Source organism: Trachypithecus francoisi, unplaced genomic scaffold (assembly GCF_009764315.1).
Source record: "Trachypithecus francoisi isolate TF-2019V2 unplaced genomic scaffold, Tfra_2.0 Lachesis_group10, whole genome shotgun sequence".
NCBI lineage: Eukaryota > Metazoa > Chordata > Mammalia > Primates > Cercopithecidae > Trachypithecus > Trachypithecus francoisi.
The window spans coordinates 2723660-2790420 of NW_022681455.1; the positions used below are offsets into that span (position 1 = coordinate 2723660).

The 66761-nt window shown below is 45.9% G+C and overlaps 1 protein-coding gene across 5 annotated transcripts; it reads right to left on the reverse strand.

Annotated features, from left to right (window-relative positions):
- Nucleotides 1-23571: 23571 nt before the first annotated feature.
- Nucleotides 23572-48920, reverse strand: SERPINB6 (serpin family B member 6). Of its 5 annotated transcripts, none has more exons than XM_033216059.1 (7): nucleotides 48259-48920; nucleotides 35033-35207; nucleotides 31020-31166; nucleotides 30107-30224; nucleotides 28565-28707; nucleotides 24324-24479; nucleotides 23572-24109 (listed from the first exon to the last, which is right to left on the reverse strand). In XM_033216059.1, the coding sequence occupies exons 2-7, from the start codon at nucleotides 35195-35197 to the stop codon at nucleotides 23708-23710; spliced, it is 1131 nt and encodes a 376-aa protein (XP_033071950.1). In that variant the 5' UTR covers nucleotides 35198-35207; nucleotides 48259-48920; the 3' UTR covers nucleotides 23572-23707. The 5 variants fall into 5 exon arrangements, with proteins under 5 accessions (XP_033071950.1, XP_033071948.1, XP_033071952.1 ...); XM_033216057.1 differs by having other exon boundaries at nucleotides 47861-48920; XM_033216061.1 differs by lacking the exon at nucleotides 48259-48920 and adding an exon at nucleotides 47992-48156.
- Nucleotides 48921-66761: the final 17841 nt, after the last annotated feature.

The following is a 66761-nucleotide window of genomic DNA, read 5'->3' on the forward strand; positions in this document are numbered from 1 at the left end:
GCAAAAATAAGTCTTTTTTTATATTTTTAGGTGGGTTTATATATTTTAGGAGCCTTAAAGATCTTGTAACTTTCCCCATCATCAAGTAAAACCAACCAAAATTTAAATAGCTGATGTCCTTTATCAATTCTTGGATGCTTGACAAGGGGTTTAGGAATTTTAGATAAATAAAACAAATGATGGATTGTTGGAAATGCATAGGAAACAAAATGACTATTTATAGAACAAAATAAAAGACTTCCCTTGGAAACGTAAAAACATCAATGGTTTTATATATGCATATATATGTAAAACCCAAAGGAGAACAAACAGCAAATAAATGAAAATTAGAAGCAAAAGGAAATAAACAGGAAACCAAGCTCAATTGTTCTCCTACTCGGTTTACCTTAGAGGCTAAAGTGTTAACCAGCCTCTTAAAGAAACACATAATGGATATTTTGTTCCTGATATACAATTCAATGGATTTAAGTCTATTAATAACATGATACATTTTGTGCAATTAAGGAATTCACTTTGGGTATGTGACCAGTAATTACTTTAGTGCTAGTACTATCTATGCAGAATTGCAAATATAGTGTGAAGCAATGCAAGCCTGTGTGTGAAATTTGGCTCCACGGTAATCTGGCTTCATGCTTAACTACATGTAAAAAGAATTGCCAAACTGGCAATGTATTTCTTTGTAATATTTCTTATTTTACCTTCATCAAGACTAAGAGCTTTAACTATGAACAATGTTAATTAGCCAAACATCTTCAATTTTCTATCAGGTTTTAAAGAATATTTTATCTAAACTTTTTCAACTTTTTTTTTTTTTTTTGGTATGTGCATGAAGACAGACACAGAAACAGAAAAAAATTACATGTGATTTACACAGACCATCTATGACATACTTGGATATTCTGTTTTGTCCTAAATTTTCTCTCTGTTTTTTAATAATGAGTCATTTTACTTTAGGACAAAAATTCACCATACAAGATGCTTTCTCATACAAAATTATTATTTTTCTTTATAACCTTCCTTAACAAAAATACATCTTCACGTACGTAACTTTCTTCCCATCTTTCTTCCCTACTTACTGGTTCCTTACTACGCTTTTCATAAATAACCTCTTCAAGTCCATAATTTGAATTAACCTTCAGATAATTTCTAAATCAGACAAAATGATTCTTTATCTCACTAAGAACACATCTTCTTTGGCACATTTTATATACAGAATTATATATTAACTATAATTCCTATCCTCGGTAACCTTAAATTATAGTGAAAACCTAGGAAGCAAGAAGTCCTGAGCTGCCTATCAGATATTAGCATTTTATAGATGAGAACCATTTGACAATTTGAAGGAGGCCAGCCCCTCCACACCTGGGGGTATTTCTCATCAGGTGGGATGAGAGACTGAGAAAATAAATAAGACACAAAGTATAGAGAAAGAACAGTGGGCCCAGGGGACGGGCACTCAGCATACAGAGGACCTTCACGGGTGCTGACCTCTGAGTTCCCTCAGTATTTATTGATCATTATTTTTACTGTCTTAGTGAGGAGGGTGTAGCAGGGCAACGGGTGGGGAGAAGGTCAGCAGGGAAACATGTGAGGAAAGGAATCTGTATCATGAATAAGTTCAAGGAAAGGTACTGTGCCTAGAGGTGCACGTAGGCCAGATTTATGTTTCACTTTACACAAACATCTCAGTGTAGCAAAGAATAACAAAGCATATCTCGCCTCTAGCCACAGGACATTCCATTCCCAGGGAGGAGCAGGAGACAGAAACCTTCCTCTTAATTGCAAAGAGGCCTCCCTCTTTCACTCCTCCTCAGCACAGACCCTTTACCGGTGTCCGCCTGGGGGATGGTAAGGTCTTTCCTTTCCGGCGCAGCCATGTCTCAGGCTGTCTCAGTGTGGGGAAAACCAGGCTTTCTTAGCAGAGGTCCCTGCGGCTTTCTGCAGTGCATTGTGTCCCTGGTTTAATTGAGAATGGAAAATGGCTATGACTCTTACCAAGCAAACTGCCTGCAAACATGTTGTTAACAAGGCACATCCTGCACAGCCCTAAATCCATTAAACTTTGATTCAATACAGCACATGCTTCTGTGAGCACAGGGTTGGGGCTAAAGTTACAGGTTAACAGCATCTCAAAGCAGAAACAATTTTTCTTAGTACAGATCAAAATGCAGTTTCTTATGTCTAAGAAACTGTTTCTAAGAAAAGTTTCTTTTCTACATAGACACAGTAACAATCTTATCTCTCTCTCTTTTCCCCACAACATTTTTAGAAACATGTTTCCCCATATTGAAAACTGGCTAGCCATAAGTAAAAAGCTGAAACTGGATCCCTTCCTTACACCTTATACAAAAATTAATCCAAGACAGATTAAAGAATTAAATGTTAGACCTAAAACCATAAAAACCCTAGAAGAAAACCTAGGCAATACCATTCAGGACACAGGCATGGGCAAGGACTTCATGTCTAAAACACCAAAAGCAATGGCAACAAAAGCCAAAATAGACCAATGGGATCTAATTAAACTAAAGAGCTTCCTCACAGCAAAAGAAACTACCATCAGAGTGAACAGGCAACCTACAACATGGGAGAAAATGTTTGCAATCTACTCATCTGACAAAGGGCTAATATCCAGAACCTACAAAGAACTCAAACAAATTTACAAGAAAAAAACAAACAACCCCATCAAAAAGTGGGCAAAGGATATGAACAGACACTTCTCAAAAGAAGACATTTATGCAGCCAACAGACACATGAAAAAATGCTCATCATCACTCGCCATCAGAGAAATGCAAATCAAAACCACAATGAGATACCATCTCACACCAGTTAGAATGGCAATCATTAAAAAGGTCAGGAAACAACAGGTGCTGGAGAGGATGTGGAGAAATAGGAACACTTTTACACTGTTGGTGGGACTGTAAACTAGTTCAACCATTATGGAAAACAGTATGGCGATTCCTCAAGGATCTAGAACTAGAAATACCATTTGACCCAGCTATCCCATTACTGGGTATATACCCAAAGGATTATAAATCATGCTGCTATAAAGACACATGCACACGTATGTTTATTGTGGCACTATTCACAATAGCAAAGACTTAGAACCAACCCAAATGTCCATCAATGATAGACTGGATTAAGAAAATGTGGCACGGCCAGGCGCAGTGGCTCATGCCTGTAATCCCAGAGCTTTGGGAGGCCAAGGCCGGTGGATCACAAGGTCAGGAGATCAAGACCATCCTGGCTAACACAGTGAAACCCCTTCTCTGCTAAAAATGCAAAAAATTAGCCGGGCATGCTGGTGGGCACCTGTAGTCCCAGCTACTCGGGAGGCTGAGGCAGGAGAATGGCGTAAACCCGGGAGACGGAGCTTGCAGTGAGCAGAGATCACGTGGCTGTACTCCAGCCTGGGAGACAGCAAGACTCCATCTCAAAAGAAAAAAAAGAAAAAAGAAAATGTGGCACATATACACCATGGAATACTATGCAGCCATAAAAAAGGATGAGTTCATGTCCTTTGTAGGGACATGGATGAAGCTGGAAACCATCATTCTGAGCAAACTATTGCAAGGACAGAAAACCAAACACTGCATGTCTCACTCATAGGTGGGAACTGCACAATGAGAACACTTGGACACAGGGCAGGGAACATCACACACTGGGGCCTGTTGTGGGTTGGGGGAGGGGGGAGGGATAGCATTAGGAGAAATACCCAATGTAAATGAGGAGTTAATGGGTGCAGCACACCAACATGGTACATGTATACATATGGAACAAACCTGCACGTTGTGCACATGTACCCTAAAACTTAAAGTATAATAAAAACAAACAAACAAACAAAAAACCATGTACCAAATTTGTAAATAAAGGGCTATGTATTAATTTTGTAAATAAAATAAAAAGACAAGTATATGTGAAATAAAAAGAAACATGCTTCCCCACATCATAACCTCTTCATTGTCCCTGGCAGCCAATGAGCATCAAAAATTAATTTAAGATTTTACATTACAAAAATATCACTTACAACATTTATTCTATATACATGTACTCAGTTATTTCATTGTAAACAGTTTACCTAGATGACTTCTGAAAACTGAGATGTTAGACACAGCTAGTCATCATTTAAAGTTAGTAATTGCCTTGTTAATAACTTTTTTAACAGCCAGTGAACATCAGATGTTCACAGAAGTAAGAACCTTAAAGTTAAATATTTGGATATTTTTGCCAATAACTCAGAAGATTTAGGTAACAACATCAAATTAGTCTTATTTATCAAAAATGGCACACAAACCAAGATCAATGTAATTCTGGCTGGGTTTATGGTTGTATAACCCTCTATATCAAACTGTGACACCTCCAAATATCGAGTAGAGACAAATATAAAACGCAGGCAGAAATGTGTGCTGACAATTCTGAAGATATTTTAAAGCCAGCTTGTTTAGTAAAGATTGTTTTTAAGTCACATAAACTTGAAAAAATACTTTGGATTTACTTCTGAGTGCTCTTTCATTTATAAGCCAATTGGTAGACACAACATATGACATAATAAATGTACATATGTAAACACATCTAGACATATATACACACACAAAAACAAGAATCCAATAGCTTTTACCTCAGAACTCTAGTCATGAGATAGCAACACAAACTCACTGGTTTCCCTGGCTATACTTTTTTTTCCTGGATAGGTAATCCAATGAAGGCTGTGAACCCAGATTTTGAATGAAGCAATTTTCATGGCAGTTTGATTTTTAAAGGCCAAAACCTCCTCAGACTCCAAAGAACACTGGGGGCAAACAGCTCCACAGAAGAACAACACCTGAAACCTGCTAACCAGGTCCAACCCTGCTTAGAACAGCCACATAAACACCTGCATACAGGGACCTCCATCCCACTTTCTCATTCAACAGCAAACTCCACATTCCAAAGAATATTGGGGTTAAACAGTATTACAAAAGAACATCAGTTTATCAAATTCAAATTTCCCAGGACTGTATCGACACACACCAAACAATCACCAAAACACAATCCAACTGATGCAGCAACAAACAAGCCCCAAGTGTCCAAACCGAAGCAGCTGGGTGCTTCCTTTCTCCATTGGTTGGGCTTGATCAATTTGCAAACAAAAATTCCTTTGGAATTTCCCACTTGAGAGGAGCCAATCCCATTGTCTGGTACCCACAAAAGACATTCACCTGGCTGGGCGCAGAGGCTCATGCCTATAATCCCAGCACTTTGCGAGGCCGAGGCGGGTGGATCACTTGAGGTCAGGAGTTCAAGACCAGCCTGGCCAACATGGCAAAACCCTGACTCTACTGAAAATACACCACTACAGTTGGTGCGCACCTGTAGTCCCAGCTGCTTGGGAGGCTGAGGCAGGAGAATTGCTTGAACCTGGGAGGCGGAGGTTGCAGTGAGCTGAGATCACACCACTGTACTCCAGCCTGGATGACAGAGCAAGACTCCATCTCAAAAAAAAAAAAAAAAAGACACTCACTTTCCCGGACACACACACAACACCCAATTGCACTCAAACCCTCAAGAGTGGGTTCTGCTGCCCAGGCTGGAGCGCAGTGGTGCGATCATAGTGTTACCAGAAAAAGAGATCCTGATCCAGACCCCAGGAGGGGGTTCTTGGATCTCACGCACGAAGAAACTCAAGGCAAGTCTCAGGGTGCAATGAGAAGACATTGTTTACTGAAAGCTACTCAGATACAGAGTACAGCGTCCTCAGAAAGCAAGAGGAGGAACCCATCTTTCAGTTTTTCTTATATAGCAGGTCTTGTCTATGTAAAAGCTAAGGTGGGCCAGGCGCGGTGGCTCAAGCCTGTAATCCCAGCACTTTGGGAGGCCGAGACGGGCGGATCACGAGGTCAGGAGATCGAGACCATCCTGGCGAACACGGTGAAACCCTGTCTCTACTAAAAAATACAAAAAACTAGCCGGGCGAGGTGGCGGCGCCTGTAGTCCCAGCTACTCGGGAGGCCGAGGCAGGAGAATGGCGTCAACCCGGGAGGCGGAGCTTGCAGTGAGCTGAGATCCGGCCACTGCACTCCAGCCTGGGCGACAGGGCGAGACTCCGTCTCAAAAAAAAAAAAAAGCTAAGCTAAGCCATGTCTATGTGTGGGTAGGCTGACGGCATGACAAAATTTGTTATTCTGTTGATTTAAAGAAAACTATCCTTGTTTTTTTGTTTTAGTTTTTTTTGTTTTTTTTTTTTAGTGTGTACATACATCAAAGCATAAATGTAATTATCTTGAAAGTGGCCAGGCATGGTGGCTCACGCCTGTAATCCCAGCACTTTGGGAGACAAAGGCGGGCAGATCACAAGGTCAGGAGTTCAAGACCAGTCTGGCCAACATGGTGAAATCCTGTCTCTACTAAAAAATACAAAAATTAGCCAGGCGTGGTGACACGCGCCTATAGTCATAGCTACTAGGGAGGCTGAGGCAGGAGAATCGCTGGAACCCAGGAGGCGGAGGTTGTAGTGAGCTGAGATCATGCCACTGCACTCCAGCCTGGGGGAGAGAGCCAGACTCCGTCTCAAACAATAATAATTATTATCTTGAAAGCATATATTGCTATGGGCATTGGGACATCTTGACTTTCTCTTGCTGTAGGACTGTGTCCCTGTAGGTGTCTTTAAGCTGTTTCCTTAAGTGTAAATATATTATGACTATGGGTGGTGACTGGAAAGGAATGTGCCTTGTTAGTCTCAAGATGAAGCTGAACTTAAAATGGCATTATTCTGGCTCTCCTGGGCCCCTGCTTCCCTAACAATAGCTCACTTCGGGCTCAAACTCCTGGACTCAAGCAATCCTCCCATCTCAGCTTCCCAAAGCACTGGGATTTTATGGGTTGATTTAAATCAGGTAAAAACATTGATAAAATCTTACTAAGCCTTGATGTTTGATTGCCAATCTATGTCTAATTATAATATTTAAGATTTTATATATTTATATTTTTAATTATTTAAAACCAACCAAACCTCTTCTTTTTGGAAGAGTTTTTTGTTTGTTTTGAGATGGAGTCTCGCTCTGTCGCCCAGGCTGGAGTGTAGCGGTGCAATCTCAGCTCACTGCAAGCTCCGCCTTCCAGGTTTAAGCAATTCTCCTGCCTCAGCCTCCCAAGTAGCTGAGATTACAGGCACACGCTGCCACGCCAGGCTAATTTTTTGTATTTTAGTAGAGACGGGGTTTCACCGTATTGCACAGGCTGGTCTTGAACTCTCAAGCTCAGGCAATCTGCCCGCCTCGGCCTCCCAAACTGCTGGGATTATAGACCTGAGCCTCCACTCCTAGGCCTTGGAAGAGTCTTTTAAAGGTTATAAAATTACATTTCCAAGTGTTAAAAATGAGTATATGAGTTTTAACATCGTTTTGTAGCAATAACATCATTTAACAAGTGAAAGAAAAACTTCCAAATATGTGTTTTGAAATGATCACTCCACACTCTTTCAAAAAGCAGTTCTTTTCTTATTCATGATAAGATGCATCTTTACCTACAAGGGCAATTAATTATAGTTTTTCAAAAATATTTGCTAGGTATTCCACTAATAGCCACTTTTCACAGAACAGGTCATTACATTTGCCTGTAGCCCCAGCTACTCTGGAGGCTGAGGCAGGAGAATCGCCTGAACCTGGGAGGCGGAGGGTGCAGTGAGCCAAGACAGATGCCACTGAACTCCAGCCTGGGTGATAGAGTGAGACTCTGTCTCCAAAAAAAAAAAAAAAAAAAAAAAAAAAAAAAAATTAGCAAGTGTTATTGAATACTTGCTATTCAAAAAGAAAAAAAAAGTAAATATCAAATTAACCAACCTTCTTTTTAGAGATCATTAGCAAATGAAAGCAGGCCACTCAAGAGAACTGTTGGAGAATGCTTGCTGACCCGGGAACGTGTGGAACCCAGTGGACCTCAGTTCGGAAAGCATCACATTGATTAGTATGTCGGGTTTTTCTGTTTGAAGGAGCTGGTGAGAGAAATAAGTATTTCGGACATGATCCCACCTGGAAGCTGCCATTAGCATCTCCGTAGTGCCTTGTTGAATGAGAAGCCCTATTAATTCCAGGGGCATTACCTGGACGGATTAAATGACAAGGAGTTGGGTGGCAGTTGGGGAGGCCTGTTTGTCTTCTAAATGCATCCATTCCTTTATGGGGTGCTTTGATTGGATGCAATGCAGACAGGAAAATTAAATAGGAAATATAATCCTCATCTCCTCTTGGAATACGGCATTTCAGTAGGATGACCATACAGCCAACGTGGCTCATCTGGGACAGTCCCAGTTATACCTATTGCCTTGGTGTCCTGTCTGGGTCAGCATTTGTCACAGGCTTTTCATTTTCAATGAAGTATTGTTAGTAACAGCTACAGGAGGAGGGTTGGTAGGCCTGTACTTGGTGCTGTGAGCTCCCACTACAGTTACATCTGTCAGGGTCCACTCAGGAGACAAAGCCACACCAGTTATGTGAACAGAGGAGAATATAAAGAATTGTTAGTTAAGAAAAGGGGCACGAAGTAGCATGCGAAAAAGGAGCAGCTATTACCCAGAGGCCCAATGAGAGTGGATGAGGAAAGACTGAAGTCTTAGGAGACCTTCACCCCACCCCCACCCTGCACACACTTCGGGCTGAAACTCAGATCTTTTTGAAGAGGATGCAGCTGCCACAGAAACATGCAGCTGCCGCTGGCAGAGTCCATGGGTCAGAGTGGGCCACCAGGAGCTGTCTGCCATTGCCAGAGCCATGTGCAGAAGCAAAAGGCCAGGTGGGGACACAGCTGCCTGAGGTTGCAGCTGTTGTGACTGCAGAAAAGGCTGTTGCGTGGAGAAAGAATGAGAATGTGGCTGGAGATGGTCCGTGTGGGCTGCTGGACCCTGCACTGAGTGATCACAGGAGAACCAGAACCTGGAAGGACGGTGTCTTTCTACTGGGCCTTCCTGGCAGTGTCTCACTGGCGTCCCCTGGTGACGAAGTGTAGCATTGTGCCATCTAGCGAAGTGATGGCAACTCCAGGGTTACAGATGTGTCCCGAGAGGAGGCTCTAGAGCCAAGAGACAATAAATTGGTAGGTGACTCAGGAGGCGTAGGATGCTCACTTTAATCTGTGGTTAAATCTGACAGGCAACTGCTGAGTCTGATCCTTTCCAGAAGTCTCCCCCTTCAAGGACAGGACATAAGGAACTCAGTCGCTGATAAAACAACTTAATCCTTGTTCACAAGCAGCTAGGGACAGCTAAGTCCTTCTGGACTGTAGTACTGAGGAGATAATTATTTGGGACTGCTTTCTCCTGACAGCCACTTTGTTGTAACGTGGCTCATGCTGTGGCTTTTGAGAAGTCATCATTTGGCAGGGTCAGTTGGAAACATGGAAAAGTATAGTTTAGGTACATAGTTTAAACTATAATTAGGCATATTTAAATAGAGGCTCTATAAAATAGAGGCATATTTAATAGTGGAAATAGAGGCTATAAAGTACTATAGAAATAAGCCCAAACTCTCTTGCTACAGTGGTTTTGTTATTCATTATATAGGAAAATCTACAGCCATTTATTTATTTTATTGTTTGACTATACTTTTTTACTTTATTTTATTCATTTTGAGACAGAGTCTCACTGTGTCACTCAGGCTGGAATACAGTCGCACCATCTCGGCTCACCACAACCTCCGCCTTTCAGGTTCAAGCGATTCTCCTGCCTCAACTTCCCGAGCACTGGGATTAGAGGCACCTGCCACTATGCCTGGCTAATGTTTTGTATTTTTAGTAGAGACACGGTTTCGCCATGTTGGCCAGGCTGGTCTTGAGCTCCTGACCTCAGGTGATCCACCCACCTTGGCCTCTCAAAGTGCTGGAATTACAGGCAAAATCCACCACACCCAGCCTGTTTGGCTATACTTTAATTTTGCAATAAATCCTTTTAGCAAACAGTGAGCTCAAAAATTAAGTACTGAATTTTCATATCACAAGAGGTGGAATGTTTAGTGTGCACAAAATGTTGCTGCTTACCACCCACCAATGGTACCATAGTGCTATCTCTGACCATGTAAAAACTATACAATGCTAATCTATAAGGAAGTACTAGCACCTACTTCAAAAGTTAGAAGTTATTTTAAGAAAATTCTGGCCGGGCGCGGTGGCTCACCCCTGTAATCTCAGCACTTTGGGAGGCCGAGGCAGGTGGATCACAAGGTCAGGAGTTTGAGACCAGCCTGGCCAATATGGTGAAACCCTGTCTCTACTAAAAATACAAAAATTAGCCAGGTGTGGTGGCAGGTGCCTATAGTCCCAGCTACTCTGGAGGCTGAGGCAGGAGAATCGCCTGAACCTGGGAGGTGGAGGTTGCAGTGAGCCAAGATAGATGCCACTGAACTCCAGCCTGGGTGACAGAGTGAAACTCTGTCTCCAAAAAAAAAAACAAAAGAAAGAAATATCTGTCCAAAGATAACAATCTATCAAGCACATTGCAGAGGATATATTTACATATTAGTTTGTAAAGCAGGCTGTTCATTTGATCAAATGACTGTTATTTGAAGTTAATTTCTGTCATTTTCAAAAAGTAAAGCAATACATGGAAGCATTGACTCCATTAGCGGAAGAAAATCTTTTGTTTTGGTCAAGTAAGTTTCATCAGATGTTTCCAATTAAAAAGCAATGTAGGTTTTTCATCTAATTCATGGATAGAATTAAAAATAAGCTTTTAGAAGTTCCCTTTCCCACAGGGAAAATATATAATATGTTGTGAATAAATGCTGTTAAAAATTTAGTTAAGCGTGGGCAACAGAGTGAGACTCCATCTCAAAAAAAATTAGTTGGCCGGGCGCAGTGGCTCAGGCCTGTAATCCCAGCACTTTGGGAGGCCGAAGTGGGCAGATCATGAGGTCAGGAGATCGAGACCATGATGAAACCCTGTCTCTACTAAAAAATTAGCCGGGCGTGGTGGCGGGTACCTGTAGTCCCAGCTACTCGGGAGGCTGAGGCAGGAAAATGGTGTGAACCCGGGAGGCGGAGCTTGCAGTGAGCCGAGATGGCGCCACCACACTCCAGCCTGGGTGACAGAGGGAGACTCCATCTCAAAAAAAAAAAAAAAAAAAATTAGTTAAAATGTGTATCAGGGAAGATTTTCATAGAGTCATGTAAATCAAATTTTGATGAGTCACAACCTTGGAGTTAGTTAAGATGAACACACATTTTGAATTTTATTAATGAAGCTGCAATATTCTTCTGTTTGAGCACGATTCTAAATCAGCCTAAATGTTCTATCACGTTATTAACCTTCTTTGAACTGAGTCCTGTAAATTCCAGGTGCATTTTGTTTAGAATCAGTTAGGTATATTTAGTCAAAATATTCAGAGTGAAGCACCCAAAAATTTCATTTTGGAAGCTTTTAGTTACTTGAAATCATTGAAAACAAAGTTTGCAAACAGGAAGATATTCAAAGTTCTACAAAACCAAAGGAGAAACTAATTAAACAGCATCAGCTTAATAGTATATAGGACTTAACTTTCTGAAATTCTATAATTGAATTTTGGCATATCTTGATTTGGAGGAAGAATCTTTAGATGGGCTTCCTATTTTTAATTGGATAAATTTATAGGCTATATTAGAATGCAGTGAAACTGGGATGTCCAAAATGTTTGCTGCACAAAAATTTGGTGAAAACTTCAAAAGGATTATTTAAGTAAGTCATTTGATAAGCTTTGTCTGATAAAAGTATTTGGAAAAGAAACACATTGTATGCAGGCAAAAAGATTGTAACTTGTACATTTTAACATAAGAAAAAATAGAATTGAGACAGTTCTTCATTTGTCAGAATTTGCTGTGAGCTTACCACATCTCTCAGTTCCTGAAGAATGTTTTCTCCATAAAAATTTCATAGTCTAAGGCTGGGCACGGTGGCTCAAGCCTGTAATCCCAGCACTTTGGGAGGCCGAGACGGGCGGATCACAAGGTCAGGAGATCGAGACCATCCTGGCTAACACGGTGAAACCCCGTCTCCATTAAAAAACACAAAAAACTAGCCGGGCGAGGTGGCGGGCGCCTGTGGTCCCAGCTACTCGGGAGGCTGAGGCAGGAGAATGGCGTAAACCCAGGAGGCGGAGCTTGCAGTGAGCTGAGATCCGGCCACTGCACTCCAGCCCGGGCGACAGAGCGAGACTCCGTCTCAAAAAAAAAAAAAAAATTTCATAGTCTAACAGCAGGAACAGCTACATAATTTGCAGGGCCCAGTGCAAAATGAAAATGCAGGATCCTCTGTTCAAAAACTATAAATAATTTCAATATGATGACAGTAAAACATCCATCCAAGTGTGTGTTCCTGTGAGTGAGGAGCCCTGCATGGCTGCATAGGTCACAGAGGACCTATGGTCAACAGACAACAGTCAATTGACCATGATAGTAATTTTACATTTATTGACAAGAAAGTGCATTTTATAAAAATTTTCTTAATAAGATCCTATTGAAAAATACCTTATTGAGGAAAAATACCAGTGATGTTTGATAGAGGTAGATTCAGCTAAGGGATGAATTACAGTACATGAATACGCACCAAAAATACTGTCTTAGTAAGCTTAGGCTACCATACAAAATACCATAGATTAGGCAACTTAAACAACAGAAATGTATTCGCTCACAGTTTTGGAGGCTGGAAAGTCCAAGATCAGGATACCAGCACGGTAGGTTTTGGTGATGGCTCTCTTTTTGGCTTGTAGACAGCCACCTTCTTGCTGTGTTCTCACATGATGGATAGAGATCTCTCTTCCTCTTCTTATAAGGCCACGAATTACATCAGATTGGGGTCCCATCTTTATTACCTCATTTAACCTCGTTGTGGGCCCCAACTCTCAACATGATTACATTGGAAGTTAGGGTTTCAACATATGAATTTGTAGAGGGGAGAGGAGCACAATTCATTCCATAGCAAATAATTATTCTGTATTTTTAAAATATTTCAATAGTCAATATATTTTTAAACTTTTTGATTTTAAAAAATGGACGTGTTGAATTTAATCTTTTGGAAAAAATGTATTTTTTTTTTTTTTTTTTTTTTTTTTTTTTTTTTTTTTTTTAGACGGAGTCTCGCGCTGTCACCCAGGCTGGAGTGCTGTGGCCGGATCTCAGCTCACTGCAAGCTCCGCCTCCGGGTTCACGCCATTCTCCTGCCTCAGCCTCCCGAGTAGCTGGGACTACAGGCGCCGCCACCTCGCCCGGCTAGTTTTTTGTAGTTTTTAGTAGAGACGGGGTTTCACCGTGTTAGTCAGGATGGTCTCGATCTCCTGACCTCGTGATCCGCCTGTCTCGGCCTCCCAAGTGCTAGGATTACAGGCTTGAGCCACCGCGCCCGGCCTGGAAAAAATGTATTTTTAAAGAATATTTGACAAGAATTATTTTTAGGTCCTCTTTAATAAAAATTGCTCCAGCACTTAACAATTTTTTTAATTCTTAAAAAATTGACACGTAAAAATTGTATAGACTTTTAATTTTATATGTCATGGTATACGATGTGATGTTTTGATATATGGATCCATGGTAGTGAAACAGGAAAAGTTCCCTTTTTCCCCTTGCAGAGCGTGTGCTGGGGGTGTGGCTCGCTTCTTCAGTGCCCTGCGGCTCCAACCTTTACGGGAGAATACAGACAGGCAGGCTGTGGGGCTCCAACCCCACGGCAGTGTCTAGGGGTGAATGTTCACGCCTCCTGAAGCCCAGTGGGCATGTGTTACAGGGTGCTCTTTCAGCCATCCATAGGCAGCTTGTGTTAACCAGCTCAGTCACACCCCTGCCTTATCGCAAGGACAGAGGGCTTTCTGTATCCCGAGGTTCTTGCCTTGGTGTACCAGAAGAATCGGATCACATGTGGGCTTGGAGAATGAGTGCAAGGTAAGCCTGGCGTCCCAGGCTATCCTCCGCCTGCCCCAGCCAAACTCCACGTTGTTCTGCCGGCCGATGGCCTGCCTGCATGCCAGTGCGTCCCATTCCTCTCAACGTCCAGCCGCTCATGTATTCCTCCACTGATGTGCTCCTCTCGATGTCCAGCCACCTGTGTGTCCGCCTGTTAGGGTCTCAGGGGGTTTTACAGGCACACGGTAGGGGCGTGGCAGGCCAGGGTGGTCTTGAGAAATGCAACATTTGGGTAGGAAAACAAAAATGCATGTCCTCAACTAGGTCTGTGGGCACAGGCCCAGGGTTGGAGCCCTAGCCAGGGACCACGCCCTTTCCCCGCTCCATGTCATTTAAAGGGAGCACATCCTTCCATATCAGTGGAATGGCTAAAACAAGCTAATTCACATATGCATTACCTCATCTACATTTTTTTTGTGATGACAGTGTCAGAGTAGGCGGTTAGACGTGAGCAGGGCATGCGAGGACCCCCAAGAATGTTGGACATTTGTCAAGCCACAGTCTGACAATTATAAATCTGTCCCTCTGAAATAATGAGCAGGACAAGGAGGGGACCCCAGAGCTGTCTGGTTCTCATTGGGACGGGGACAGAAGGGCATAAAACTATCCCTCTAGGGTAATAAGTGGCCATGACTGGCGCTGGGAATAACAGAAGTCTTGCAACAGACAGAAGACACCTGGAGTTAGCAAGCCACAGTCTCAGACAAGGTCTTGAGCATGTGCAGTAATAGCAAGGTGTGACGTTTACCAGGTATATGACTTTCCTCTAGGGGCGCTCGACCAGTAAGGGCGAATTGCTTCTAATGGGCATGCGCACGACTTCAGTAACTCTACTGCGCCTGCGTCTCCTCCCAAACATCCTGCGCCTACTGGCAGGGCTACTGGGCATGCAATAATTGAGGGACAGCCTGCCCAGGGGAAGAACGAAGAGCAGAGACAGAGAGCCTGCAAAAGGGTAAGGGCTATAAAAACTCTAAGCAGGCCAGGGTGGTGGCTTCCGCCTGTAATCCCAGCACTTTGGGAGGTCGAGGTGGGTGGATCAGGAGGTCAGGAGATCAAGACCATCCTGGCTAACACGGTGAAACCTTGTCTTTACTAAAAATACAAAAAATTAGCCAGGCGAGGTGGCACGTGCCTGTAATCCCAGTTACTCAGGAGGCTGAGGCAGGAGAATCGCTTGAACCCTGGAAGCAAAGGTTGCAGTCAGCCAAGATCACACCACTGCACTCCAACCTGGGCGACAGAGTGAGACTCCGTCCAAAAAAAAAACAAAATTGAAGCGGAAGAAGCACCTGATTTTTCAAGTCTCCTGCTTGACCCTCTTCCAAGCCTACTTTCTCCAATAAACTCTCACATTGCTTAAAATAAACATTCCCTTGTGCTTTAACCCTTGTTTGTCTCTCATTTGAATTCTTTCCTTCAGAAGTACAAAGGACCAAGATTGCTGCAAAGTCGCCACTCCCGAGTTCCTCCAGATAGCTACAGATACACGTCGTTAACAAGAACACTTCAAATCTCTTAGTCATTTTCAAGTATATAATGTGTTGTTTTTAATTGTAGCCAACATGATTTACAATAAATAGATTTTAAAAAATAAAACAACCCAAGTTGGGTGTGGTGGCACATGCCAGTAGTCCCAGCTACTTGGGAGGCTGAGGTGGGAAGATTGCTGGAGCCCAGGAATTTGAGGCCAGCCTGGGCAACATAACAAGACCCCATCTCTAAAAGTAAATAAATAAAACCTTAATTGTGTTCATTTTCCCCTTTCATTTTCAGATTTCCCATTTTGGCTACACTTCACATGCAGCACATTATGTGGAAGTACACAGCAGTTCCCCCCTTATCTGCAAAGGACATGCTCAGAGATCTCCAGTGGATGACTGAAACCATGGATAGTACTGAATCCTATATATACAGTGTTTTTTTCCTATACATATATATGATAAAGTTTATCAATTAGGCACGGTAAGAGATTAACAACTCATAATAAAATACGAGTTAAACATATTCATATGCAATATAATATATGCAATAAAATTGAAATACGGTCAAACTCTGTAAAGTATTTGAAGAGATTTGTTCTGAGCCAAATGTGGGTGACTATGGCCTGTGACACAGCCCAAGAAGATTCTGAGAACATGTGCCCAAGGTGGTGGTGGTTGGGGGGAGGCTTCCAGGTCATAGGTGGATTCCAAGATTTTCTGGCTGGCAGTTGGTTGAAAGTTTATCTAAAGACTTGAAATCAGTAGAAGGGAGTGTGTGGGTTAAGATAAGGTGTTGTGGAGACCAAGGGTCTTATTCTGCAGATGAAGCCTCCAGGCTTCAGAGGGCATCTATTGTGAATGTCTCTTATCAGACTCTCCTGGATCAGGAGAAAGACCCAGAAAGGGAAGGAGATTCTCTACAAAATGTAGATTTTCCCCACAAGAGGCAGCTTTGCAGAGCCATTTCAAAATATGTCAAAGAAATATATTTGGGGGTAAAATACTTCAATTTCTTTCAGGGCCTGTTATCTGTTATGTTGGTAGCTTATTGTTAGATAGAGTCTGTTGTGTCAGTGTTAAGGTCTGTTTTAATGTAATGCTGGTCAGCTGTGCCTGAATTCCAAAGGGAGGAAGGTAGAATGAGGCATGTCTGAGCCCCTCCTCCCTGTTTCACATCGTGGCCTGAATTAGTGTTTCAGGTTTACATCAGAATGCCTTTGGCTGAGAGGAGGGGTCCGTTTGGTTGGGGCACTTAGAATTTTATTTTTGGGCCACGCACAGTGGCTCACGCCTGTAATCCCAGCACTTTGGGAGGCCGAGGCGGGCAGATCACCTGAGGTCAGGAGTTCAAGACCAGCCTGACCAACGTGGAGAAACCCTGTCTCTACTAAAAACACAAAATTATCCGGGCGTGGTGGCGCATGCCTGTAATCCCAGCTACTCAGGAGGCTGGGGCAGGGAATCGCTTGAACCCAGGGCCATTGCACTGCAGCCTGGGCAACAAGAGTGAAACTGTATCTCAAAAAAAAAAAAAAAAGTATTTTATTTTTGGTTTACAATAACATGCTGTAATAAAAGTTATGTAAATATAGGCCAGGCGCAGTGGCTCACGTCTGTAATCCTAGCACTTTGGGAGGCTGAGGCAGGCAGATCACTTGAGGTCAGGAGTTCCAGACCACCTGGCCAACATGGTAAAACCCCATCTCTACTAAAAATACAAAAATCAGCCGGGCGTGGCGGTGCACCCCTATAATCCTAACTACTCAGGATGCTGAGGCAGGAGAATCGTTTGAACTAGGGAGGTAGAAGTTGCAGTGAGCCGAGATCACGCTGCACTCCAGCCTGGGAGACAAGAGCGAAACTCTGTCTCAAAAAAAGAAGTTATGTAAATATGATCTCTCTCTCCTTCTCTCTCTCACACACACACAGAACTGTACTCACCTATTTTTGAACCATGGGTAACTGAAACACTGGAAAGTGAAATCTTCAATAACTGGTAACTATTGTGTAGGTGCCATGTAGGGTTTGTGGAGTCCTAATAAGGAAAAAGGAGTCAGGCTGGCAGGACCAGGGGAAAGCAAAGAGAGAAAGCAGATAAGCTGTAGGTTCACTTTTCTTTATGGCCCAGGACATACGGTCCTCCTGCTCAAATAATGTACATAACTCACAAATGTCCTGCTTATCATCAAGCACTTCAACTTATCATCAAACACCTCTGCTGACAGAAGAATGCAAGCAAGCTGCCTACTGCCTTGGTGTTATCAGTCAGCCCGAGAACCATCCTCTAAAACCCTCCGCAAGCCTTTGTTCCCTGCACTCAGCTCCTCTCCTGCTAATTCTGCCTATTTCGACCTTGCGATGCATATCCCACTTTCTCTAATAAATCCGCCTTTCTTTACCTACAACTGTCTTGGGAAATTCTTTTACCCCAGCACCAGTGGCCCTGAAAGGTGCTGCTCACCTGCGACAGGGTTCGCATACTGAAACAAACACAAGCTCTATGTTTTCAGAACATATCGCAGGTCGTTCTTTAACCAGATTTCCGCTAAGCACTTACCTGTTTCCTCTAAGAATAAGGGGGAGAGGAAGTGTTATTTCTAAAAAGGATATTTTAAATGACCTCCAAGTTCACTGAGAAGCCATAGCACTTCCTTTCAACTTTAATTTCCCTTTGCAGCCCCTCCCCTTTTAGCAAAGTCACATGAGCGTGCATCTGGCTGCCCTGTGCACAGAGACAGGGGCTGGGGGCAGGCATAGGAGGGCCTGAGAAGCTAAATCCCCAGCTGCCCTTGACCACCAACAGGGTGTATTGTAAGAGCTAAATTAGGAGGTTCTGGGCTGGGCACAGTGGCCCACTCCTGTAATCCCAGCACCTTGGGAGGCCAAGGTGGGTGGATCACTTCAGGCAAGGAGTTTGAGACCAGCCTGGCCAACATGGTGAAACCCTGTCTCTACAAAAACAGTACAAAAATGAGCTGGGCGTGGTGGCACAGACCTGTAATCCCAGCTACTTAGGAGGCTGAGGCACAAGAATCACTTGAACCTGGGAAGTGGAGATTGCAGTGAGCTAAGGTCGCACTAAGGAAGGAGACCACTACTACTCCTGCTGCCCTCCTCCCCCCACCTTGCCTAGTTCACAAGACGGGAGGAAAGAGAGAAAGAAACAAAAGTAAGATAAATAGCCAGACAACCTTGGCACCACCACCCGGCCCAAGGAGTCAAACAAACTAATAATAACATCAACCCCTGGCCTAAACTACTTGTGTTATCTGTAAATTCCAGACCCTTTATGAAAAAAGCACGGCCGGGCGCGGTGGCTCAAGCCTGTAATCCCAGCACTTTAGGAGTCCGAGACGGGCGGATCACGAGGTCAGGAGATCCAGACCATCCTGGCTAACACGGTGAAACCCCGTCTCTACTAAAAAATACAAAAAACTAGCCAGGCGTGGTGGCAGGTGCCTGTAGTCCCAGCTACTCGGGAGGCTGAGGCAGGAGAATGGCGTAAACCCGGGAGGCGGAGCTTGCAGTGAGCTGAGATCCGGCCACTGCACTCCAGCCCGGGCGACAGAGCGAGACTCCGTCTCAAAAAAAAAAAGAAAAGAAAAAAGCATTGTTAAACTTTCTGTTCTGTTAGCTGATGCATGTAGACCCCAGGCACGTTTCCCATGCTTGCTTGATTTACCACGATCACGACCCTTTCACGTGGACCCCTTAAAGTTGTAAGCCTTTAAAAGGCCAAGTATTTCTTTTTCGGGGAGCTCAGTTCTTAAGACGCGAGTCTGCCGACGCTCCCGGCCCAATAAAAAACCTCTTCCTTCTTTAATCCAGTGTCTGAGGAGTTTTGTCTACGGCTTGTCCTGCTACAGCACCACTGCACTCCAGCCTGGGTGACAGAGTGAGACTCTGTCCCAAAAAAAAAAAAAAAAAGTAAGAAGATATTTTACTAGAAACATACATAAAGTTACCGTGTTTTCAAGTTTGCCAAAAATTGAACTTGAACTTGTATGCATGGCCAGATGAAGCGGCCAGAATAGACATGATTACTGGCCTAATGGCTGGCCTGTCCTTCCAGAAAGTCTCCAAACATGACACAGAAAAGTGAACTCAAACTTCTCTCTTTCATTTATTCTTTTCTTTAAGGTATAGTTTTCTGTCCCAAGTGTATAATTTTATAGTCGTGAAATTCAAGAATAATGGTAACATAATTGCCCTTGATTCTTTTTTTTTTTTTTTTTTTTTTTTTGAGACGGAGTCTTGCTCTGTCGCCCAGGCTGGAGTGCAGTGGCCGGATCTCAGCTCACTGCAAGCTCCGCCTCCCGGGTTCCCGCCATTCTCCTGCCTCAGCCTCCCAAGTAGCTGGGACTACAGGCGCCCGCCAACGCGCCCGGCTAGTTTTTTGTATTTTTTTAGTAGAGACAGGGTTTCACCGTATTAGCCAGGATGGTCTCGATCTCCTGACCTCGTGATCCGCCCGTCTCGGCCTCCCAAAGTGCTGGGATTACAGGCTTGAGCCACCGCGCCCGGCCAATTGCCCTTGATTCTATAAAAGTATCTAAATGACAAAAGAAAAGGTTAGACTGAGAACACTTTTGTAAGGATAAAAAAATTCATCCAAACTTTTGTCTGCAGATTAAAAACAACAATACTAGAACTGATATCCACCTCAAAAGGTTGCTTTGGAAATGTAATTTTACTCAGTGTATGTAAAGCCCTTTGCATTTGGCAGGGCTGACTGAAAAAACAACCCTATCAATTAATGGGACTGTGGCTTGTGTCTATCGGCTGCCGTGTTCTCCTTTAGAATGAGACGGCTATTTCTGCAGCAAGGGATATGACCCTACGATCCTGTTTCTTTATCCTATAATGGAACAGATGGCACGCACTTTAATATGCTGCGTCCACTTCGTATTCCTGGGTTAAGCTTACTTCCCGTATATAATTCCCTTCCCATACATAATTTCCAAACACAACCTTACCAAGGTTGTGCTCGTCAATATGCAATGAACTAAAGAATGTTTCCTGCCTTTTATTTCTTGCATCTGTTAAGACTGGAATGATTTGTGTCCTGAGAGCCACACACAGTATCCATGTGGGAACTGGATGTGTGCCCTGTTCATCCAGATGCAAACGGTCTCAGTGCGGGAGTGAATAGAAGCAAAGCCAGTGTGTGCGCAATCTAGGCGGGCCTGAGCCATGATTCCATTCTCCTTTCCCGAGACTATCCACCGCAGCTTCAGGAGGAACACTACGAGGTCCAAGTCCCTTACTGAAGATGAGTGCACCCAAGGATCCCGCCACCATCTGCATGACCACGGTCAGCCGCCTGGCCGAGCTCAGAGGGCCATCCAGCCCAGGACCATGCCTGCACAGACTGGCGAAGGCTGAGTCCTTTCAGGGAGAGTGAATTGAAATGAGAAGAACAGCATGAACCCAGGGGAGACAAGGGTAAGGGTGGGAGCCATATGAGGAAGAGCAGGTGAGGATGCAGTGAGTGGCAGAGAAAGAACAGATCTCCCTTTGCACAAACAATCCCACAGGATTTGCATATAATAGAAACCCTTACTTCCCTGTACACACTTTAAAAATATTTTTCTGGCCGGGCACGGTGGCTCACGCCTGTAACCCCAGAACTTTGGGAGGCTGACGTAGGAGGATCATTTGAAGTCAGGAGTTTTAGACCAGCCTGGCCAACAGGGCGAAACCCCATCGCTACTAAAAAAAAATACAAAAATTAGCCGGGCGTGGCAAGCCTGTAACCCCAGCTACTCGGGAGGCTGAGGCACGAGCATCGCTTGAACCCAGGAGGCGGAGGTTGCAGTGAACCAAGATTGAATCACGGCACTCCAGCTCACATAATGAAGCGAGACTGTGTCTCTAAATAAATGAATAAATAAATAAAATGTTTTTCTGATTATACAAGAAAACATGTGCACAATGGAAAATTTAAAAATTAAACAAAAATCCCCCCAAGGTCTTCTTGTGCCATTTCCTAAAAGATGTAGAGGCATTACTCAGACGGTTGTGCCTTTCACTGTATCTTAAAGTGACAGAAAACCCTTCAAAGGTGATGTCACGACAGCTAAGGGGCGGTAACTCAGCGGGGACCGGGGAGCCTTCCAGAGCAGGATGTGTGGTGGTGGTTGTTCTCTTCCCCTGTCAGACGTCAGTAACACACGGGACCCTGAATGTCCACCTTAACTCACTACTGATGCCATCATTATCCTGGGGAAAGGGAATGATACCAAGACACCTGGATGGTTAGAGACTATCCCACTTACCCCACTGCCTGCCCCCATCCCTGCCCCTAAACAGACCCTAAGGGGATGTAGACCCCGTGCCTCTCCCCAAGAACTGGACACAGGGCGGCAGCTGCCAGCTACAGTGCAGAGGTCCTCTCTATGGTGCTGGAAGCATCATATAAACAGATACTGCCCCACCCTCAGAACCCTTGTTCCAAGTCCTCTTGTCCCCATTATTTAAAAACTACCAGGAATGGGCCGGGCACGGTGGCTCATGCCTGTAATCCCAGTACTTTGGAAGGCTGACATGGGTAGATCACGAGATGAGGAGACTGAGACCATCCTGGCTAACACGGTGAAACCCTGTCTCTACTAAAAATACAAAAAATTAGCTGGACGTGGTGGCAGGCGCCTGTAGTCCCAGCTACTCAGGAGGCTGAGGCAGGATAATGGCGGGTGGAGCTTGCAGTGAGCCGAGATCGTGCCACTGCACTCCAGCCTGGGCGACAGAGCAAGACTCCATCTGAAAAAAAAAAAAAAAACAAAACAGGAATGGACCGGGCATGGTTTCTCATGCCTATAATCCCAGCACTTTGGGAAGCCAAGGTGGGCAGATCATGAGGTCAGGAGTTCAAGATCAGCCTGGCCAACATAGGGAAACGCTGTCTCTACTAAAAATACAAAAGATGAGCTGAGGCCAGGCACAGTAGCTCACACCTGTAATCCCAGCACTTTGGGAGGCCGAGGCAGGCCGGATCACCTGAGGTCAGGAATTCGAGACCAGCCTGGCCAATATTGTGAAACCTCGTCTCTACTAAAAACGCAAAAATTATCTGGGCATGGTGACGCATGCCTGTAGTCCCAGCTACTCTGCTCGGGAAGCTGAGGCAGGAGAATCACTTGAACCCAGGAGGTGGAGCTTGCAGTGAGCCAAGATCGCGCCACTGCACTCCAGCTTGGGCAACAGAGTGAGACTCCATCTCAAACAAAGAAAACGAAGAAGAATGTTGTGCAGAGCAGGGAGTATGAGGGACAAAACCAGCACTACCTGGCCCTTCTTTCCCCTGCTGTCCCACTCATCCTTGCCACATCTCCTGCTGCTCCTGAGTCCCACCTGTCACCCCAGCCTGGACACTAAGGGGAAAGAGGACCAGGAAGAGTGAGAGCACAGTTGCACCAGGTAAAGGAGGAGGGGCAGGCTCCCACTGCCTGCAAAAGAAGTCCTTCCTGCCTCCCTGGAACACCATGCGGCTCCCCCATTGGAGCTGGACCGTCCTGCTGCTGCTGGATGGCTGCGTGCAGCGATCACATTTCCAGCAACTAACACAATGGCCCTAGAAACCTTAGCTGTCTTTTCTGTCTGTAACACTTGAGTGAAACAGAAAGGCATCTGGTGCTGACTCGTGAAGTCGCTATGAACTCGGTTACTATAAACTCGGTTACTATAAAGGGAACACTACCATCATTTGACATTTGCAGAAGTGGGCAGTGTGTGTGTGCAAATAGGCATGTGACCCACCAGTCCCCAGGAAAGCAGAAACACCCACAGGGCAGGGGACTGCTGTCACCCTCGTCTGGCTCACCTGCTTCCCCAACCTCCATGCAGGCTTCCGGAGAGCTTGTGGCAGTTTTGGAATTGAGCTCCCCGCACCTCCTGGCAGCACCCTATTTCACCCCATTCTCTCCCTAGAAGTGGGATGAGACTCCACTACTGAGTAGAGGAGACAGAGAAGCACCATTTATCTTCTTGAGCCCAGGAAGAGTCGCACCACCGCCCTCACGGGCATGCCCACAGTGAAGTCGTGGGGTCCCCATGGCTGTGGGGGTGGGCAACACCTTCCCCCGGCAGGGGTGAGCTAAGCGGTCACTGCCGCCCCTAACATGACCCAGACCCAGAGCAGCAATTTCAGATCCTAGGAAACATCTCCCACGCGGACACACAAACACGCAGAGTAAATGCGGCATCCCACCATTGGGCCCTTTATTTCTGAACTGCCACCACAGCACGGTAAGGCCACTTGGGTTGCAGGCACACTGTGGAGTGTCAGGGGACAGAGAGGAGAGGGGCTGCACACAGAGACCGCCCCGTCCTCAGGGAGAGGAAAAGCGGCCGCAGAAGAGAATCCCGTTGGTCTTGCTGTGCTGGATGAAGAAAAGGAAGGGGTGGTCGGCGCAGAAGCGGGGGACGAATCGGGCGCACCGCATCATCATGATGGCAGCTGTGGCGGCTGCAGCCTCCGTGCCTTCCTCGTTGACCTCCACAAAGGACTTGTGCACGACCTTGGACAGAGACAGCTCTGTCTTGGACATTCCAGAGAAGTCTGCCTTGCCCAGCTCGAAGGCGTCGGTCATGCCCAGGCTGCACAGGACGCTCTCCATGTCGTAGCTTTCCTCCAGTTTAAACCGAGGGAGGGACACTTCCACCTTCTCTTCATCCATCATGTCCAGCCTCGTCCATTCGACAAACTTCTCGTAAGTGAGTTCTTTCTCCACCTAGAGGGAGACAGTTGAAGACTTTAAGACCTAGGGTGCTGCTGCCCACCAGGGCCCTGTGCAGTGCTGCGGATGCCAGACACCAGTGGCAGCGTGGCTATGGTCAGCAGCGGTCTGGTGTTCAATGGCTGACCGCGAAGTGGGGAAAGCAGCCACGGGAGACACCCGCGAGCGGCTCCCTCGCTAGCACGCCTCACTCACAGCTTAGTGTTACCGTTCTCAAGTCGGTGGTCTCGTCCGGAAGCATGATGATCATATTCAGTTCCTTGCCAACATACGGAAGCACCAAGATTTGGGTAAATATTTCTCCTATATAGGTCTTCTTAAAAGTAGACTGCATAAACATCATTTGCACAGGTTTCTCCTCATTCTACAAAGAAAACAGATAAACATTAAGTTGAAACAAGACCCCACTGACACACGGGACAAATTCGTCGGAGCCGGCCACTCTCTGTAGGGAGAAATGCAGCTCGGCTTCTCCCCAGCTTCCAGAACACACGGCAGCACCTTCCCTGCTGTCTTCATTACCGCAACCTCCAGAAACCGGGGTGCCTGGGGCCCAACCCCGACACGTCTTTCCTCTCATTGATCTCACTCAGCCTCATGACTTGAAGCACAATATCATACCAAATTTACCCCCAGCCTGGGCCTCTGCCCTGTCCTTGGGACTCCTGCATTTTACTGCCCACCTGACACCTACATTTGGACATAGAAGAAACTCCCGATGCCACCTGTCATGTGGCGCTCCGTAGATCCTTCAGGTCAGCTCTGTCTACTACAACTCTGCCCATCTCAGCTAGGGCAGCATCCCCGTCCAGTGGCCAAAAGCCTCGAGTGCCCTGACTCCTGTCTTTCTCTCGCACCCTGTGTCTGACTCACTGGCAAATTATATTGGCTCTACCTCGAAAATATAACCAAAATCTGACCTGTTCCTTCTGCCTCTGCTGCTGCCAGCCTAGCCCTGGAATATTGTGATAATATGATTGTGACTGTTCCCGGCACAGCGGCCAGAGGGACCAGGTAGAACCTAAGTCAGATCACATGGTTCTTTGGCAGGACACTCTTCCCTGGCTCCCCGTTTACCCAGAGCAGGAGCTGAAAGTCCCTAAAACGACCTGGAACTGTGATAGCTCATCTCTCTTTAATCACTAACAAGATGTACGAGGGCTTTGTTTGACTACAGGTAACAGAAACCCCAGGTCACCATGGTTTAGCTCCTAGGAGCTCAACCCAGTTTCCTCTCCCTTTGTTTATCTGCTACAGTCACAGAGGCCTCCTCACTGCACCGACAGCAAACCCGGTTCATCTCATCTCTGCGCAGTAAGCTTGTCCTCCAATACCTGGAGTGAACTTCTGCCTCTTTATGGTCTTTGTTCAAAAATCACCTTGGCAGAGAAGCTGGCCTTGATCATCTTACCTGACACTACACCCCCAGCCCCAAAACAGCTTCCTATCCCCTCCCTTGGTATACCTCTGTAGTATTTACCACTGTCTAATACACTTCTATTTTCTTATTTATGCTTGCTGTCTCTCCCCCAAGAAAGCATGCGCTTCACCAAGGCAGGCATGCTTTGCTAGTTGTGTGCATGGCTGAAAAATACCTAGCACCATGCCTGATGCACAGAAGACACTCAGTCAGGTTGGGCATGGTGGCTCATGCCTGTAATCCCACCACTTTGGGAGGCCAAGGCAGACGGATCACCTAAGGTCAGGAGTTCGAGACCAGCCTGGCCAACATGGTGAAACCCCACCTCTACTAAAAATACAAAAATTAGCTGGGTGTGGTGGTGCATGCCTGTAATCCCAGCTACTCGGGAGGCTGAGGTAGGAGAATCACTTGAACCTGGGAGGCAGAGGTTGCAGTGACCCAAGATTGCACCACTGCACTCCAGCCTGGGAGACAGACCGAGATTCCATCTCAAAAAAATAAATAAATAAATAAAATAAGGCGCTCAGTCAACCTCTGCTGAATAGATGATAAATGCATAAATGAATTAATGAGCTGGGATGCTGAAAAGGCCAGGCAAAATATACACATCTCACCAGAAAAAACTGCACTGGTCACCAACCCCAGCCAGCCAATGAGAAAGACTGGAGGCCAGGAACCACACCCCATCCAACAATCCTCCTCATTTCCTGACTCCAAGCTGCTCCTGTGAGTTGAGTAAATACCCTGCAATAGGCACAGTCAAAGATGCTGTATGGTTCCCAGTCTCTGGTGTAGCACATTCTTCTGTGTTAAATGGAACAATCAAAATACACTGCAGTGGCAGCTTTCTGCTTTCATCTGGTAGAGGCTCACCTGGGCTGGCCCTTAGCCTTTGGCTAGAGCAGTCTCCTGGGCCTCGGTGGCCCCACTCATTTTCTTGGCCAGCAGTAGGCATGTTTTTTCCATAACTGACCAGACAGGAACTATTTTCTGGTTTGTGGCTACATATACCGTCTCTGTCACAACGAGTCAACTGCTGTTACAGGATGAAATAAGTAAGTAAATAAGCATGGGCCAGTCACGGTGGCTCACGCCTGTAATCCCAGCACTTTGGGAGGCCGGTGCAGGTGGATCACCTGAGGTCAGGAGTTCGAGACCAATCTGACCAACATGGTGAAACCCCATCTCTACTAAAAATGCAAAAATTAGCTGGGCATGGTGGTGCACACCTGTAATCCCAGCTACTCAAGAGGCTGTGGCAGGAGAATCCCTGAACCTGGGAGTGGAGGCTGCAGTGATCCGAGATCGTACCATTGCACTCCAGCCAGGGCAACAAGAGATAAACTCTGTCTTGGAAAAATAAAAGTAAAAAAAACAATAAAAAATAAAATAAAATAAAATAAGCATGGCTGTGTTTCAACAAACCTTTGAAAAAACATAGGTAGTGGCCTGGCTTTGCTGTAGGCTGAAGTTTGCTGACCCCTGCCTTCAGTAACTCCTCCCTGCACCGCTTCAGGCTCCAAAGCCTCCAATCTTGTAATATAAAAAGATCTAACCTTAGTGACTCAATGATTCACTAAATACACAATTATGTAGACAAGTTCCATTTTATATAGAAGTAAATGAAATTAAGAATCTGTGTCAACTCAAAATCTGTTCCCTTGGAGGTACACTCAATACTGCAGCCCCTTCCTTCATCCTTCTTCACTGCAGAGCTCAGAAAGCCTGACAGGATTCCACATCTCCCCAAACCCACGAGACCTATAGTTCTGGCCTACACCATATAGAAAGAAGCTTTCCCTTCCTGAAAGGCAGAACCGCCCAGGCGAAGGTTTAGGCTCTCCTCCCCTTGCTCCTCCCCCTCCCTGCCACCTGGACTGCTGAAGCCAGTTGAGCCATCTTGTGACCATGAGGAAGAAGACCACATGCTGAGGATGGCCGAGCCAGCTCCCCAGGATCATCGGCTGGTGCCAGACCAGCCCAGGTCTCACCTGCCTCCAGACCTCCTGGTAGGGGAGATGAGCTCCCAGGAGCTAAACCATGGTGAACTGTGGTTTCTGTTACCTGTAGTCAAACAAAGCCTTTGTACATCTTGTTAATGATTAAAGAGAGAAATAATTTTGCCAGGGGAAAATAGGACAGCTCATTTCAGAACAAAAGTTTGAAAGAAAATAATTCTTTCTGAATTGCGAGGAAAACAGACAATGAAAATAAATTTCTTGAGAAACTGAAGGCTCAAGTTCAAGTTAGCCTGGAAGACCTAACTGTGGCCAATGATCAAGAATACACTGTAATTAATATATTCTGTCTACTCTGTCTATGTTCAAAAATTTCTATAGTGAAAGACCAACAAAACGAGAGACAATAAAGCGGATTCAGTGAGAGGAAGATAAAGGACCACCAGCAAATGACATCTTCCAAGCTGGAGGTGGTTAATCTCCGTGTCTATCTACATGTTTGGTTTGGTTGTTTTAAAACAAAAATCTGTACTTATCCTTACTATCAAGAGAGGCCTGAATATCACTCACTGGTTCGGCATTTACTAGGCACCAGCTACGTGTCTGGCACTTGTCAGACATCCTCCCTGCTCAGCCTCAATTCAGCAGGGCGAGTCGTTCCGCCCCTGCAGTGTGGCACGGCGGCCAGCAGGAGGCGCGGTAGCGGCGCGGAGGAGCCGTGTGCAGCGCGGCGGGAGGGCTGGCCCGGGGCTTCCCGGGACGCCGCCGGAAAGAAAGGAGTGTGTAGGTCCGGAGGAGAACGACGCTAGAGACCAGGGGGAAATGTCCGCTGGAAGACGGCACACCATGGCCGGAGTCTGAGCTTTAAGACCTTGATGGAGCCTGAGGGCTGCAGCTTCAGACTTGCCCTGTAGGTGGCAGGGCGGATGCCAGGAGCCAGGGACAGGCGGCCCCCCATGGATGGCAAACGGAGGGGCAGGGGCGGAAAGGTCGCATGCAGGCCCTCCGCAGGCGGGCTCCGAATCCGAGACGCTCCGAGAGTCGCCCCCGTCACGGCACCTTACTCGCCTTGCTGACTTTAAACGGCCTCTCCTCGGTGTTCTCCTTGTCAAACTGCTCATTCCAGTTTCCTTTGAAATAGACAGCATTCACCAGAACCAGCCTTGTCAGTGGATCCACTGAGCCCGGAGACAGCAACTCCGCAATTTTACCTGAGCAGAGAATTAAAGACCGAGTTAGACAGGAGCGGCTGTTGATCCCGGACACACCGGGCTTCGGCTGGGGCCTTGTTCAGCAGTCAAGTGCACGGATAGAGTTCCACTACCCCCCCAAATACAAAGGGATACGTGTCCTGAAAGCAAAGCAACAAAAACTTCTGATAAGAAAAACATCATCGTTTGAATAAAACACACAAAGTGAACAAATACATGTTAATTATGCAGGATGAGTTCATAACACATGAGATAGGAAGCAGTCGTGGGTGCCTATGACTTAAAGACAGGAAGTTAAAGGATTGTCAAAAAGGTGGGCAGTCAGAAGATGTTCTTTATAAGCTTAAAGAACAGGTTAGGCCAGGCACAGTGGCTCACACCTGTAATTCCAGCACTTTGGGAGGCTGAGGTGTGAGGATCACTTGAGACCAGGAGTTTGAGACCAGCCTGGACAACATAGTGAGGCCTCATCTCTTTAAAAAAAATTATTAAAATTAGCTGGGCATGGTGGTGCTACCCATAGTCCCAATTACTTGGGAGACTGAAGCAGGAGGACTGCTTGAGCCCAAGAATTGAGGCTGTAATCCCAGCACTTCGGGAGGCCAAGGCGGGCGGATAACGAGGTGAAGAGATTGAGATCATCCTGGCCAACATGGTGAAACCCCGTCTCTACTAAAAATACAAAAATTAGCCAGGCATGATGGCACACGCCTGTGATCCCAGCTACTTGGGAGGCTGAGACAGGAGAATCGCTTGAACCTGGGAGGCAGAGGTTGCAGTGAGCTGAGATCGCACCATTGGACTCCAGCCTGGGCAATAAGAGCAAAACTCCATCTCAAAGAAAAAAAAAGAAAAAGAACTGAGGCTGCAGTGAGCTGTGATTGTGGCACTGCACTCCAGCCTGGGTGACAGAGGGAGACCCTGTCTCAAAAAAAAAAAAAAAAAGTTTAAATTAAGAACTGTAGATAGACCACGGCATGACCCGGTGTCCCATAGCAATGCGTGAAAACTGTAGACCGTACTACCCAAGAGGGAGGCAGCTTGAGATCCATACTGAATCTTCTGTGTTACTTATGAAAGGGAAAACTATATTAACATGAACCCCCTCCTCAAAATTAAAATGGGGATTGGTCCAGAAGAGGGGAACCAAATACTGAAAGGCATCACGGGTACACTGAGGACGCAGGGAGAAGCCAGAGAGAACAGCACACATTGAGCATTTCCAAAATGTCAAATAATGGCAACTGATTTCAGAAGCAGATTGTTTAAGTTTGCAGTTATTCAGAGAAAAAAAAAATCATTCCTCTTTACAGTCTTGTGAAGATTGTGAAGTCTTGTGAAGGAACTGACAATAAAATAGTTAAGATGCTGTTACAAGTAGAAAGCAATACATTGTCACCTTCTGTCTTTCCCGCTACCCAGGAGTTGATGTGTTTTCTGGACTTCTCTGCGGCGCTGATGAAGTCAAGCTCCTCCATCTCTGCTTGGTAGAATTTTTGGCAGGAATCTCTAAAACACTAGGATAGACAGAGTGACATAACTGCCTGGCTACAAAAATGATGAACACCAATGGCCTCCTTCTTCATTGCACCAAATCAGAAAATCTATAATTTTATGATTGACATATATAATTTACAAATAAATATGAGGACTTAACCTGAAATACAACTTCCTAGCTTTAGCTATATTTAATCCTAGCTTAAAAACTAAGTCAAGGTCAGGTACTGTGGCCCACACCTGTAATCCCAGCACTTTGGGAGGCCGAGGCAGGTGGATCATGTGAGCTCAGGAGTTCGAGACCAGCCTGGCCAACATGGCGAAAGCCTGTCTCTACTAAAAATACAAAAATTAGCCGTGTATGGTGGCGGGCACCTGTAATCCCAGCTACTCAGGAGGCTGAGGCAGGAGAATCACTTGAACCCAGGAGGCAGAGGTTGCAGTAAGCTGAGATCATTCCACTGCACTCCAGCCTGGGCAGCAGAGCGAAACTCTGACTCAGAAAAAAAAAAACCTAAGTTGAATCAGTCTCTGAATATCAAACAAACTTCACCAACTGCTGGATCCTTTAAGGGAGCAGCCATGCATCAAGGAGCTGCCTGACAAATGCTGACAAGACAGTTCAAAAGCATGAAGTAGACCCACCTTACTGAAATGCAGAGAATTTAAAACATATTGGCACGTGAAAAGAAACAAATTACAAAAGCCTACGTATGGCATAGTGGCATTTAGAGCCACACGCTTCCTGCTGGACCCCAGCCCCCACCACCTGGCCACCTTTCTTTCTTTAGTGAATAACAGCAAGTATGACTTACTGAGAGGAAATCACAAGACTTTTCCCCAAAGAGCCTGTTGGCCGTCCTAAGCAAGTACTGCGTGCCAGTCTTGTTCACTTCGGTGAGAAGAGACTGGAAGCCCTGGTGGATGTCTCCACCACTGCCACTTTTATTGAAAGAAAGTACCTGAAATCAAAACCAGAATGAAAACACATCATTCCTGTATGATCTGACTTCAGGAAATGAGGCAACCCCAAACTCAGCCTAACAACCATCCAGACCCTTACTACTGCTTAAAAGATCCATCCAAGGCCAGGCACGGTGGCTCACACCTGTAATCCCAGCACTTTGGGAGGCCAAGGTGGGCGGATCACCTGAGGTCAGGAGTTTGAGACCAGCCTGGCCAACAAGGCGAAACCCCATCTCTACTAAATATACAAAAATGAGCCGGGCCTGGTGGTGCATGCCTGTAATCCCAGCTACTCGGGAAGCTAAGGAAGGAGAATCGCTTGAACCAGGGAGGCAGAGGTTGCAGTGAGCTGAGATCGTGCCACTGCACTCCAGCCTGACAACAGAGTGAGATTCCCTCTCAAAAAAAAAAAAAAAAAAAAAGATCCATCAGATTAAAGGCCAGAAAGGTCTTGAAAGCCCCTCCCTGTACCCTGTCAGTGCTGGCATGACCTGCAATGCCTCCACAAACCCAGGCTCCTGATGCTCAGTACTTGGAGTCTGGTGGCAAACAAGGGTGCCAAGCAGACCTCCCATCTACACAAACGCAGGCCGCTGCTGACGTCAGAAGGGGCAGGCTCCCTCCTGCCCGTGGGTCTGGAATGGCCCTGTCACTGGCTCTGACTAATGATACAGTAGGTAGAATTCAGTAGAAGTGATGCTGTTCCAGGCCTAGGCCCTGTTTAAAAGGCCTGGCAGCTGCCATGTTCACTCTCTTGTACCCTGGCCGCCATGAAAGAAGGAAGTCCAAGCTATCCTGCCGAAGGCCACGTGGAAAGCCCTGGAGAAAGCGCCACTACCTGTTACCTGTGGGGAGAGTTGCTGGAAGAACCAAGGCCTGCAGCCGGGCGCGGGGCTCACACCTGCAATCCCAGCACCTGGGGAGGCCGAGGCCGGCGGATCACCTGAGGTCGGGAGTTTGAGACCAGCCTGACCAACATGGAGAAACCCATCTCTACTAAAAATACAAAATTAGCCTGGCGTGGTAGTGCATGCCTGTAATCCCAGCTACTCGGGAGGCTGAGGCAGAAGAATCGCTTGAACCCAGGAGGCAGAGGTTGCAGTGAGCCGAGATCACACCATTGCGCCCCAGCCTGGGCAACAAGAGCAAAACTCTGCCTCAAAAAAAAAAGAATCGAGGTCTCAGGGGTGAGAGGCCTTCTTGAACCTTCCAGGCCAGGTGTCCACTGAAACAGCTGCACGAGTGACCCGCACTGCTTCCTGGGAGCAGTGCTACCCACTCAGGCCACAGAATCTGAGAAATAATCAATCATTGTTATTTCCAGCCACTGAGTTTGGGATGGTTTGTTTTGTGGCAACAGGTGACACATGTAGCCATCCAGAAGTGGAATTCTGCCATGACCAAAACCTAAAACATGTGGCCCTGGCCTTGGACCCAGGCAGCTGGCAGAGGCTGGAGGGACAGGACGAAATGACTCCTGGGGGCTGGAGAAAGGGGGCTGTGTGTGTACCAGCTGAAGAAGTGGAAAGAAGTCACCTGCAGTGACAGGGAGGATGGGGTGTCTTCCCTGTGAACTCCAGCATCTGGCTAAGTGGTCCAGGATGAACCTGGCTTCTTTTTGCTGCCTAGGATAACACATGGGAAGAGAAAGATGAAAAGAAGGAACTGTTCCATTTTCAAGCAGAATTTAAAGGAACTATTTCCAATCCAGGATGTGCTAGGTGGAGAATAAAAATGTTTCTTCTTCCCAGCCTCTCCAGCTGGCAAAAGATTCTAAAAGAGATGGCCTCAGGGCAAAGATCAAATCTCAGACACTGGCCTCAAGGGTGAGGTCCAAATCCACTTGGTTAAACCTTAGAAGATTCAGGCAGCGTCTTACAGACCCTCTGGCAGGCTCTCCCGTGGCACCCTGACTCCCAACCCAACACAGAGCACGCAGGATGGGGGTGCGGGGCGGGGGGGGCTTTTGTCCAGGGAAGCGGAATTTTAAGTTGATAGAAATCCCACAGTGGTTTTCAAGCACTTGTAACAGCTTGGACTAAACGGGAGAGACAGCTCAAAGCGCAGGGAGGCCTCTGGGCACCCACGTTCTACAGGTGGGAGGTAGGCTGGGAGTGCAGCAAGCATGGGCCATTTCTTACAGAACAGGAAAGGAGCTGCCAAGAGCGACACCAGGACACAGAGGGCAGAGCATGGCCAGGGCAGCCGCGGACGAGAGGACAATTCCCGGAAGCTGCAGTGGAGGCTCATCAAGGCTCATTGAGGAACGCCCTGCACCCAGGGCTGAGGGGTGGACAATACGTGCCCGGCTGGGCTTGGGAATTGCCACTGTTCAGTGATGGCCGCATGCCTCCCACACCTACTGTGATGGGCTGCATGTGTCCCCCCAAAATTTACACACTGAGGTCCCAACTCCAGTGTCTCAGAATGGAACTGCATTTGCAGAGAGGGCCTTTACAGGGGGGATTAAGGTAACGAGGCCATTAGGTTGGGCTTTAATCCAATAGGACTCATCTCCTTATAAAAAGAGGAGATGGCCGGGCGCGGTGGCTCACGCCTGTAATCCCAGCACTTTGGGAGGCCGAGACGGGCGGATCACGAGGTCAGTAGATCGAGACCATCCTGGCTAACACGGTGAAACCCCGTCTCTACTAAAAAAATATATATATACAAAAAATTAGCCGGGCGAGATGGCGGGCGCCTGTAGTCCCAGCTACTCAGGAGGCTGAGGCAGGAGAATGGCATAAACCCGGGAGGCGGAGCTTGCAGTGAGCTGAGATCCGGCCACTGCACTCCAGCCTGGGAGACAGAGCGAGACTCCGTCTCAAAAAAAAATAAATAAATAAAAAATAAAAAAAAAAAATAAAAAGAGGAGATGAGGACACACACACACAGAGATGATCACGTGAGGACACAGGGAGAAAACGGTGTCTACAAGCCGAGGAGAGCGGCTGCAGGAAAAACCAACCCTGCCCACACCTGGATCTCAGACTCCCAGGGAACCACCAGGTCCAGAGGGCAGACCACAGCAGTTATGGGTGGCCCCAACCAGCCACGTCTCCGGTGTGCACACCCTCGCTCAGCCCTCAGACGCAGAGATGCGCCTGCCTTTAGCACTGGGGCCTTGGCAAGCAGGACACACGTGGAGGCTTGATAGGCACTTGTTTCAAGCCTGTCTTCTGGGAGTACTTCCTCTCAGAACCCAGCCGCCTGGCTCACGGGAGCCCAGGCAACCCTGCTGAAGGAAGCATGTGGAAGGCCCCAGTGGAGAAGGCCACAGAGAAGACGCCCCAGCACCCTACTGAGCCCCCGCTGACGTAGCCCCACAAGGGACCCACCCAGTGCCAAGTGGTGCAGAAGCACCACCCAATCCACCCGGATTCAACAACCAGGAAAGCTGCTGAGCTGGGAGAGCTGGTTACACAACCACAAATAACCAGAACACTACTGCAAACATGCTTAGCTCACAAATGCCATTTTAAGAAGGCTTTACACGCAAACGAGAAAATAAAGACTCCTAACAACCAAAAACCAGATGACAGCACCCAAAGATCATCACAGGACTCAACCTGAACCTTGTGACTTTACAACCATCTACAAACTCATGAACAAGCTAAGCCATGTGATGATGAAATCATTCATTCCTCTGAATCGGGCACCCCCTCTCCACCCCAATGGGTCAGTCAGGGTATTGTCCCCAGGGTGCTCCAGCATGGGCGGCATGCCCTTCCCTGCACACTCTCCATCCACACCCTGCAATACTACACAGTCAAGCGTCTCCAGCAATCCCTTTGGGATTTGGAATGTGGAGGACCAGCTCACTTGACAGTTAATAGCACCCGTGGCTGCCCTGAAGCTGTACCTGGGCCATCTGTGCAGCGGTGTCTCCCTTTGCCCCCATGTAGACCATGGCCAGGGCACAGGACATGCTCATGGGTGAGAAAAACACATTCTTCGAGTTGTCTTTACCCAGCGTTTTCAAAAGGTTTAAGGCAAAGGTGCCATTTGCTTCTGCGAGAACATCCATGATGGCAGACCTGGAACAAGATTTAAAATCAGAATCACATAAGCACAGCTTCCACGGGACTGCATCTCACACGCCTTACTGATAGTCACCGCCGACGCTGTGGTTCAGCGGGCAAACAGAAACTCACACACAACTCTGGGCGTTTCTTTTTAGGACCCTCCAAATTATTGTGTGTGTTGCTAATGTTACGTGTGGAAAACGAAAGAGTTGTATGTGTAGCGCGGCCCTGTTTTATGAGGACTCCTCCCTGCACGCCTGCCCGTACACGGAGAAAGTGTGGGAGGAGGCACCCTTTCCTGGAGTCACTTTCTTGGGGTGGAATTACAGAAGGCTATTGGCTTTTGCTTCTATGTTTGTATTCTTTGGTGTGTTTTGTGGGCTTAAATGTACTGTTTTAATTTGAAAAATATTCAAAATGACAAATTCACTGACAGTTACACAAGAAAAGATGGCCAAATGTTTTTACAATGAAAGAGAGAACCCCATTTCAGGGTAACAAGAGCCTTAAAATAAAAGACGATCAATCAAGCCACATACAAAGATGCGTGAAAGCCTCTCAAATGCCTCCTGACCCTTGGATCTCCTTCTAGGAAATCCCTGCAGGTGGCAAAGCCCCAGTCTTAGACCAGGCTTGGGGACCTCCTGCTGCCACAAGCCAGGCCTTCCTGCTCCTGAATTCACAGCACACTCAGGACACCACCTTGCCTCCCGGGCTATAGGGGCATGCCCATCTCCACCTTCGAGACAGGCTCAGGGGTCGGGTCAGGCTGCACACGTCTCTCTAGCCCTGCCGTGCAGGGTCCAGAGCAGGAACACAGCTGGATAGTCAGGGCGGGGGAGCTGGGGTACCTTCAGGCAAGTCGGAATCACAGAATCACAACGTGTTAAAGCCCAATAAGCCCTTAGAGAGACCTACCATCAATGCCCCTCTGCACTAGAGAGAAGGTGAAGTTGACAGAAGTGAAGCTAAGTAGCCGGGCTTGAAACGCAGGGCCAATGCCCTGTCTGGGCTACTGCTCAAGAAGAATCTGCAGAATCAGGTGAGAGGACAGGGGCAGGTAAGGACCCCACAGGCAGTCAGGTTGGGGAACAGGGGACGCGGGAATACAGGGATGCGGGGCCTGCCTGCTCTGACACAGTTCTCAAATGTTTACCAAATGCATATGTCCCACTCGGAGAATGCCAGCATTCTAAGACAGTCCCAGTGACTCACTTGAGCAGTGAGTGGGAACCCACAGAACAAGGAAGGGGAGAAGCTGGGGCAGATATTTCCTGGAGCAGATGGGAGAGGGAAGGAGGTGCCTACTGAAGGCCCTGTGAGAAGATGCTGAGTGAACCAGTTCTCCACCATGCATGCCTTTACATTCACAGCTGGGGCTGGCTGAACGAGTGTCCCAAAGATACCAGGTTCCTAATCCCTGGGACCTGTGAATGCCTCTTACATGGCAAAAGGGACCATGCGGCATGATTAAATTCAGGCTCTCGAGATGGGAGATTATCCTGGAGTGTTCCAGTTGGCCCTAAATGTAACCACAGGTATCCTTCTAAGAGGGAGGCGGGGGAGATCTCACGGGAAAAAGCAATGCAAAGAATAAAGCAAAATGCCCCTCTGAAGATGAAGATGAAGGGGCCTGAAGCCAAGGAGTGCAAGGACCGCAGCTGCAGTAGCTGGAAAGGCAAGGACGGTCCTCTGGAGGAGCCTGGCCCCGTGAAACCTGTTTCCAACCTCCAACCTCAGAACTCTGGGAGAATAAACACGTGCTGTTTAGCCACGAATCCGTGGTCATTTGTTACAGCAGCCACGGGAAACCAAGACAATAGCTAATACACCTGATACAGCTTGTTTGCTGTGCTTCTTTAAATAGTTTGTTTTCAAACTCTTCTTTATTCATTACAGAGAATACTTGGGGCACTGGGCACTCCTGGCTTGCCAAGCCTTTCCAAACGTGTTTTAAGATTACTAATTTCTAATAAAAGGACAATAGAATGTACATATTACTAAAATTCTCCTGAATATAAGGGAGTCTTTGATGATACATAAATAAATCCAGGATTCTGCAGAGCCCTGGGAACATCAATATAAACAAAAGTAGCCGGGCGCGGTGGCTCAAGCCTGTAATCCCAGCACTTTGGGAGGCCGAGACGGGCAGATCACGAGGTCAGGAGATCGAGACCATCCTGGCTAACACAGTGAAATCCCGTCTCTACTAAAAAAATACAAAAAATTAGCCGGGCGAGGTGGTGGGCGCCTGTAGTCCCAGCTACTTGGGAGGCTGAGGCAGGAGAATGGCGTGAACCTGGGAGGAGGAGCTTGCAGTGAGCTGAGATCCGGCCACTGCACTGCAGCCTGGGCGACAGAGCAAGACTCCGTCTCAAAAAAAAAAAAAAGTAGCCATTACACGGAACTGAAGCAACATTGGGCCTATTTTTGGTTCTTTGGATTCTAGATCACAAGAACTGCCCACTTATCAACTTGAAGAGAAACAATTGGTAAAACAGGGAAACTTCTAGGTTAAGAATAAGAAAAGAGAAGGTGACCCAAAGCAAGAAGCACAGCCTGTGAAGTCTGTGTCTCAGGACTCAAAGCCAGAGAATACCCTGACACGTGGGGTCTTCCCTGGCCTGGGGACATGGACTTCTGTCTTTGTCCCCAAGAGGACTCAGCCCACGTGGAGAGGCTGCCAGGTGAGATGGCTCCTCCATGAACCAAAACAAAAAGACAGAGGTAAGTACCAGGTCAGCTGGCCAGGGAAAGGTCCCACATGCTCCCCCAACCCATCTAAGACTATTCTACCATCAACACACATTTTCCCCTCAAATGCTGAAGGACTCTTACACTTTTTTTTTTTTTTTTTTTTCTGTAGGGACAAGGTTCTTGCCATCTTGCCTAGGCTGCTCTCGAATGCCTGGCCTCAAGTGATCTTCCTGCCTCAGCCTCCCAAGGTGCTGAGATTACAGCCATGCACCATGCCCAGCTTAAAGGACTTTTAATTCAAATGGAAATGTCCACCTAAGAAAGGCAAATAATAAAACACTCCATCTCTGGCAATATCCCTGCGAATCTGTTTCAGGCACTGACCTGTATCAGTAAGTTCAACAAGGCAAAGCCACTCTTGTCTGAAGACACGCCCACTGGGGAGGAGCCTGTCCGGCCAGCCCAGGTTACACCATCTGGGGCAGAGAAGTCAGCGCACATGGGTTTCACCGTGTCAGGGGATTTAATTTGAAATAATGAACTGCAGAAACCAAACCAGGATATTCAGAGATGGCACAAGTCAGGAGGGAGACAGGGTCTCTAGTCCTGGCTCTGGTACCCTGGGCAAATCACTTGACTTCTGCTATCGGTTCCCTCTCTGTATGAGGAAAAGCATATACCAGATCATCTGGGTTCCCTTCCATCTCTAACATTCAATAATTGTTAATACTAAGTGCAGAAAGAAGAGCAAAAATGTAGCTCAATTTTCAAAGCCTACAATGAGGTCAGTCATGATATTCCATTTCTTAGTTGAAAACACTGCTTACAGCCGTGAAAGGTAAAATTCTATCTATGCCTTACATAAAAATTGCTGAGCAAAAAAGAAACAAGAAGTCCAGGATGTCCTAGAGATGTAGTTTTCTTAGCAGAAACTATGTTAATCATTAAATAACTGAATACCCTACTCCTGATAAATACCCTTCCACCAAACAGCAAGCGGTGCTACCCGTGCTTCCTCAACCACGTCAGAACTACCTACTTCAGCAGCCACCAGCACAGCTGATGACAAAACATTAGTCCCTTAGTTCCCCAAACAGGAACAAGAGAAAAATATCTGTCGTCCCCTCCTTGTGTAACTTTGTTCAGATAGTTCTGGCAAAGGCAAATACAACTCATGAAACATAATGAGAAAGGAGATTGTCAGAAAGGAGACAAAATGAGCAGAGTTAGCAAACAATTTGATGATCTACCTGAAAAGCAGCCAGAATCAGTAAAATACTCTTAAAGCTAAAAAATAATGGAGTAAACTAGGGTTCAAAAAAATTGGAAAAACAGACCCAGTAGAAACACGTGCAAAGGACATTCATGATTCTACCCCCAAAAAAGAAAGACAATAGCTAATAATTATATTTAAAAGTTTCAACTTCAGAAAAAAAGATTCCACTTTTTTGATGTATACTATGTGCCAGGTCCACACGGAAAGATGCTTACCCTCTGACATAGCTGCTGAGAACACCTGTGTTTTACAAGCAAAGAAATTGGGCCTTAGATCTTTAAGTATTTTGTCTCCAGAGGACCCATGGCTACAACGGCAGAATGAGGGCTGGAAGCCAGGACTGCATGGCTCTGCAGTTCACTCTCTTAACACAATGGTGCACGGCCTTCCCAAAAAGCAATGGTGGAGAGTCAATTAAAGATGCCTTTTCAAACCATGAACCTTGCAAATACAAAAACAATTCATGCTAATACTAACAAAGACAGGCAATGCTTCTCACACCATGCAAGTAAAACGGAGGCAGCAGGGACAGGGCTTGGCCCATACTCACTCCCGTATTTTCCATACATCCCCCATGCCATCACACCTGCCCACCGTGAGACCACGCAAACCAGGGAAGGAAACAAGATAAGCCACGTTCCACCCCAAATCTTACCCAAGGGAGGTACCCAGGAGAATGACGATCCTGACCTCTTGCCTTGCTCTGTTACTAAAATCCTCTCCTCAGGGCCTCATCTGCCATGCCCTGATCATGACACATCTGTGCTAATATGATGTTTCACGGTGTCTGCCACTAGCGTGTGTAATGCTGCTGACACACTTCATGACTATTCACGTCACCCTAAAACACCAGGAATACCTGTCCCGAGGGCCAGCCCGGGAACTCTTGCCCTTGTGCCGCTGCCCTCCTGCTCCAGCATAAGCCCCATAAAGTCTCGTCTGGGACACTTTCTCTGCCTCATGTCAATTTCCATTGCATGAGAATCTAAGAATCCATGATCAGTAACAATACTTTAAATTGGTACACCAGTATTTCCTGAGTATAATTTAGAATCACGTAAAAAATAAAAGTAAAATACAATAAAATGAAGGAAGAAAAGAAAACGTCATGAAAACATTCATACTATCTGAACTAAAAATTCCACTTTTAGGAATTTCACTGAAGGTAAAACTCACAGGTTTGGTACCTAATAAAACATTATGTACAACATTATGGGATATAAATAGGGATATTCATAATAAAAATCACAGTAATGACATGGGAATATATAAGATTACATTAAAAAAAACTATACGTACAATTTAACCTTATCCATGTAAATTAGGGGAAAAGGTAAGTGTAGACATAATTTCTAGACAGAATGGGGGAAATACGATACACTAAATGTTTCTGAGTAAAGGTAATTTTTATGTTTTTATATTTTTCTGGATTTTCACATTTTCTATAGCATATCATTTCTGGAGGGGGTTGGTTAACTCTTCTTTTTATGAAATTACTATATATACATTCAGTTTAAAAATCAGGTAGTGTTAAAGAGATGTTATAAAAGATAATAAGCTCCTTCTCAGCCCTCCCACCTCCCCAGAAGCAATCGCCTCCACTGATCTTTCTTCTGGTGTTTACACCATATTTCTACATAACATGTGTATACTACTATCTTTGACCTAATAACTTTATCATGTTTTATTTTATGTATTTATTTATTTTTATTAGGGTAGGGGTCTCACTCTGTCGCCCAGGCTGGAAGGCAGTTGCATGACCACGGCTCACTGCAGCCTCAAACTCCTGGCCTCAAGCAATCCTCTAGCATCAGCCTCCTAAAGTGCTGGAACAACAGGCACCTGGTCAAATTCTAGACATTATCTATTGCCTTCCTAATCTACAGGCTGAGGGCCCGGTCCCTATCTACAGGTTTGCTTTATTATCATTAAATAGCATTCGATGCTAAGCCAAGTGGTGGGATGGGAACCCATCTCCTTTTACATGTAATGCTGATTTGCCTTATATTAATAGTGCCTTCCCCCCTTTCCTTAGTTTCCTATGTACTATGTATTTTCAAATTCTCCCCAAATGTTCTACAGGTCAGTCAAACCCTTTCAGTAATTGTTTCATATGCTTTGACACAAGGAGTAATCTACCAACTGCATTTTCCTCTCCCTCCATCTGTCACCATGCTGCTGAGAACAGGCGACTTTCATGCCAAAGAGAAATTTTCATAGACAGGGGACAAGTTTCCCTATTATAATACATGGCCAATTTATAGTTTGGCAGGCTGGTCAGACTAATTTTTTTCTCAAACACAGCACACCGCTTACAGGGCAAAGAAATTATTTTTTCTTATTTAAGTGTTGATGACATTTTAATATGTCTAATTTTTTAATGCTTTATGCAAACTTACAAATTGCACAAACCTTAGTAAACTTTTGAACTTCTACAAATCTAATAAATCAAGACATATAAATCTAGTAAGCTAGCTTCTCCTAAGACCTTCAAACAGTACAATGATTACAAAACTTATTTCTATACCTGTACTTACGTCTAGCAAAAGGTATTCATTAATATCACAGATTTAATTATTTTATCTTTGTTATATTTTCCTATTCCTTTCCTAAGGTAATAGTAATGCTTATTTTAATAGTTTCCTATGGGGAAAATTAATCTTATGGGGTTAAATCCTAAGGGACCATCCCTTTCTGTAAAAACAAAGTGGGGCTCCCTGGTTCCTGGTCTTTGAACATCACAGCTGTTTCTCAGCACAGGGCACGCACTCTTTGACGCCAAACACATCTGCTAGTTAGGGCTGCTTTGAGCTCCAATCCCGCCGTCACTGGGATTTTATAAGGCCTCAACCAAACACCAGATTTCAGTGTCTTGTAGCCTGATGTCATTCCTTAAAATGAAATATGGAGTTACTTCTATGTGAGTTGCATAGACCAGTGTTGTGCGGTATAACCTGGTCTTTTTGTTGAATGTTTAGGCCTTTAAGTTGGTGTTTACAACTACTGTGTTTGTTAGCCCAGGAAGCTGTAATAACTAAACTTTTTACATAGCAATCCTAGACATAGTGCAAACATTACTAAATTCTTTTGTGCCTTTTTAAAGCTCATCTTGCTTGCCTCATCTGAACTTATGAATGAGCTTGGGCTTTTTACAAATAATATATTTCAATTAGCTGATGTTTGCTTTCTTCTTGCTCTAATTGTCCTAACTTGGCTGGTGGGAACCTCTTTAGTTACTTTCCCTCCAAACACCCTTGGTGTGTATGCAGGGGTCCCCAACAGGTCCGTCTGTGGTCTGTTAGGAACTGGGCCACACAGCAGGAGGTGAGCAGCAGGTTGAGCAAACATTACTGCCTGAGCTCCACCTCCTGTGAGGTCCGTGGCAGCGTTAGCGTCTCATAGGAGTGTGAACCTATTGCGAACTGTGCATGTAAGCGATCTAGGTTGCAAGCTTCTTACGAGAATCGAATGCCTGATGATCTGAGATGGAACAGTTTCATCTTGAAACCATATCCCCAACGTCATCAGTGGAAAAATTGTCTTCCATGAAACCAGTCTAGTCCCTGGTGCCAAAAAGTTTGGGGACTATCGCTTTAAAGCAACAGCAAAGTCTTACCGAACTATTTTAGATTTTTCTAGTCCAAAGACTAGATATTACAGGTGCACACCACCGTACCCAGTTAATTTTTTATTTTTTTGTAGCGACGGATCTCGCTTGGTGGCCAGGGCTGGTCCCAAACTCCTGACCTCAAGCTATCTACCCACCTTGGCTTCCCAAAGTGCTCGGATTACAGGCATGAGCCACTAAGCCTAGCTTGGGAAAAAATTATAAGGCACTTGCTGATTTCCTCCAGACTGACTCTCTGTTTTCTTTTTCTGTCAAGTACAAATTTCTTAGACTGATCTCATCTGGGACTTCCCACCTTTCTCCATGCTGTGACACACATAGAAAATGATATTTGTATGTCACTTTGGGGCCAGGCTACTTACCCCAGAGGTGACTGGTGCAGAGCTCCAGCCACCCAGACTCCCCGAGTTGGAGGGATCTGTTAACCTGCCCAGGGCACAACACCCACACACAAGTTAGAAAGTTCTGCTCTGGAAGATTGAAACTGGACCCCTTCCTTATATACACCATATACAAAAATCAACTCAAGATGGATTAAAGGCTTAAATGTAAAAGCCAAAACTATAAAAACCCTGGAAGACAATCTAAGCAATATCATTCTGGACATAGGAACAGGCAAAGATTTCATGACAAAGATGCCAAATGCAATCACAACAAAAGCAAAAATTGACAAATAGGATCTAATTAAACTTAAGCAGTCCTGCACAGCAAAAGAAACTATTCACAGAGTAAACAGCCAATATACAGAATAGGAGAAAATATTCACTAACTATGCATCTGACAAAGGTCAAATATCCAGCATCTGTAAGGAACTTAAATTTACAAGGAAACAACTCCATTAAAAAGTAGGCAAAGGACATGAACAGATACTTTTCAAAAGGAGACATGCATGCAGCCAACAGGCATAAGAAAAAAGGCTCAATACCACTGATCATTAGAGAAATACAAATCAAAACCACAGTGAGATACCATCTGACGCCAGTCAGAATGGCTATTACTAAAAAGTCAAAAAATAAGAGATACTGGCAAGGTTGTGGAGAAAAGAGACCACTTATGCACTGCTGGTGGGAGTGTAAAATAGTTCAACCACTGGGGAAAGCAGTGCGGTGACTCCTCAAAGAACGAAAAACAGAACTACCATTCAATCCAGCAATCCCGTTACTGAGTACACAACCAGAGGAATAGAAATCATTCTACCATAAAGATACATGCATGCGAATGTTCACTGCAGCACTATTCACAATAGCAAAGACATGGAATCAACCTAAATGCCCATGAATGGCAGATGGGATAAAGAAATTGTGGTACATATACACCATGGAATACTATGCAACCATAAAAAAGAACGAGATCATGTGTTTTGCAGAAACATGGATGGAACTGGAGGCCATTATCCTGAGCAAACTAACACAGGGAACAGAAAACCAAATACCGCGTGTTCTCACTTATGAGTAGAAGCTAAATGATGAGAACGTGGACACAAAGAGGGGAGCAACAAACACTGGGGCCTACCAGAGGGTGGAGGGTGAAGGATGGGAGGAGGGAGAGGGACAGAAAAAAGAACTGTTGGGTACTAGGCTTAGGACCTGGGTGATGAAGTAACCTGCACACCAAACCCCTCTGAGTTTACCTATGTAACAAGCCTGCATATGTATCCCGAACCTAAAATATAGGTTTCAAAGGTTAAAAAGAAAAAAAAAAAATCATATAAATGAATGTTCTATTCTGACCTTATTCCCTCACTTACATTTTTCATCATGACATTTTATTCCATTTTGCCTTCTATGCTAATTCTTTGGATACCACAATTACAGTTTATTGAGTCTTTCGTTCCCTGTGCTGCCTATCTCTGGGGTCCTTTTGTTATGGTGACTGGTGTTTGCTTTATTTTATTTAGGTCTCTCTTTCGTACCTGGACTTTCCAAACATTCCTAACAACCCTTGGATGTCAGTACACAGTGAAGAAGAAAACACAAAACAGTGCTGGAAGCTCTGTTTACATGGACAGGACATGTCAGCTGGGAGCTTCACTGCAGTGTGCTCAAGGGATCAGTAGCTTTTCTGTCCAGGAACCAGCAAATGGGAGAACTCTTTGGTCTGGCTGCTGGTGGTGTTCTGGAAGGAGACGGGGTGGAAGCAGATGGGGGGTCGGGGGCTTCTACTGGATCTGTAATCCCTTCATGTCACCCCACTGCCTCCCCACAGTGCCTGCACGACCCTGAGTTTGAGCATTTTCATTATCACTTTGCAATAATGCATAAACATTGAACAATTAATCATAAAAAAGATTGGAGAGATCCAAATCCTAAAACGAAAGAAAAATACATCCACGTTTAAAGTTTACCACTCAAGATACTCCAAATATCAACAAATTGTAAACAATCTAGGGAGACTTTTATATTGAGGGCTTTCTCTTATCCTTTCAGCAAACGTGTGAGTAACAAGGATGCCTGTTTCACAGTCACGCTGCAAACTAAAGACCTGTCAATGGCTTTTTAAGGACCTACTTCTTTAGCTTCAGTAAATAAGATAGCTAAGTGTCCTTCATATATATATATATATATATATATATGAATACACATCTATATATGTACATAGACAAATATTTATGCAAAATTCATTACATTTCAAAATTTTAAAACTATACCTTTTAAAAATAAAAAATGATATTTAATCACAGACATAAAAACTGGATATTAAAGTCTTATTAATGAACAATTTTATGTATTTTTTTAAACAAGCCTAACAAATCTATTCTGGCATCACTTGTTTTTTCCTGTAGCATCACCAGTAACTGAGCAATGTTCACAATTGATTTTATTCAACTGATCGAGTCTTAATATTACTTTTTAGGTGTCACTATTGAATTGTGCTTCTCAACTTCCATTAAGGATGCCTTTATTTCCTACTAAATTTAACTATTTAAAGATTGGTTTAGGCCGGGCGCGGTGGCTCAAGCCTGTAATCCCAGCACTTTGGGAGGCCGAGGCGGGCGGATCACAAGGTCAGGAGATCGAGACCATCCTGGCTAACACGGTGAAACCCCGTCTCTACTAAAAAATACAAAAACTAGCCGGGCGAGGTGGCGGGTGCCTGTAGTCCCAGCTACTCGGGAGGCTGAGGCAGGAGAATGGTGTGAACCCGGGAGGCGGAGCTTGCAGTGAGCTGAGATCCTGAGATCCGGCCACTGCACTCCAGCCCGGGCGACAGAGCGAGACTCCGTCTCAAAAAAAAAAAAAAAAAAAAAAAAAAAAAAAAAAAATTGGTTTAATGGAAACTTGGATTTCCTGCCTTGTCCCTCTGTTTCCTTGTGCAGTGTATGTGTGTGTGCGTGTGTGTGTGTTGTGTGTGTGTGTGTTTAATATATCTAAGCAGTCTTAGTCTAATATATCTAATCAGTCTAATATATCTAATCAGACTAATATATCAGTCTAATAGTCTAATATATCTAACATATAAATGGGAGTTAAACATTATTATTATTTTTTTTTTTTTTGAGACGGAGTCTGGCTCTGTCGCCCAGGCTGGAGTGCAGTGGCCGGATCTCAGCTCACTGCGAGCTCCGCCTCCCGGGTTTACGCCATTCTCCTGCCTCCGCCTCCCGAGTAGCTGGGACTACAGGCACCCGCCATCTCGCCCGGCTAGTTTTTTGTATTTTTTAGTAGAGACAGGGTTTCACCGTGTTCGCTAGGATGGTCTCGATCTCCTGACCTCGTGATCCGCCCGTCTCGGCCTCCCAAAGTGCTGGGATTACAGGCTTGAGCCACCGCGCCCGGCCGGGAGTTAAACATTATTTTCAGGCCAGGTGCGGTGGCTCACATCTGTAATCCCAGCACTTTGGAAGGCTGAGGCAGGCAGATCACGAGGTCAGGAGTTTGAGACCAGCCTGGCCAGCATGGTGAAACCCCATCTCTACTAAAAATACAAAAATTAACCAGGTTGGAGCCCAGGAGGTTGAGGTTGCAGTGAGCCAAGATCGCACCACTGCACTCCAGCCTGGCAAAAAAAAAAAAAAAAATTATTTTCTTTCTTTGGATGCCTTAGCCTAATCCCAAGTGCAGTAAGCCTGGAAATGGAAGGTACGTGGTCTTCCATGGCATGTACAACATCTGCTTGGGTGCCCTTATGATTACATATATGGAAAAGAATGTTGATTCTGTTCATTCTAATTTCACTCTACCGTTACTGGTCTGTGTTAACCGTTTCATGCTGAATTGTAATAAAATGCATTGGAATTGGCCTTAACTTAACATACTTAGTTTTCATAGTCGAGTATGACCAAAGAACTTTTCTGTTTGGGTGGCACCACATCACAATGGATGCAATTACTCAAATACGGTCCTGAAATGAGAACACAAGCCATCTATGCTGATAACAGCAGTCATTGGTGTTAATCCCAGCACACATAACAGCCCCAGCAATACAAGGCCGGCCCAGGACCTTAACTAGAAGGTCACTGAACACATCAGATCTCATCTCATCAGGCCTGACCCACACCAGAAACGATGCAGGCAGCTGCAGGGCGTATCCCTGTCATTAGGCACAAGGGCATCCCAGAAAGCAAAAGTGCCCAAAAATGGACTCAGGTCCCCCCTCGCATCTGAGTATTCGGACAGCATGTGAACATTAATTATTAATTTTCTGTACCTCAGTTTTCCAAAGCCAAGCTTTAGGACCAAAAAAAAACAAGGAAGTGAGAAAATAACTTAAATGTCAATTTGTAGTTTCGTCTTTGCCTTGAAGACATCAAAGCTCGTAATAGTTTGCCTGTAGGAAGTTTAACTCAAACACAGAGCGGTAAGGAGATCCGGGCTGGTCCACACGATTGTCTCCACGGGTCTGGGCGACCTGGAAAGGACTGCAGCATTGGCCAAGCCCAGCATGGCCAGTCCAGGGAACACACGCAGGGGGCGCGGACGGCCGCGTTCGGCGCGGATCCCTCCCTCGGCCTCTCTCCGCCTCCCGCCGGGCTCCCGACACTCGGCGCCCCAAGACTGAGCACGCGCCCTCCGGGTCGCGGAGCCGGCGAGGGGTCACGGAGGCCGTGCGGCCCACGGGGGTCACCTGTGGCCCGGGAGGCTCTGCGCCGCCCCCATCCCGCGCCGGCCGCCTCTTCCGTGGGCGCTGGGCCTGTGCGCCCGGGGTCCCCGCGTCAGCGGCGTCACCGGCCGAGCTCGCGGCCACGCACGACTCACCGGCCGCGTTGCCGTCCTCTGCAGCTGCGGGGCTCCGGAAGGGAACCCAAGCCGGACGCTCGCCCGGGCTCCCGCCCCCCGGGACGGCCGGGGTCACAGCCCCGCGCGGCCACGCCCCATTCTCGGGGCTCCCGCGTGCCCCCGCGCCGTGGACCCACACGCGTTCCCGGCCCCACTCCCTCTCCCGCCCCACTCCCCTCTCCCGCCACACACGCTCGCCCCCGGCTTTCCCGACTTGGGAGCGGCAAACCCAAGCCAGACACTTACTCCAGGGCGGGGAGGGAGTGGAACGGCGGGTAGAGACGCCGGAGCCACCCCGGACCTCAAATACCCGCGGGGAGGCGGGCGGAGTCCTGGGTCGCGAGCTAGCGTCGCCCGCCCGGAGCACCGAGAGAGAGGCGGGGCGGGACGCGCGGGTCAACCCCACCCGCCTGCCGGGGGAGCCGCGCGTCCTGCCCGGAGGCCTTGACTTTGACTGTAGGTCAGGGCCCCAGCAGCGTGTTTATGGTGCCTCTATAGAGACCGAAGGCTGGCCTGGTTCCAGAAAAGGGCCAGCTCCTGATACACGGCCATTCACTGGGGAGTGCAGAACACGCATTTAAAAATGAGCCAACTAGATACAGCTCACAAAGACTTTGCTGATAAAACAGCTTGCGGCAAAGAAGCCAGCCAGGGGCCAGCGCGGGGGCTCACCCGAGTCATCCCAACACTCTGGGAGGCCGAGGCGAGCGGATCACTTGAGATCAGGAGTTCCAGACCAGCCTGGCCAACATGGCAAAACCCCGTCTCTACTAAAAATACAAAAATTAGCCGAGTGTAGTGGCGCGTGCCTGTAATCCCAGCTGCTGGGGAAGCTGAGGCAGGATAATCACTTGAACCCGGGAGGCAGAGGTTGCAGTGAGCCGAGATGGTGCCACTGCACTCCAGCCTGGTCCATCTCAAAAAAAAAAAAAAAGAAAGAAAAAAAATAGCAGACTAAAGAGCTTTTGCGAGGCGAAAGGAATAGTCAGGCAGAGTACACAGACAACCCACCGAGTGGGAGAAAATCTTCACAACCTATATACATCCGACAAAGCAGTCATATCCAGAATCTACAAGAAACTCAAATAGCAAGAAAAAAAATCCCATCAAAAAGTGGGCTGGCATGAATAGACAGTTCTCGAAAGAGTATATACAAATGGCCAACACACATATGAAAAAATGCTCCACATCACTAACGATTAGGGAAATGCAAATCAAAGCCACAATGGATACCACCTCACTCCTGCAAGAGTGGCCATAATCAAAAAGTCGAAAACTCAAAAAATAATAGACGTTAGCGTGGATTCGGTGAAAAGGGAACACCTCTACACTGCTGATGGAAATGTAAACCACCGTGGAAAACAGTGTGGAGATTCCTTAAATAACTAAAAATAGAATTACCATTTGATCCAGCAATCCCACTACTGGATATCTACCCAGAGGAAAATAAGTCAATATACAAAAAAGATACTTGCACACACATGTTAGCAGCACACTTCGCAACTGCAAAAACATGAAACCAACCCAAATGCCCATAATCAAAGAGTGGATAAAGAAACTGTGGTGTGCATATACGATGGAATGCTACTCAGCCATAAAAAGGAATGAATTAATGGCATTTGCAACCTAAATGGGATTGGAGACCATTGTTCTAAGTGAAATAACTCAGGAATGGAAAACCAAAAATTGTATGTTCTCACTCATAAGTGGGAGCTAAACTATGAGGATGCAAAGGCATAAGAACGATACAATGGACTTTGGGGGCTTGGGGGAAAGGCTGGGAAGGGAGTGAGGGATAAAAGGCTACCAATTGAGTTCAGTGTATACTGCTAAGGTGATAGATGCACCAAAATCTCACAAATCACCACAAAAGAACTTACTTGGCAGGGCACGGTGGCTCATGCCTGTAATCTCAGCACTTTGGGAGGCCAAGGTGGGCAGATCACGAGGTCAGGAGTTCGAGACCAGCCTGGCCAGCATGGTGAAACCCCATCTCTACTAAAAATACAAAAAAATTAGTCAGGCATGGTGGCGCACGCCTATAGTCCCAGCTACTGAGGAGGCTGAGGCAGGAGAATTGCTTGAACCCAGCAGGTGGAGATTGGTTGCAGTGAGCTGAGATCACGCCACTGCACTCCAACCTGGGCAACAGAGCAAGACTCCACCTCAGGAAAAAAAAAAAAAAAAAAAAAAAAAACTTGCCATGTAACCAAATACTGCATGTTCTCCAAAAACCTGTGGAAATAAAAAACTAATATATGTATTTTTTTAATTTAAAAATAAATTGTGTGTACTATCGAGCAGTGTGTTCAAGGACTTCCAGTTCTCTGCAGGCCCATAGGAATTAGACCCCAGGGTACTGATAGGCTAGCCAGGGAAGTATAAAAACTCCATCTGCCATCTCAGATGGAGCAGTCTTGGAAAACAGAAACATCTAGCGTCAATGGAAGTAGGGAAAATGCTAGCCAAGTATTTTACATGAGTTCAATTTTGAGAACTCAAGCTGTTTTACTCCCTCTGTCCTTACCCTAAGGCGGAGTTTCTCAACATCAACACTGTTGACTGCATGAACCCCATAACTTGTGGTTGGGGGTCTGCCCTGGCATTACAGACGTTTCACAAAATCTCTGGTGGAGATCCACCAAGTGGATGCCAGTAGCAAACCACACGCCCCTCCCTAGTTGTGGCTTAGTTAGTCTTTAGTGATATAAATTGCAAATATTTCCCCCAGCTTGTCATCTGTTTTCTGACATTGCTTCTGGTGATTTTGGCATACACTGTTTTAATGTAGTCAAATTTAATGATTTTTCCTTTATTGTTTCTGAGTCATAGTTAGAAAAACTTTCTCTATTCACAAGGAGCAGTCTCTTTTAGGAAGAAAAAAAAAGAACCTCTAGATTATAGAGTTCCCCAATGTTTTCTTCTAGTATTTGTACAGTTTTATTTTTTATATTTAGATTGCTGATCCATTTAAAGTTTGTTCTGGTGTATGGGAAATATAGATCCAATTTTAACTCGCTTTCAAGTGACTTTCAGTTTTTCCACCTCTGTTTATTAAAAAACCATATTTTCACTAATGTCTTCACATGCCACATATGTTATATATCAAAAAGCTACATATACTTGGGTCTGATTCTGGACTTTCAATTTGGTTCTACTGGTTAGATTCTTTCAATTATAGAGTTTTCCTCATATGATTTAATATCTCATATAGTGCATTCTCCTTACTGCTCTTCTGCTTCAGATTTTCCTGTCTATCCTTGCTGCTTTTTCTCCCATACAAACTTTTTTGTTTGTTTGTTTTGAGATGGAATCTCACTCTGTCGCCCAGGCTGGAGTGCAGTGGTGTGATCTCGGCTCACTGCAACCTCCATCTTCTGAGTTCAAACGATTCTCATGCCTCAGCCTCACGAGTAGCTGGGATTACAGGCACATGACACCACGACCAGCTAATTTTTGTATTTTTAGTAGAGATGAGAGTTCACCATGTTGGTCAGGCTAGTCTCAAACTCCTGAACTCATGATCCGCCCTCCTCAGCCTCCCAAAGTGCTAGGATTACAGGCATGAGCCACCGCACCCAGCCTCTCCCATACAAACTTAAGAGTCAACTTGTCTAGCTCTGAAAAAAAAAAATCTTGTTGGCGGGCCATGGTGGCTTACACCTGTAATCCCACCACTTTGGGAGGCCAAAACAGGTGGATCTCTTGAGGTCAGGAGTTCGACATTAGCCTGGCCAACATGGTGAAACCCCATCTCTACTAAGAATACAAAAATTAGCTGGACCTGATGGCGTGTGCCTGTAATCCCAGCTACTTGGGAGGCTGAAGCAGGAGAATTGCTTGAACCTGGGAGGCAGAGGTTGCAGTGAGCCAAGATGGTGCCATTATACTCCAGCGTGAGTGACAGAGCAAGATCCTGTCTCAAAAAAAAAAAAAAATTAAAAAAATTAAACTATATTCAAGCAGGCCAGGTGCAGTTGCTCATGCCTGCAGTCCCAGGACTTTGGGAGGCAGAGGTGAGTGGATCACCAGAGCAAGACTCCGTCTCAAAAAATAAAAATAAAAAATAAAATGAAAATAAAAATAAATCTTGTTGGTAATCTATTAGAAACATATTGAATTTACATATTACCCTGTTATAAACCAACATTTGTACTTTGATTTAGTTGTTCTAGCCAAGAACATGCTGGGTCTTTCTGTTCATTCAAATAATTTTTTTCCTTTTTCCTTTAAAGTTCTGTTCATGTAAGATTTGCACATTTCTTGTTTAGTTTATTTCTAGTTATTTTATGTCTTTGCTGGTATTGTATGTAAGCAAGTTTCTTCCGTTGTATTTTCCAACTAGCTTTTGTTTGTGGATGAGAAAATTAATTGTTTTTATGTATTAACTTTATAACCTGCTTCCTTACTTAATTTTTTTACTATTTTTTTATTGATTATTTTAAGTCATCTATAGCTATACTATACCACCTATAAATAGAAATAGTTGTACTTCTTTCTCCAGTGTTCATCCCTCTAATCATTTTCTCTTGTTTGATTGCATTGGCTGACACCTTCAATGGAGCAAATTGCCTGACCACTTGTGGTGTTAATATCTACAAAATGAAAGGGTGAAGCCCTTTTGGCTTCACCAAAGGGCAAGTCATTCCTAACTTAATTGCTTCTTCTCAAAATAGGTTTACTGGGCAGGGAGACCCAGGAAGGGGTTCTGTAGTCTGGCAATCTCTGCCATCCCGCCTGGATTTAAATTAGGTTGAAGAACTATTTCCAAATTACATAGGTTAATAATTCTGGGCTTAGCATCCTCCTAGAGAGACATATGTGGCAAAAAGTTGTTTCGTACATGTTTATGACATTTTCATTACATTGTATTCTAACAGGCTTATAATGAAAAGCAATCAAAACCAAAAGTAACCAAGTTTTTAGTAATAGACGAGTGCACAGTTGGAGAACTACTCCGATGAGTGGTTCTGATGCTCCTGGGACAAAGGCCTGGGTTTTCGTTGTCTATAATCAAACGTGAAAAAGCAGTTTGATGTGGCACCACTGGAAATGCATACAGGCCACTTTTTCCCCTCTGTAGCCATTTTCAGAGGGGAAAGGAGAGGGGATGCTGGCATTCTCCAAAAAAAGACGGTTTTCTCCTGGAACACCCGTCTCCAGAGCCTCACGCCTGAAGTTCTAAAGGTAACATTCAGGCTCTTCTATATTTTTTCTCTTTCCCCTCTTTCTCATTTAATAGAGAATTGGTCAATCACGCAATATACCCTTGGGGCTAACCTCCCAGTGGAGAGCCTCGCCCTCTCTCTGTGATGCTATATGAGGGCCAGGCTGGAATTTGGTGTCTGATTGCTACAAAAAAAAAAAAAAAAGCTGTTTCATTAGTATTAAGAGCTCTATTTTAATGTTAATGTTGGTCAGTTGTGTCTGAATCCCAATGGGAGGAAGGCAAGTCCTGCCCCCTCTTCCCATCATGGCCTGAACTAGTTTTTCAGGTTAACTTTGGAATGCCCTTGATCAACAGGAGGGGTCCGTTCAGATGCTTGCAGAGCTCAGAGTTTTATTTTTAGTTTGCAGCTGTTTACAAGACAGTCTGAATTTACAATCAGGAAATTGGAAATAGAGATTTGCCAGCTTTAGCATGTGTCCCTGAAGCTTAAAAACATAAAAATAAAAAAGATTTACTAGGGATCTTGGTCATGGGTACTAAACACATCTCATTTTACTTTTGAATTTGGGATTGTTGCAAGTAAATATTTTGTATTGCTCCACTTTATTTTTTGAAACACTTCCCCTTTCAAATGTTAGAAATCATAGATTGACAAAAACACATTCATAAAGAATGTGTAACCCACAAACCAGTTCATCTAACACAAAGCAGGTTTGGTGTAAGAACACAGCACTGTCACTCACCCATGACCAAATCAAAGAACAGCAACTAAAAGATCGCTGTGAATGAGTGCACTCTGTTCTGCTGACATATCAGCTCTAACACAAAAAGGGAGAAAAGGAGTTCTCTTGAATAACTGTGACTATTTCACTGTGACACTTACATTATGTAATATTATCATTCTCCTTGTAAATTTCTCAGCGTTTCATGGATTAACAGACTCATAAAACTTAAAGAGCATTTCTACCTTGATGTTAATGGTAAAGATGGATTTGAATTTATTTAGCAATAGTTTTAAAAAACTAGGTCACAGTGAATTGAACCAAGGAAGGCTCAGTGTCTAAATGGTAAATAAATAATAAACTGGGGCCATAGATGAGTAAAAAATTTACCCTAATGGATAAAACATCCTAGTTCACTCTATTTGGTTAATTGAATATTTATCATACAACTATAATGCAAACATTGAGATTGGTCCAGAGCTAGAACCCCTGCCCTCCAATAGAGGACATAAGTTCCTAGGCAACTACCTACACCTAATTTGTTTTCCTTATAGATAATGTAAACCAAAAATAAAATTATAAGTACCCCAGCCAACTAAATGGACCTCTCCACCAGGGCCATTCCAAAGTTAGTGTGAAAAACTAGTTCAGGCCATGATGAAAAGTGAGGCCAAACATGCCTCATTCTCATGATACCCACCTGCCTTTGGAATTCAGGCACAATTCCTCATCTTAATGCAGACATTCTCTTCAATTGATTCTATCTGCATGATAGGAACCTTAGTCTCTGTAACCCCTTATCTTAACCCAGACACCCAGACATTCCCTTCTACTGATTCTAAATCTTTAGATAATAACTTAACCCTTTTCAACTAATTGCCAATTAGAACTTTGTTTTATTTTATTTATTTATTTTTTTGGAGACAGGGTCTCACTCTCTTGCCCAGGCTGGAGTGCAGTGGCATGATCTTGGCTCACTGCAGCCTTGACTTCCCAGACTCAAGCAATCCTACCACCATAGCCTCCCAAGTAGCTGGGACTACAGTCACATGCCACCACGCCAGACTAATTTTTTTATTTTCTGTAGAGACAATGTCCCACTATGTTGCCAGGCTGGTCTCGAACTCCTGGGCTCAATTGATCCTCCTGCCTCCGCCTCCCAATGTGCTGGGATTATAGGCATGAGCCACTATGCCTGGCCAGAAAATTTTTGAATTCACCTATGAACTGGAAGCCCCCATTTCCAGTTGTCTGCCTTTCTAGACCGAACCAACTTACATTTTACATGTATTGATTGATGTCTTATGTTTCCTTAGATTGTATAAATCCAAGCTGTAGCCCGACTACCTTGGGCATATGTTCTCAGGATTTCCTAGGGTTGAGGATTTCCTGTGTGAGGAGTCATTGGTCACTCATATTTGGCTCAGAATAAATCTTTTCAAATATTTTACAGAGTTTACCTCTTTTCACCAACAGTAGTAAACATTGCAATGTTACCTAGGAACAACAGAAAAATTATCCAAATGACATATAGCAATACCAATCAGCAATGTTTCTATACTTTTGTCAGAGGCATTTGAACCAGACCTACTTCATCTTGAATACAGGTAGGTCACATAAGGCTGTGCTTTAATAAGTATCATGAATCATTAAATATGAGAGCTACTGGGCTGCATTACCAGGAGGAGGTTAGGCATTCTTAGTCACAGGATGAGATAACAGGTCAGCACAAGATACGGGTCACAAAGACTTTGCTGATGAAACAGCTTGAGGTAAAGAAGCCAGCCAGAATCCACCAAAACCAAGATGATGACCAAAGTGACCTTGGTCCTCCTCACTGCTCATTATACAGTAATTATAATGCATTAGCATGCTAGAAGACATTCTGCCAGCACCAGAACAGTTTACAAATGCCATGGCAATGTTAGGAAGGTACCCTATATGCTCTAAAAAGGGGAGGAACCCTCAGTTCTGGGAGTTGCCCACCTCTTTCCCAGAAAACTCATGAATAATCCACCCCTTGTTTGGCATAGAATCAAGTGATAACTGTAAGTATAGTCAGCTGAGCAGCTCCTGCTGCTGCGCTGCCTACAGAGTAGCTACTCTTTCGTTTCTTTACTTCTCTGATAAACTTGCTTTCACTTCACTCTATAGGCTTGCCCCAAATTCTTTCTTGTGAGAGGTCCAAGAACCCTCTCTTGGGGTGTGGATTGGGCCCCCTTTCCGGTAACACTTTGTAGCTCTCATATCTGAGGGCCCATTAGAAAAAAAAAATGGTAGCAACCACTCCCAGTGACCCGCTTGGTAAACCTGATTGGATCATGGATCAGTTCTAAAGGACACCTAGCAGGCAGGCAGCAGAGAACCTGCCATGAGGCCATGAATACGGACAAAATTCATGTAACCTCTCCTGCCAGTGTAAGGAAGTCAAGGAGGAGAGTTTAAAATAAGATGCTGTTCAAAGTGGTGCAAGACACAAGGAACGGAGATCAGATGAGACCACAGGCAATAGGCAAATACAAGATTCACTCTCTTCCTCGGAGAGGTGGTGACCCACTTTCCTAAGAGAAGACTGTTTGGAAGACTAAGGTCCCGATTTTTTCTGCCCCAGGAAAGCTTCTGGAACAACACTTCAGGGACTGCTGACAGGCCGCTCTGCTTCTCACCAGCCGTGAGCGTCCAACCACAAAGCAGGTCCCAGGCTTCTCTGTGTCTCCTCTGCAAGGTCAGGCTGGGGAAGGCCCTAAGCTCCGCTCCCTGCACCGTCCCTAGCTTGTGAGAGCAGCCACCACGCTCCCCGCTCCTGCATTTATTGCAAAGAGCCCAGCTTCCTTCCAGAGTTTTCCGGGAGCAAAGCAAACAACCTGCCTTATTTTCTGAAATGTCTTAGTGGAGGGTTGAGAAACACTGGAACGAACTTTTGTGGCTGGTCGCTCCCCAGCCTTCCTTCCAGATTTGCAGGGACTGACTGCTAGACCCTTTCTTCCCTTACACGTGAGAGTAGACCTGAAAGTGAGGTAAAGGCAATCTAGGCCGAATGTTGGCTTTGCTCCCTGCTCCCTGGAGTTTTGAGGCAAGTCCAGCATGGACGTGTCTCTCTCACTCACACAACCCAAGTAGCTCATTGAAGTGGGTGAAAGGCCCAGAAATGTACCCAGGCCACACTCTCCTACGCCTGGAATTTGTAAACCCCTTCCCACAGCAAATGCATATACTTGAGGTCCCTCCCTCACTAAGTAACAGAGCTGGAAAATCCTATGAGACAAACTAGTGACTAGTCCCCATAACTTCGTGCGCTAATCTTTGTTGCACGAGCATTGTATCAGATCACAGAGAACTGAGAAATAGAATTGCAGGAAGCATGGTCCTTCCTTTCTCAGGAGCTCAGATGGCTGGGAAAGGCACTGTGCCCACAGAATGGCGTGTGGCTGCTCTAACCGGGCACGCAAGCACCTGTGAGAACAGAAGCCTGGAAGAACGGCTCTGCAGCCTCCGGGTGTGTTCCCTGGGGCATCAGCTGAGCTCAGACTCGTAGGAAGAGTAATTTTCCAGAGTTGAGAAAGAACAAGCAAGTGACAAAGATTCTTAGCTTGACCAAACATTAGTCAGGTTTCTTTTTTGAGATGGAGTCTTGCTCTGTCACTCAGGCTGGAGTACAATCATGCGATCTTGGATCATTGCAACCTCTGCCTCCCAGGTTCAAGCGATTCTCCTGCCTCAGCCTCCCGAGTAGCTGGGATTACAGGCATGTACCACCATGCCCGGCTAATTTTTTATTTTTGCTAGAAATGGGGTTTCAGCATGTTGGCCAGACTGGTCTCGAACTCCTGACTTCAGGCGATCCGCTCACCTTGGCCTCCCAAAGTGCTGGTGGCGTGAGCCACCGCACCTGGCCCATCAGTCAGGTTTCTGAAACTTCTATTAGGTCTACCTGTGCACTTCCATGTAAAATCCAGTTTTAGCAAAGAACTCCCCAGTTTCAGTGTGCAATCACCCTTGATATCTGTTCAGGCTCCTCATCCTCCACCACCTCCCAGGAGCTGTCTGATCACCCTGACCTGCCTTCCACAAGAATCCAGTGAGGTCGGTTTAGCCAGAATCCCCCTGACCCCTGATGTCTCCTCAGCCATTTTCCATCCACTGACCCCACCCTTTCCTTTGCTGTAAATCCCCACTTCCTCAGGCTGCGTTTCTGGTGGAGCCCAATCTCTCTCCCGCACCGCAAGACTCTGTTAAACAGTTTCTAACCCTATCGAGTTGGTCCTGAATAAAGACTTCTTTACTGTGCTTTAATAAGTATCACGGATCATCAAATTATTTATTTATTCATTTATTTTTTACCACAGGCAACAGAAAGGCGCAGTGTGACAGCTCACAGGCGCAAAGGGTGAGTGTGCTGTAAGAGAGGAGAGAAGGGTATGGGCTGGGCAGGGGCACCCAGGGAGGTTGGGTAGGGCTGGATGGTGTGTCAGGGATGGGCTGGGAAAGAGTCCTTGTGCCATTCTAGAAATTTTGGGTTTTATCCCTCAGACATTGGGGAAGCAGCACAGGATTTTATAAGAGGAGAGGATTGCTTCCTCTTTTTTCCCTTCCTTGCCCTCTTTTTCCCTTCTTTCTTCTTTTCCTCCTCCCCCTCCCCGCCGACCCCTGCGTCTCACTCTGTCGTCCAGGCTGGAGTGCAGTGGTGTGATTATAACTTGCGGCAGCCTCTACCTCCTGGGTTCAAGCAATCCTCCTGCCTCAGCCTCCAGAGTAGAGACTACTGTCATGTGCCACCACACCCTGCTACTTTCCTTCTTTTCTTCCTTCCCAACTCCAGCATCAGGTCTTAGGATGGGCAGGGTGCAGAAGACAGTGACAGCAGGGGGCTGGTTGGAAATTGGCCTCAGGAGCCCAGAGCACAGGTAATTGGGCCTCAGCCAGGCACTGGCAATGGTGATGCCTGTGAGGCAGAGAGCTAATTAGGGAGCAGAAATCACAGGCTATACTGACCAAGTGGATTTTGAGAGGGAAGGGAAGAGTTCCAGATGGTTTGTATTTATTCTAACTCAGAGAACTGGATACATGAAAGAGAGTATATAGAGGGACGAAGATCAGACCTAGGGGTCAAATAATCAGTTTGAGTCAAAAGGGGCTTAGAGTGCTGGTGAACATTTAGGCGAAGATGTCCAGAGGTCAGGGAGAAATTACAACAAAGGTAAGAGCTATTGATGCTAAATGAAGCTGGGGGAGAAACTCCTTGGTCCAGCAACAAACATTTTAAAAGACAGCTTGAAAAAGAGCACATAGCAAAGAGGAGAGAGAAGGAGAAGACAGAAGAAACAGAAAACCAGGTCAGCATCCACTGCTGGTGCTGAGAGGAAAAGGAGAGTCAGAATTGAAAAGGGCATTTCTTATTCCCAAGTCTTTAGTTACCAAGGGACGGTAGGTGGGATGAGCAAAAACGGAGTCCGATCCAGGCCTGAAGACACATGGAGAGCGTCATCTTAGAATTCTTTCAAGAAACTTATCTGGGATGAATGAGAAGGCGAACTGGAGCTGGAGCTGGGACGGTGTCTTTGAGATAGGAGCCTTGGCTGTCACCCATACAATATATGAGGAGAGGTATCACACCTCTTCCACCCCTACAAGTTGATACTCTCATATTTAAAATCTGAGTTAAGGCCAGGTGCGGTGGCTCATGCCTGTAATCCCAGCATTTTTGGAGGCTGAGGCGGGTGGATCACTTGTGTTCAGGAGTTTGAGACCTGCCTGGCTGACATGACGAAACCCCATCACCACTAAAAATACAAAAAAAATTAGCCAGGCATGGTGGTGTGTGCCTGTAATCCCAGCTACTCAGGAGGCTGAGGCAGGAGAATCGTTTGAACCTGGGAGGTGGAGGTTGCAGTGAGCCAAGATCATACCACTGCACTCCAGCCTGAGTGACAGAGTTAGACTCCGTCTCAAAAAATGATAATAATTAATTGATTAGCCAGACGTGGTGGGCACCTGTAATCCCAGCTACTTGGAAGGCTGAGGCAAGAGAATAGCTTTAACCCAGGAAGCTGAGCTTGCGGTGAGCCGAGATCGTGCCATTGCACTCCAGCATGGGTGTCACAGCGAGACTCCATCTCAAGAATAAATAAATAAATAAAAATAAAATCTGAGTTAAATGTAAATAATTGTGTTGTTCTGGAGTTTTTTTTTAACATCACTGGTCATAAGAATTTGAGGAATAGATAAATAACAAAATAGAGGTTTCTCTCTCTGTCTCTCTTCCTTTTTCCATAACAAGAGAAGCTCATCTTCTCTGGTCTGAAATCACTTAGGTGACATTTCAAAATGCAAATTAAGAGCCAAGTGGGCAGGTCCCCAATGCGTTGGATGGGCCGCAGCTGACTGGGCAGCCTCCCTCGAGCTCCCAGGACTTTGCTGAAGGGAATGGGGTCAAGTTGCTTGAGGAACTCAGGAAAACTGCTCCTCCTGTGCCAAGTTAGAGACACCTAGTGAGCTTCACCAGAGTAGTTTTGACCAGGGATACAAAGCTCCTGTGACAACAAAGCTCCTAAAACTGAAAAAGTAAACACAAAAACAAAAATGGTTGTGAACAGGGCTCAGCAATTACGAGGCTACATTCAGCTGGTGTTCTCAGGCCTCTGAGCCCAAGCTAAGCCATCATATACCGTGACCGGCACGTACACATCCAGATGGCCAGAAGTAACCAAAGATCCACAAAAGAAGTGAAAATAGCCTTAACTGATGACATTCCACCATTGTGATTTGTTTCTGCCCCACCCTAACTGATCAATGTACTTTGTAATCTCCCCAACTCTTAACAAGGTTCTTTGTAATTCTCCCTACGCTTGAGAGCATACTTTGTGAGATCCACCCCCTGCCCCCAAAACATTGCTCCTAACTCGACCGCCTATCCCAACACCTATAAGAACTAACGATAATCCCACTACCCTTTGCTGTCTCTCTTTTCGGATTCAGCCCACCTGCACCCACGTGAAATAAACAGCCTTGTTGCTCACACAAAGGCTGTTTGGTGGTCTCTTCACACGGACGCGGTAAGACCCGAGTCAGAGGGACTTCTTCAGGAGACCAGTCCCCTGTCCTCATCCTCACTCTGTGAAGAGGTCCACCTACGACCTCGGGTCCTCAGACCAACCAGCTTAAGGAACATCTCACCAATTTCAAATCGGGTAAGCGGTCTTTTCACTCTCTTCTCCAGCCTCTCTCTTGCTATCCTTCAATCTCCCTGTCCTTCCAATTCCAGTTCTTTTTCCTCTGTAGTAGAGATAAAGGAGACACATTTTATCCGTGGACCCAAAACTCTGGCGCCTGTCATGGACTCGGCAAGGCAGCCTTCCCTTGGTGTTTAATCACTACAGGGACTTCTGCCTGATTATTCACCCACACTCTGGTGTCTGATCACCACGGGACACCTGCCTTGGTCATTCACCCCCATTCCCTTGGTGGAAAGTCAATTGCGGGGACACCTGCTTTGGTTGCTCACTCACATTGCAGCCCAGGGCTGCTCCCCACCCCCTTCTCTGTGTCTCTACCTTTCTCTTTAAACTTGCTTCCTTCACTATGGGCAACTTCCGCCCTCCATTCCCCCTTCTTCTTCCTTAGCCTGTGTTCTCAAGAACTTAAAACCTCTTCAACTCACACCTGACCTAAAACTTAAATGCCTTATTTTCTTCTGCAACACCACTTGGCCCCAATACAAACTCGACAGTAGTTCCAAGTGGCCAGATTTGTCTATCCTACAAGATCTAGATAATTTTTGTCAAAAAATGGGCAAATGGTCTGAGGTGCCTGACGTCCAGGCATTCTTTTACACATTGGTCCCTCCCTAGTCTCTGCCCCCAATGCCACTCATCCCAAATCTTCCTTCTTTCTCTCCTTTAGTCTCCATCCCAAGCTCTGAGTCCTTTGAATCCTTCTTTTCTATGGACCCATCTGACCTTTCCCCTCCTCCCCAGCTGCTCCTCGCCAGGCCGAGCCAGGTGCCAATTCTTCCTCAGCCTCCACTCCTCCACCCTATAATCCTTTTATCACCTCCTCTCCTCACACCCTGTCTGTCTTACAGTTTCCTTCCAAGACTAGCCCTCCCCCACCTGCCCAACAATTTCCTCTTAAAAAGGTGGCTGGAGCTGAAGGCATAGTCAAGGTTAATGCTCCTTTTTCTTTATCCGACCTCTCCCAAATCAGTTAGCATTTAGGTTCTTTTTCATCAAATGTAAAAACCCAGCCCAATTCTGGCCTGTTTGGCAACAACCCTTAGATGTTTTACCACCCTAGACCCATAGGGACCAGAAGGCTGTCTTATTCTCAATATACATTTCATTACCCAACCTACTTCTGACATTAAAAAAAGCTCCAGAAATTAGATTCTGGCCCTCAAACCCCACAACAGGACTTAATTAACCACGCCTTCAAGGTGTACAATAATAGAGTAGAGGCAGCCAAGTAGCAATGTATTTCTGAGTTGCAATTCCCTGCTTCCACTGTGAGACAAACCCCAGCCACATCTCCAGCACACAAGAACTCCAAACGCCTGAACCGCAGCTGCCAGGGGTTCCTCCAGAACCCCTCCTCCCCCAGGAGCTTGCTTCAAGTGTCAGAAATCTGGCCCCTGGGCCAAGGAATGCCCACAGTCTGGGATTCCTCCTAAGCCGTGTCCCATCTGCACAGGACCCCACTGGATATCACACTGTCCAACTCGCCCAGCAGCCACTCCCAGAGCCCCTGGAACTCTCGCCCAAGGCTCTCTGACTGATTCCTTCCCAGATCTTCTCGGCTTCGCGGCTGAAGACTGGCGCTGCCCCCCAGATCTTCTCGGCTTAGCAGCTGAAGACTGGCGCTGCCTGATCGCCTCGGAAGCTTCCTGAACCATCACAGATGCTTTGGGTAACTCTTACAGTGGAAGGTAAGTCCATCCCCTTCTAAATTAGTACGGAGGCTACCCACTCCACATTACCTTCTTTTCAAAGGCCTGCTTCCCTTGCCTCCATAACTGTTGTGGGTATGGACGGCCAGGCTTCTAAACCTCTTAAAACTCCCCAACTCTGGTGTCAACTTGTACAATACTCTTTTAAGCACTCCTTTTTAGTTATCCCCACCTGCCCAGTTCCCTTATTAGGTTGAGGCATTTTAACTAAATTATCTGCTTCCCTGACTATTCCTTGGCTACAGCCACACCTCATGGCTGACCTTTTCCCCAGTTAAAAGCCTCCTTCCCATCCTCCCCTTGTATCTCCCCACCTTAATCCACAAGTATAGGACACATCTATTCCCGCCTTGGTGACGATCATGCACCCCTCACCATCCCATAAAAACCTAATCACCCTTACCCCACTCAACGCCAATATCCCATCCCACAGCAGCTTTAAAAGGATTAAAGCCTGTTATCACTCACCTGTTACAGCGTGGCCTTTTAAAGCCTATAAACTCTCCTTACGATTCCCCCATTGCAACTGTCCAAAAACTGGACAAGCCTTACAGGTTAGTTCAGGATCTACGCCTTATCAACCAAATTGTCTTGCCTATCCACGCCATGGTGCCAAACCTATATACTCTCCTATCCTCAATACCTCCCTCCACAACCAGTTATTCTGTTCTGGATCTCAAACATGCTTTCTTTACTATTCCTTTGCACCCTTTGTCCCAGCCTCTCTTCACTTTCACTGGGACTGACCCTGACACCATCAGCCTCAGCAACTTACCTGGGCTGTACTGCTGCAAGGCTTCAGGGACAGCCCCCATTATTTCAGCCAAGCCCAAATTTCTTCCTCATCTGTTACCTATCTCGGCATAATTCTTCATGAAAACACACATGCTCTCCCTGCTGATCGTGTCTGGCTAATCTCCCAAACCTGAACCCCTTCTACAAAACAACAACTCCTTTCCTTCCTAGGCATGGTTAGGTACTTCCACCTTTGGATACCTAGTTTCACCATCCTGACTAAACCATGATGTAAACTCACAAAAGCAAAGCTAGCTGACCCCACAGATCCTAAATCCTTTTGCCACTCCTCTTTCCATTCCTTAAAAACAGCCCTAGAAGCTGCCCCCACACTAGCTCTCCCTAATTCATCCCAACCCTTTTCATTTCACACAGCCAAAGTACAGGGCCATGTGATCAAAATTCTTACACAAGAGCTGGGACCGTGCCCTGTAGCCTTTCTGTCCAAACAACTTGATCTTACTGTTTTAGGCTGGCGCCCACTCCCTTGACTGTATCTCTCTGATCCACCTAACTTTCACTCCATTTCCCCATATTTCCTTCTTTCTTGTTCCTCACCCTGATCACACTTGGTTTATTGATGGCAGTTCCACCAGTCCTAATCGCAACTCACCAGCAAAGGCAGGCTATGTTATGGTATCTTCCACATCTATCATTGAGACTACCACTCTGCCCCCCTCCACTACCTCTCAGTAAGCCGAACTCATTGCCTTAATTCAGGCCCTCACTCTTGCAAAGAGACTACACATCAGTATTTATACTGACTCTAAATATGCCTTCCATATCCTGCACCACCATGCTGTTATATGGGCAGGAAGAGGTTTCCTCACTATGCAAGGGTCCTCCATCATTAATGCCTCCTTGATAAAAACTCTTCTCAAGGCTGCTTTACTTCCAGAGGAAGCTGGAGTCATTCACTGCAAGGGCCATCAAAAGGCATCAGATTCCATCGCTCAGGGCAACGCTTATGCTGATAAGGTAGCTAAAAGAGCAGCTAGCATTCCAACTTCTATCTCTCATGGCAGTTTTTCTCCTTCTCATCTGGCCAATCCCACCTACTCCCCCACTGAAACTTCCACCTATCAATCTCTTCCCACACGAGACAAATGGTTCTTGGACAAAGGAAAATATCTCCTTCCAGCCTCACAAGTCCATTCTATAATATCATCATTTCATAACCTCTTCCATGTAGGTTACAAGCCGCTAGCCTGCCTCTCAGAACCTCTCTCATTTCCTTTCCATCGTGGAAATCTATCCTTAGGAAATCACTTCTCAGTGTTCCATATGCTATTCTACTCCTCAGGGATTGTTCAGGCCCCCTCCCTTCCCTACACATCAAGCTCGGGGATTTCCCCCCGCCCAGGACTGGCAAATTGACTTTACTCACATGCCTCAAGTTAGGAAACTGAAATACCTCTTGGTCTGCATAATCACTTTCACTGGATGGTAGAGGCCTTTCCCACAGGGTCTGAGAAGGCCACCATGGTCATTTCTTCCCTTTTGTCAGACATAATTCCTCGATTTGGCCTTCCCACCTCTATACAGTCCGATAACAGACCAGCCTTTTTTTTTTTTTTTTTTTTTTTTTTTTTGAGACGGAGTCTTGCTCTGCCGCCCAGGCTGGAGTGCAGTGGCCGCTCTCAGCTCACTGCAAGCTCCGCCTCCCGGGTTCACGCCATTCTCCTGTCTCAGCCTCCCGAGTAGCTGGGACTACAGGCGCCCGCCTCGTCGCCCGGCTAGTTTTTTGTATTTTTTAGTAGAGATGGGGTTTCGCCGTATTAGCCAGGATGGTCTCGATCTCCTGACCTCGTGATCCGCCCGTCTCGGCCTCCCAAAGTGCTGGGATTACAGGCTTGAGCCACCGCGCCCGGCCTCAGACCAGCCTTTATTAGTCAAAACACTCAAGCAGTTTCTCAGACTCTTGGTATTCAGTGGAACCTTCATACCCCTTGCCGTTCTCAATTTTCAGGAAAGGTAGAACAGACTAATGGTCTTTTAAAAACACACCTCACCAAGCTCAGCCTCCTACTTAAAAAGGAGGGTCAAGGATAGAGCCCAAAAACTCACCAACCAAGCAAGTAATTATGCTGAACCCCCTTGGGCACTCTGTAATTGGATGTCCTGGGTCCTCCCAATTCTTAGTCCTTTAATACCTGTCTTTCTCCTTCTCTTATTTGGACCTTGTGTCTTCCGTTTAGTTTCTCAATTCATGCAAAACCATATCCGGGCCATCACCAATCATTCTATACAACAAATGTTTCTTCTAACCCACAATATCACCCCTTACCACAAAATCTTGCTTCAGCTTAATCTCTCCCACTCTAGGTTCCCACATCGCTCCTAATCCCACTCGAAGCAGCCCTGAGAAACATCGCCCATTATCTCTCCATATAACCCCCAAAAATTTTCACTGCCCCAACACTTTACCATTATTTCATTTTATTTTTCTTATTAATATAAGAAAACAGGAATGTCAGGCCTCTGAGCCCAAGCCAAGCCATCATATCCCCTGTGACCTGCACGTACACATCCAGATGGCCTGTAGGAACTGAAGATCCACAAAAGAAGTGAAAATAGCCTTAACTGATGACATTCCACCATTGTGATTTGTTTCTGCCCCACCCTAACTGATCAATGTATTTTGTAATCTCCCCCACCCTTAAGCAGCTTCTTTGTAATTCTCCCCACCCTTAAGAAGGTTCTTGTAATTCTACCCACCCTTGAGAATGTACTTTGTGAGATCCACCCCTTGCCTGCAAAACACTGCCCCTAACTCCATCGCCTATCCCAAACCTATAAGAACTAATGATAATCCCACCACCCTTTGCTGACTCTCTTTTCGGACTCAGCCCACCTGCACCCAGGTGAAATAAACAGCCTTGTTGCCCACACAAAGGCTGTTTGCTGGTCTCTTCACATGAACACATGTTACAGGTGTGTGTCTGGTACCATGGTGGACACACCCCTTGGACCCTGCCGCCCTGGCACAGGGGGTGCTCTGGGAGACACAGGCTGGAATTGGACTGCATTGCAACCAGGTGGCCTTGGAGACCCGGAAGGGTGCCTCCTTGGGCAAACTTAATGCTCCCACTAAAGGGGTCCTTTGAAGAGCCACGTGGCT

What these genes read in the sequence shown, in the direction of transcription:
- SERPINB6 (XM_033216057.1), bottom strand. Translation starts at nt 47,892, where the DNA reads ATGGGGGCGGCGCAGAGCCTCCCGGGCCACAG. An exon ending in GGTAGCGGGAAAGACAGAAG is followed by an intron (nt 28,708 to 30,106) that starts GTGACAATGTAT and finishes TTCTCTGCTCAG; the next exon opens with GTAAAATTGCGGAGTTGCTG. An exon ending in GGCCGTTTAAAGTCAGCAAG is followed by an intron (nt 24,480 to 28,564) that starts GCGAGTAAGGTG and finishes TTTTCTTTGTAG; the next exon opens with AATGAGGAGAAACCTGTGCA.